Source organism: Falco cherrug, chromosome Z (genome assembly GCF_023634085.1).
Source record: "Falco cherrug isolate bFalChe1 chromosome Z, bFalChe1.pri, whole genome shotgun sequence".
NCBI classification, from domain to species: domain Eukaryota; kingdom Metazoa; phylum Chordata; class Aves; order Falconiformes; family Falconidae; genus Falco; species Falco cherrug.
This window is the reverse complement of record NC_073720.1, coordinates 74,186,917-74,249,346: the sequence shown is the minus strand read 5'-3', so window position 1 is coordinate 74,249,346 and position 62,430 is coordinate 74,186,917. Positions and strand designations below refer to the sequence as shown.

The following is a 62,430-nucleotide window of genomic DNA, read 5'->3' as shown; positions in this document are numbered from 1 at the left end:
ACACAAACAGCAGGATGGTCAGGGAGAAATGGCACAAAATCCACAGCAATACCTCTGGAGCCACTGAGAATGCTGCAACACCAGCAAATTCCTGCCTTGCTACTTTAAAACCACTTCCACTTTCCTCCTGCACCACACTTCTCTTCAGCCTCCAGCACATAAACCCACAACAGAGAAAGCCTAACCAAAGAACCCCACACAAAATCTGCAAAAAATCCACCATGTGAACTTTGTTTTCCCAATATACATTAAAAAACATTTGCCTGGAAAAAAATATAAACAAAACCATGCCGGAGTTCTTGATTGATTTAGGGAGCATTTTTAATTAAGCAGTTTCACTGATATCCCCACACAGGCGTCCAGACTGGGGACTGCCACGTTTTTTGGTAAAAAGTAGCTGCAAGCCACATGCTCAGGATGATGTGCTCATGCAAGTGAGAGGTTTCTGTCCTGGCACTGGCACTGAGGCTGCAGCTCATGGTTTGCCTGAGGCATGGAGCCTGCACAGTGAGCAGACCTGAAGCGAATGGGTGAGTGATGCTCCCGGGAGATTCAGAGCCAAAGGACAGGCACCGAGGCACCACATTGTCACAGGGAGAGTTGCTCTTGTTACTGCATCTCAAATGGTTGGTGTATTAGTAAAGATCAGAAAGGATGTGTGGGAAAGAATGCATTGGTGTTGTCCCCAGCAGCAGCCATGCTGGAGCACAGGTCAGGCACACAGTGGCTTCAGACCCTGCTGCAGAGGGACTGCAGGGGTGGGCACAGGAGGCTGCTGAGAGCCAGCTTGCACCTGCCTCTGCCACAGCCAGCTGCACCCCTGCAAACAGCCAACACCACCCTTGTACCCTGTACAAAACATACATCCTGCTTCTCTGCCTCCACATCACCACAGCGACATGAGCTTGCCATGTGTGGAAAGGTCAGTTGGTCAAACCTGTTCATGCACAGGACTGAAAACCCACACATGGTGAATATGGTGCTGATGTCTGGTGTCAGGGAGGCCAAGTGTGGCATGGATGCTTTCTGCTGCTGTTCAATAACCAAAGGAAAACATCTGAGCACTAGTGATCTTCTACAGGATTTGAAATGAACGCAGCCTGGGACCTCAGCATTACTGTTGGCTGTTGCAGATTGGTGATGCTGTATGAACTGTGCTACCAGTAACAGTCCTGATTTGCTGGTGCTAAAACAGACTGCTGACCTCCAGTCTCCTCCCTCCATGCAATACACCAGAGCGCACCTGAAAATTGTGACTATCTCAGGAGATCTCAAAAAATCAGTTTTTGCTACTGCTCCCAGATAGACCTTCAAGCTGTCAGCCCTTCTTTGGTAGCCCAGCGCTTGGAGCAAAACAGAGTATTTCTTGGGCTGCGGATACATCAAGGACTGAAAACGGGTGGCAATACCTTTCTTGCTTCTGTCAAGGCTGCATCATCCCGCCCCTGTGTTACTGAGTCATGGCATTGAGCCATGCTGGGGAGGTGTTAAGCCAGAGCAGAGGTTGTGCCATCGATAATCTGTTCTTGTGAAAGAAGTGTCCAGAGGCACAAGCAAAATCCTGATGCTGAAAAAGAATTAAGTGAGGAGGAAGGGATTTGTCAAAGTGCAGCAACTCCCATTTCCATGAAGTCAATTAGCCTGAGTCAGGTAAGCCCTTTTTCCAGGTGGGACTTCCCTGCAGTGTGCCAAGAAGTAATTGCACATCTGCTGGGTTGCATCAGATCAAGCAATGGGGACACGGGTGTCCACAAAGCAGCAGCAAAGAAAGTATCGTCAGCAGGAATTGTAGGCAAACTCATTATCCATGGTGGGAAGTCAAGCGATGTTGTCTGGAGAGAAGACGTAAGATTTTGTATGTCTTTTCAGACTGCTTTAAAATGGAGGAGCAGGTGGTCAGACTGCCAGCTCAGGTATTGCCTCCTGTGCCAGTGAGTGCCAAGGTGCCAGGTGGGTTTGTGAGTCTCCTCCAGTACCGCATCAGAGCCCTGCTGTGCCAGGCACCACAGGGGTGGAACCAGCCCACATCCCTCCCCAGAAAAGCAGGGAACAGGGAAGTTTATTCCACATGTCATCCTTTCCAGGTTTCTGTAGTATTTATTTTACACAGGGCTCTGTAAAATCTCCCAGCTGGCAGATTTGGTCTTCTGCAGCAGCCTGCCCATGGGAGGCCGAAGTCTTGGTACCATGTTCTCCTATACTGCTCTCACATCCTTTCCCCTCCCTGCCCTGCTCTCCATGGATAACCCCAAGGGCTGGGGTAGAGGGGGTTCTGACCAGGGTTGAAGGGGTGCATACTGCCCTTCCTGGCTTTTTGGTGCACTTGACCTTTCAGATGCACACTTGGTGTCAGACTTTTCACTGTGACCTCAGATGTGGGTCAACAAGGTTCAGACAAGTAGTGGAAAGAGGAGCAGATGCTCATGCAAGTGTAACTGCAGCACTAGGATCCCACAGCACCCCCTCAAAGCAAATCCACACGAGATACAGAGTCCTTATTCATCTCACTGTGGCACATTTTGCTTACTATTTTTATTTTTACTGTCTATTTCCACTGCCTTACCATTTAGAAAAAAAGGTTTTGGTTAATTCAAGAGAAAAGGAAAAGAAAAGTCTGCACTATAGAAGTCCTTAGATTGCTTCTGTAGGCTGGAAAAAAAAAAAAAAACCAACAAAAAAAACCAACCAACCAAAAAACAAACAGTGGGAAAAGCTCATATTTATTTACTCAGTGGTCTCTTTTCTTCAGTTCCAAGGAGCATCTTGTGTACTAAGTATGCAATGTGAGAAAGGTGAGAACTGATAAGCTTCTGAATTGCTGAGATTTATCATCATTGCTGCTGACAAGTATCATGAGCTGTCAATAACTCCTGGATGCTGGAAGCCTAATTCCCATTTGTATTAAGGATATTTGTATCTATTTTGTTGGCACATACATTTTTTTGTGCATATTCATCACATACATGCCCAGTTTGCCATCTTCTTATGCTGTCAAAGTGGTGGAAATAGGCAGATAAATTAGACTTACAGGCTTCAATATTAATTTACAGCTTTCACTGTGTCAGAAGCAATATGGAGTGACAAATTCAGTAAGTCCTTAATTAAAAAAAAAAAAACAAAACAAAAACTATCTTGTCTTAACTCATCTCTGGAGTTTTCTCAGAGAGGAAAGAAAAAAGTCAGATTGCTCCAAGGATTAAATAAATAACCCACACTTTACTTCCCTGAGCAAGTACATGTGTTATACCAGTGGGTATAAGCTTCTCACCCTAAACACAGTGACCCTGTTTCCTTGATCATGAGCTCAGAGATGGTTTGGCGTGAGTGGTCTTCCTCCATTCATGGAGATCTCTGACTGTGCAAGAGGGCTGACTTGGAAACAAAAATGAAAGACATCTTTCTCCAGATTTCTGCATGCTGAGATCTTCTCCCTGACCCTCAGGCACCCTGGCATGGTGAGAGGTCAGGCCTGTAAAGCAAATTTAAGAAATCAAAAGGCAGAGAATTAATGCTGTAAAATACTCTGTTTAGAGGTTCTCCTGCCTGCTAGGCAGAATTAGGCAGAACCTGATCTGAAATAAATTGTAATGTTGTACTATGAATACTCCTAATTTAAAAACCCATTAAACTGCTTGTAAGTAATGCCAGTATTTCCAGGAGAGCACAGTATGTTTGATACATCCTGTTGCAAGTCCAAGTAAAATCAGGTAGACCCTCTGTCCCTAGAGAGCAGTTGTTTAGACTGAAGGCCATATGGGACCGCACAGCAGTGCGGCAGCAGTCTGTAAGCATGCATTTAGCTGATAATCTGTCATTAGCTTGGCCTGTAATAAAAGGAGGTTACACAATGTTACTCTTACTACAGGCAAAGTGTGTTCTCTGAGATTCACAGCAGCTTGGCTTACGCTCAACAATTTCACACAAACGTTGGCAATTAACATCTTTCATTCTTGTGCTCAATCTCATAAACAGCAAGAGGGCTCGATCAACTGTTGATGACCTCTACAGGGTTCAGATTCATGCCATCCAGGTTCCTGGCATGGCTGTTCTTATTACTATTAATTTGATAAGAAAAATACCATTAAATTAAGAACCAAATGCCCTAAAGTGTGCCACCTGTGATACACCCATGAAGTAATAGATGTACCCTGCCTCCAAACTTCATCAGGCTAAAAAGATAGCACAGAAATACAACAGTGGAGGAGATCAGCAGAATAAAAAATGCTTTGATGTGTCAGGAAGTGGGAGAAATAAACCAACAGTCAGCTAGAAAGGCAGAAAAGAAAGGAACTATTCCTTCAGAGTAACACAAGGTTATACCAGCTGCTAATACAGTAAGGTCTATCCAGCTAGAGTTTCTCTGAAGTCCTGGGGCATCCTTGAAAAAATAGGGATTATTGCACAGGGAAGAAGAGTCTCAAACAAAACCCAAAGGTCTGAAAGGTCCAGAGTAGCCTGACAAGACAGTCTCACATCATACACAGCCACTGCAGCAGTCAGTTTCTCTCTCCCTTCTAAGTCTGGTCCATGTGCCCTTGTTCAGAGCTACCACAGCTGCAGACCTGGCTGCATTTTCACATTGGCTCCCATCTAGTATTTGAGATTTTGTAAAAACAGACAGTGGATGGGTCAAGCTCATCTCAGGGACTGCCTCAGGTCAGGTCTGGTTGGAGGTTAAGAAATGAAAGAGTTATCCAAAAATGCTATCTGAGCACATGTGGTTTTGGAGCAAGACTCTTGTTAGCCCAAAAGAGGGGGTAAATTTTCCCAGGTGTGGGAAATGCTTGGAGGGTGGTGTTGGTCTGATATGGCAATAATTTCACTTTGTGCTGGTCACAAGCAAAGTAAAAATCTGCATTATTCAGGCTGATAATGATCTCTTATAATTTCAATCAATAACTCAATCTTGAGAACTTCATAAATATTAGCTATTTTAGTCTTACTTCACCTCAGAAGACATTTCTTCAGCTTTATAGAGTTTCATGACCCTTATTTGCCTCAGATGCACAGGGGTGTTTTTGCTTTGCATTTTGCCCTCAAGTAAAAAGCCCTCCTTCCTGACACCACAAAAGGACATGGGCAAAGAGCAAACATAATCATGCAATATTTATCACACCTGCATTGCTTCTGGCATGCTCTAATAGATTTGCCTGTTATCTGTAACTGGGCACTTCCACCTCCCAGTGTGCAGATGGTAACCCCTGCCTGCTGGCAGAGAGAAACACCCAGAGAAATGCTATGCCACCTAGGCTGCTGGGACCATTTCATTTCCAAGGTCAGCGTTAGGTAAATAATAAATGCAGGTGCCTGTTTCTGCAGGATCCTTTTTGTGGCCATGGAAGCATCTTCATGGAAGCATCACCTTGTTTTTTTCCATGTTCCTGAGAGCCTCTGTGCAGGTGGACAATGGGAGCAACAGAAAGTAGCTGCTGGCAGCTGCAAGGTGTGGGGAGGATAAAGGCTACTCCAGCTCACTGTAAACAAGAGAGAGGAAGTGTAATTGTAGCTAACACTGCCTTGCCCGAAAAAAGGCTGCAGAGCACAGTTGTTAAAGTTCACGCATCAGGCATTGGTCTTTGATCATGACTGGAGGAGCTGCAAGCCCCGAAACACAAGGGTAGGTGCTAAACAGGCTGTTTATAAGGATATGATGGCAGGGTTGGGTAATTGCTTCAGCAATGACAGCAAAGCCCACAGCCATGAGGAAGGATCCTGAAGCATGCACTGACAGCTGCGAGTCCATCACCAGTCCCGGTGCAGGACTATGCTCACTGCTGCTTGTATGTGGGTACCTCTCTGCTGCTGCTCACACCCGTCTCCATGGAGAGGAGGATGTGGTCGGTCCTGTAACATGCAGCAAGATTAGTCTCTTAAAGTTGGCACCATGCCACAGGCAGAAGCTCCTGTAAGAAACAGCGGTGAGGTGAGTTAACTGTTAACTTGCAAAGCCAAAGCCCATGGCTTCATCCCTGGGAATCCTACCTCCTTTGCACATGTTGTTAAAACTGGTAAAGCAGCTCCACTATCAACCTGTTTCTATGGGGGAATGCTCTCCAACTATGGACATACCCCTAAAGCTCACTCTGTGGCTGTCTTGGCTCCTTCTGCTTCTGCCTTGGCACATGCCTGCCTCCTGCCCCTGCCACAATGTGCCGAGGGATCTCCTGCCCAGAAAACCAGGGGCTTAATTTCCCCAGTAAGCCTGGCCAGCACACCCAGATTTCCACTTACTGACAGTAAGTATCAGTCATTGCAGAAAAATCAATGCGGGACTGTGATGAGGGTTCAAAGGTCCATCATTTAAGTGGTGACTCATTAGGGAAAGACCAAGATTACTTGGTGGAAATTAGACCAAAAATTTCCATTGACTGCCAGCTGGAAAAAAACTGTGATTTTCCTCTGAACTGCAGCAATAGCTAATGAGCTGATAAGGCCTAAACCCTGCAACTTCATGTGAACAATATTAACCTTTGCCAACTGTACAGAAAGGTGCTGCACACACAACAGCAATAAGTGACAACACTGTCATCACAGGAAAAAAAAGAACTGACTGACATACTGAAAGTGTCTTGTTAAAATAAAAATGACTTTCAACAGAAGACACAAGATTTCTATCATAATGAGTACAACAAGCAGTTTGAGTCTTAAGGTCACCAAGCCAATGCGTCTCTTACCAGGACCTAGGTCCTCAGAGGAGCAGCAGGCAAACACAAGCACTGGCAGGTAGTATTTTGGAGGGCTTCACAGTGAAACCAGCAGAGAACAAGGGAGCGCAGGAATGCCGGGGAGACCACAGCATGGAGGAGGTGAAAGTCCCTGTCAACACACAAAAGACAATCCTGCAGTGCCACGAGCCTCCACCATGCTGCAAAATGCTCTGCTGACAGTCACTGCCTGGATCATGTCAAAGGTTAGAAAAGGCAGCTCTGGGAACAAAAACTACTTGAGGGCAGCTACTGCCATTGCTCAATCACATCGGGGACATGATCTTAGAGCTGAAGATAAGGTTTAATTAAACCACAAAGTGTGTGAATCCAAGTAGTTGTGCATTCTAGCCATGATAATAAGAAAAGCTGCACCCTGTGCAAACACGATATGACATTGCTATTATTGCTATGAGTAAAACACCCAGTTCGAGTCTTAAGGTCACCAAGCCAATGCATCTAGAGCAAAATTATCTCTAAGGTAAGTTTGTCTTGTACTGAAACACAGCCCTGCCCCCCTCCCCAGATTTTCTGGCTACTCAGCAAGTGAAGTTCAGCTACACTGACCATCACATCACACTTTCTGGTTGCTCCACCTCTACCACTGAACCTTCCATCCCAGTCCATCTATTTCAAAACTTTTTCCTTTTTTCCCCCTTATGTACCAACTTCCCTCCACTTCCCCTTTTTAGGTCCACTTTGCAGCCCCCTTCAGTTTACTCTCCAGTGTTAATTCCTTCTGAGTGGTATCAGACCCAACGATATCACTGGGTCATGTGTGATACCAGCTATCACGTTTCCTTGAAACTACAGGATAAATAATCTTGAAATTGTAACATGCAGATAAAAATAAAGGAGAACAGAACACTACTGAGCCATAAAGTCAACAGCAACATACCACCATCACCCACGATATCAGCGGGATGGATCCTAGCATCATTGGTGTTGTGTACAGCAGGGCTAAACCCAATGCTATGAAAGTGATGGAGAACTGGAGCAAACAAAAGGAAAATTAGATCTCTCTTTAGGCTCTTATGAGCAAGCATTTGTTTTCTCATCCTTTGAGCTACCTCCAACCATGCAAACTGAAGAAAATGTTGAATGCTCTTGCCTTTCTCTGGCCAAGATTCAAGTAAACCCTCAGGATCAACATCTTTTAGCTGAGAGGAGGAATTCAGGGAATTGCTATGCTTGCTGAACAAAAAAATTCATATATGTGGGCATATACATATATATAAGTATGTATGTATGCCTTTCTGTGCTGGTGCAGGTCTAAGACCTGAAGGTTATTTTTCAAGGTGTTTAGTGTTACCCATCAGTGCCAAATGACACTGCTCTAAATCTGAAGTTTGAAACATTTACAATTGATTACGCTGGTGTAAATGGCACTGGGGCATTGTCACTCCAGAACAGACAAGGCAGCCCGTCCGCCTCCAGCGAGTGCATTTAGACAAGCAAAATGCAGTTCAACATGCAGCTCAAGCTGGCATCATTGTCATCCTCTCTGTTTTTTGTGTGCTTGAAAGCTAGTCCAGATCAAGTGTGATGTATTCTACAGGAACATAATGAAGATGTGTACATTCTGCTTAGACAAAACAGTCATTCTTGAATCAGACAAAGGGCAGTCATTTAAACCATTGTTACAGCAGCCTGCAATCACATTCCTAACCTTTTAAAGGCAAAATTCGAGGCACTGAGGGCAAGCACTTTCCTGAAAAGAACCAAATGACATCTGTGGTCACAAAACCAGCAAATTAGCTACCAGCTCGTGAATTTTGTGAGGCACATGTTAGACACTGTGCCCAGTGACAGAACTGCAAATTGAGATGTCAGCTGCAAAAGATAGATTTTCCTGAAGTTTTGGTGTTGGGTTTTTTTTCCCCAAGGAGACTGCACTGTTTACAGCCCTCTGTGTTCCATGTTTCCAGGTATTAGATGTGGCATTTTCAGTTTGCCCTTTGGCTTCTCATTCCAGAGGATTGCAGCTGTTCTTTTATCCCAAGTCACCGCAGATTAAAAATCACGTCATTTAATCAGTGCAAAACTCTCAAAGTGACAATGTGAAACAGACATAAAGCTTCCTGAAACCCACAAAATCAAAATTAGATGACACCTTGGTTTACAATAAATTCAGAGCACTTAGTTTCTTAAGTGTTGTCAAGTACAGTAGAACTAGCTTGAGCTGACTATGTTGAAGCCTGAAAGCGTGAGATTTAGCTTTTGACAGGAAGATATTTAGTGTGCATCTCAGCAAGACAGGTGTGATAGCCAGCCTTGCTGTTCCTGGTAGTCCTCTTCTGGCGGACAGTTGATACTTCAAAGGGTGTAACTGGTTGCAATACAATGAATTGAAACCAATCCCTTTAAGTACAAAATTAGCTACAGCTGTGCAGGTGTGTCCCAACTTAGGCTAGATATGACATCCTTGATAAGTGGCTTATACCGGCAGCCAGGCTGGTAGCTGTGTCAGTGCAGCTGCGTCATCTAATTGTAAAAATAATGTTTGTTTCAGCTGAACATTTTACAGGAACTTTTCAAAAATGAAGGGCTGCACTTGAGCATAAATTACAATGTGCGGATGAAAGAAAACACCTGTGTTTTGCCTCAGACAGCCTCTTGTGCTGGGTTTGCTCCATGCTGAGCACTCAAAAGGCCTGATCTATGAATAGGGCTCCCTACTGCGAGTGAGATAATACAACAAACCATATGTCAAAATACTCCTTTCACGTCATAAGCCATGACTTACTCCAGCCTAAAAAGCTTTTGCATTTCAGAAGTGTTTCATGACATCAGACAACCAAACACACCATGCAATTATATCTCTTCCTCAGTCTTATTCCCACTGCTATGGAAGAAAGACCAAGGCACAGCCCTTGCCCCAGCTGTGGGACACTGTTCGTGCTCCCCACTGTGCCCTCTGCCCAGGACAAAGTTCCTGACACCAGGACTGCCTTGCTAAGCAAAGGTGTTTCCTTGTTCTGCATTTTGATGAGCACCTTCACAAGGAGCACTACTGTTGCCCTCTGAGCACAAGTCTCGAGTGCTGCTCCTTGGATCTGGCAGCATTTAATTGGTTCAGAATTACAGTAGCGACATTAGCAGTTTTCAGTTTGCTTTTAATTTCCAAAGCTTCCAGGTTTTCTGATAGAGGCAAAGACCTATGCCCAGCAAGTAAAAGACTGTAGCAATAGATTTCTTCCACAAGTTTGTTGTCTGTTGGCCTTGAAGGCTGAAAACCATGAGGTCAGTGTAGGCTGGCACAGTAACCACAGCCTGAACCTTAGTGGCAAATGGGACAGTGAAAGTGCACTGAGAATGAAACTCTCCAAACATGCAAGGCTTAACTGAGTTCATCAGAGAGGCAGGTTGAAATGAAACCCAAAAACTCACATAGCTGAAATCCTTTCCCTGGATTGAAAGGAGAAAAGGGCACAGCTGCTGCCTCAGTTGGTTCATGGTTTTGGTAGTTTCCCATGCAGGTTTCTTTACCTTGCCTTTTTGGGTTCCCAGTACAAGAGAGACATGGATGTACTGAAGAGAGTCCACCAAGATGATGAAGGGCCTGGAGCATCTCGTCTATAAGGGATGGCTAAGAAAGATGAGTCTGTTTATCCTGGAGAAGAGCAAGCTCTGGGGGGATCTTGTCAATGTGTACAAATACCTGTATTGTGGTGCAAAAGAGATGGAGCCAGGCTCTTTCCAGCACTGTTCAGTAACAGGACCAGAGGCAATGACCACAGACTGAAACACAGGAGGTTCAACCAGAACATCAGGAAACACCTTTTCACTATGGGAGTGACTAAGCAGTGGTGCAGGTTTCCCAGAGAGGTGGTGGAGTCTCCATCCTTGAAGATATTCAAAAGCCGTCTGGCATGGTCCTTGGCAACTGACTCTAGGTGGTCTTGTTTGGGCAGAAGGGGTTGGACCAGGAGATCCCTTCCAACTTCAACCATTCTGTACAAACACCCATTAAGGAGGAAGATGCTAAATATTGGGTCCTGGGACAGTCACGCAATGTTGTTCAAACACAGCAAACTTCATTGTTGAGAGGATGGGCCACTGGTTTTAGAAAACAAACGTATAAAAGGGATTGATTTTCACCTTTCCAAACTTTCTTACACCTTGAGGAAATGCAGGTATGTGAGTTGCCAGTGCAGAGATGAACCTGAAAGAAGGACTATTGCTGGAGAAGACATGTAACATGCAATGTAGTCATGTTGAGTGATCTCGTGTCCTGGCCACCCTGCTGCCCACCAGGCCAGGGGGGTTAAGCCATACCACAACGGGACTGTGCAAGAATTAACTGGTCCACTAACTCCGTGCCCTGAGAACTGGAATGAGCAGAGCAGGCAAGGGTGCAAGGGTATATCTCAGTGCCTCACTAGACCATAGGGCAGGTGAGATGCTGTGAAGCAAGGCAAAGGGAAATCTTGAGGTGGTGATTAGGATCAATAAACATACATCAAGCAGAATGTGAAGCTGGTATATCAGTGAAGGGAACCTGGGACTACGCCATCCACCACAACCCCCACCTACCTGAACTGGCATGGTGGCATGGCAGGATTTCCATAATTTGAGTAGCCCAAGGGGAAAATAAATGAAGGTTCCACTCTCCTCTGGTGTTGGTCAGTGCTTTACAAGGAATACATCCTCTCTCAACTGCTTGTAGGCCCATGGAAGAGGAAGCACATCTGCAGATCTCAAGGAGAATAGAAAAAGGCAAAGGAAAATTAAGAAGTGGCGATCAGTGCTCAGTGAGCTGTGCGAGCCACTCTAAAGAAATCTGAGTCAGCTTCCAACTTTTATCTTCTCCCCTCTCTCCTGCTGTTCTCTTCAGGCACCATTATAGCCTGAGCTGCAGGAGGACAGGAGATTCTTCTGGGAGCCCCAGTACAAAACTGGAGAGCACTTTTTTTCAATTAGTGGCTTGACACTGTCCTGTACCCTGCCTTTGAGCAGTCTCCCCAGGGTGAGTCACCCACGGGTAAGAGAACAGGGACTGATCTGGCAGGGAGACTGCAAGGCTGCCGATGATGGACCATCATCCCAGCTACCACTGCTCCTCAAATCCCTGCAAGCAAGACAAAAACAAAGGCCCATCAAGACTTTTACCCTTTCATCTGCTGAGACTATGGGAACATCACAGGACAGCAACCTCCTTACTGGTGCTATGCACAGGGACAAAGAACTAAAAAAGATGAGGTCAACAAGGTAACCCCGAGAACACGTGATTCATCATCCTATACCAGATATTTCCCTGCACAATTGTTTGGGCTACTGCCCACACACGCACATTGTTGCGAGCAAATGGACATGTTCACCATGCCTGCTGTGGTAAATACCACACACAGTTACCAAGCCTCCACTTGAACTTGGTGCTAACCTTTTGAAGGGAAAAATCTGAGACAACACGGTAAAAATCTGATTATCCTTTTATATCAGCCAGTAATCACAAGGACTGCTTTGTCAGATAATTTGGAGCAGTAAGAAGAGATGAATCTCTTTTCAGAAACATGTTTTACATGAACAGTGCTTTATTTGTGCTTAAAGTACCCAAAATCAAACACCTAAATGTAAGTATACATATCCATTTGGCTTTACGTAAAGTTAGAAAGTATATTCTCTCCAGAATTTTAAGATAGTCTTAATATTTAGAATGGACATTATAACATGGGAAGAAGGACTAAAAATTAAATTTAAAAGTCAGAGAAAAGTGGTAAACCCAGCACAAGAGTAAGCAGCTCCTGGCAGAAACCAGACTGTATCTCTCAGACTGTCAAGCTGGGGCCAAGCTTTCAATAGCAGATAGCAGCGGTGAGTGGTCTGTTGCATTTCTGAGCACTTCTAGCACCTCTCTACAGAAAAATAAGTAACTCTGAGACCACACTGGACACATGCAAGGACCAAGGTCTGAAGATCAGGCCAGGGGACAGCCAGCTCATGATGTTTGTAATTGCTAAACACCACATGATTCATAATTCACCCAAACTCTAGTATCTTCACTCAACTGAAACCATGAAACCACAACATAAGCTACCAGTAGATCCAAAATATGAAGAAACAGTTCAGGGAGACAACTGTACATGTCCTAGTTACACTCCTCTAGCACATGCCACCTCCATGTGACAATGTGTGACAACATACAGTGTCACACACTCTGGACCTCTGTATGAGATGGGTGATGAGCCAAGGCTGACAAAGCTGGCAGCCCTTCCTCCCTCTCTGGCAGGAGACTCAGTACCTGCTGCTGAGCATGGTGCCCCCGGTCCCCTGGGGCAGAGCCAGGACCCTGGCCCCCGCTGAGCAGAGTCACTTCGAGCCATCCTGGCCACCCATCCCCATGGCACAGAGGCCTCTGAGCATGCTTAGAAAGCATCATCCGGAAAAAAAAAAAAAAAAGAAAAATAAAGTTTTTCCTCAGCATTTACCAGAAAGCATGATGATACCAAGGCAGAAGGTCTGAAAGTTGGTAGTAAAAGGACCCAAAAGTCTTTGCATCCTGGATTTGAGTGATGCAGCATGCTTCTCCCTCCTCCTTGGGGAAGCACGGTGCAGGGCTGTGCTGTGGAAAGTCCTTCCCATGCTGGTGCTCCCTTCCGTCACCTTTGCCCACCCTTCTGCACAGCACTCCCACCATTCTCATTGGTCATCCTCATCTGCTGGCCAGCAATTTACGTTGTGTTTCTGCAGCTGCAGTTTTTTCCATTTTATTAAGTTCAAATTCTGGCTATATCTAACTAGATCTTTCCAGCTACACTTTTTTTTTAGCTCCTCAGTGCCAGAAAGTTATCTTAAGTGCTTTGCCTTTACTTGGACCTTTGGAGGGAGGTGAGGGAAATAGGGAATTTCAAGACTTCTGGAAAATAGCAACTTTACCAACTCCTCTCTGAAATAAGCATGCTTCTGTTTCTCTTTTTAAGCAAAGCCATTTGTTAAATCACTCACTGCAGTGAATTTTAGGTGTGCTCAATACTTCACAGGAAGAAATCCTGGGTAGAAAAAACACAAGGAGGCTAACGTATTTCCCCTCTTACAAACCAGAAAAACCCCAAGTGTGCTTCGACACACAGATAAAAATACTAATGGTCCAATTCTGTACTCAGCCATCCATCGTAAGGCATGAATGTTACAATGGTTGCACCACTAGAAAATTGCACCCACTGCAAATTTTTCCATAGCCATCGCACACAAGCAAACTGTAATGCATAGAAGGAATATTATCTGAGTAGTTTGCAAAGATGCGCAGGTGCAGTCAAGGGCAGGCTGCCTGCCTGTCCCCAGAGAGCCCACTTGGTGTGGCAGAGGCTTTCCTGCAAACCAAAACTAAGCTCCCTAATGCAGCCTGGCTTCTGCCTGCCTGAAGGGAACTTGTCTGCATGGGGTGTTGACAGAAAATTACCCTCCATCACCATTTGCAGTACAAAATACAGTGCCAGTTCCCACACAGAGATACAGCAGCTAAAACTGTCCCCAGTGTGACAGTCCAGGAGAGACAAGACCAAGAAGTCCCAAGATCTGCCTGCAATGTGCCAGATTTTCCTGATAGTAAATGCTGAACAAAATCAACAACGCAACAACAGCCAGAGATATTTTGGGTTGACTCATGGCTTTTCTCACAAAGATTTTATGAAAAAAAAACCTACATGGAATTGTTAAGCATTGTTCCATAGGCTTGTCCCAGGTCAAGCCATGCTTTGGTATGCAAGAGTTTCCTTTTGGGCTGCAATCCAAAGGTTTTTGACAGATCTGATTTCACACAGATGTTCCAGGATTTTGCAGCTTTTTGTGGGGAGTTTTTCTGTGCATTAATAGAAATGCTTTTTTGAAACAAATTCCTTGTAAGATTATCTCAGCTTGAGGAATCATGCTGCAGGTAGCATCCATGCCTATATATCCCACATACTTCCTACTTTCATCCCTTGCACAAAGCTGTCATTTATGCTTTGCCACACTGTACAGCTGCAGTAGGATGAGGCCAAGGAGCTATTCAAGACAAATGGCACTAAAGATACAGGCATGCAGGGTGCTTCCTTTCTCAGGAAGACTATGTTGTTGCCTTTGTCTGTCTTTTTTTTTTTCATTCCTATTCCACTCTGCAAGATGAAAACAATCAGTGCTGCCAGAGAAACAGAAAGCCAGTAGGTAACAGCGATGACCAGCCACAGGCTTGCATCAGTTTACATCAGCCAGGCTCACTCCTTAGAGAACAATTTTACTTTATCCTGGAGCCTCAGATCTGAGCTCCCCCTCCATTCTCAGGCATGTGCAATGGAGGGGGTGTGAGCTTAGCCATTTTGTGTTTCTGTGTGGCTAATGCAGGATTGCTGCTCTGTGACAGTAAAAAGCCTGTAGGAAGACCCAATAATGAGCAGATACTGGCCTGTTTGACCTGGCTGACTGACGTGAGGGTTGGAAAACTTATTACCATGTTCCTAGCCCCCTTTGCTGGTGTTCAGACAATAATGTCCGGGATGGGCCGGCAACCCATTTGCCCACCAACCGGAGGGCTGTGCCACACCATTGCTACCAGGGCAGTACTTGGTCAGCAAGTGCAGCTGGCTGTGGGATGCTGTTCACGTGCCAGTGAGTTTGCTGGGATTTAACTCTCCCCTGTTAAACAGTAAGTTCCTGGGACGTGAGGTGCTGCTCTCCAGGTGCCAGCCAAATAGACATTCTGAGAAAACACACCTGGAAGATGTTTGCTTCACACAGCTATGCTTGACCTAGATGCTATCATGTACATCACGGTCGAACATCAAAGCAGCATGCCTCGAGGAGTGGCTCTTTGTGCCGTGGGCTGCGGAAGCCCTGCGTCCTGCCACCTGGTCAGCAGTGCCCACGTCCCCAGCACTGTGTTGGGCATGGCACCACGTGTGCCACATGCTCCACTCCCCCGGGTTAGCTTTTGCGCACCCAGACTTGGCTTTAGCAAAACTGGAGACCCAGTGATGGGGCTGTGCTCTCAGTGGAACAGGGAAAGGGTTGGTAATGAGAAAAATGATGGCATGCAGTGTTACTAAAGCTGGCTTTCAGAAAAACTTCCCATATTAAACAGCTGTTCAGATGTCAAAAAACAAGGGGGGGAAGAAAAAAAAAAAAAGAAGCAGTAAGGGACCAGTGCTATCTGCAAAGCTCATCAAAGTCCAAAAGCTAAATCAAAATCTTTTAATGAGGATAAATAGTAAACACCCAGAATAAAGATAATACTTGAGATATTTAGATAATACTAGAGACAGCCTAGAAGAAAAACAGCATGGTATGTGGCATTTAAAGTGCTCAGTTTCAGCCTGCTTCTGCTCAGGTCACAGCTCTGATGTTGTTAGGAGCAAGTTACACCACGTGGGTTGCGATGATGTGCAGTAGAGGCTCTGGGTCTTCATGGCATTTACACATCTATGAAGCCTGAAGGTCCTCAGACTGGTTTCTGCTCTCACACAGTGCAGCCACCTCTGCGGGCACACAGCAAATACCACAGCACAGTTTTCTCACTACCCCTTGTCCCAGGCATGAGTGTAGTGCTGCAGCAGGTGTGCAAACATCTGCCCCATGTGTTTCCAAGGAAAAAAAAAAAATGTTCAGCTTCCCCTGTGCAGTGTCCAGGGGCTTTGTCCAATGTCATCAACATACAGCACTTTCTGTGTATTGTTTTGGTAGAAGGACAGCCACAAAACTTTGTGCTCCTTCCTGAGTACATGGCCTGAAAGAGCAAGTCCAAGGTACATGCACAATGACTTAAATCTGCAGAAGACATTTGCAGACATGGACACCCAAGAAATGCTAGTCTCAGTGAAGCTATTCATTAGGAAAGAGCAGTTATAGCTAAAAAAGACTAATTCCAAATAACACTGCTGGCAAATCCCATTCAAACAAGACACGGAGGACGTATCCATCGCCTTATGCATCATATTAATGCACCATTGTCAGTCAAACCAGAATGAAGAGGGTGGAAGATACTAGATTTTAAACTGGCAGCCTTTTATATTTTTGCACTGGAACAAATGAAGACAGTGAGGAATCCAGCCCTGTGGCTCCTAGATAAATAATAAAGCTTCTCAGGAATAGGATATGCTACCTTGTAGAAGAAGTCAAAGCTAAGATCTTGATTTTGCTTGTATTTCTGTAACATCTGGTACCTTGCTGAAAGCTTACTGTGTTTTAACAAAAGGTCTTTTTAGAAAGTAGGAATGCAAACACCTCCAGACAGCAGTCAGGCAAGCATGCAAATCAAAAACTTTTTTCATTTACTAAAATAAAGTGTTATATATTCAATAGAAAATAAAGAGGAGGAGGTTTATTAACAGTACATTTTCTAGTTTTTTCCTATTTACATGCATGCACAAACAGGCATGCCTTATATTTATTTAAAATAACATAAAATGCATCATCCTAAAGAAAATAAAATAGGAGTTAATATGCAAGTCAATATATTTAGTTTGAAAGTGAATAAATTGCATATAAATACGATATGCACATGGTTAATGTTGCTTAGCTAGCTTAAAACCAAACCTAATGCAACATGCAACTCAAATTCCCACAGCTTAATATATGTTATGACTGAGCTGCATGCTTTAATGCCCATTCATAAAACCTAAATCACTTAGCCCAACATCCAAAAACCAGCATGTGCACTGAAACCTGGGCTAAGCCACTAAAAGCAACACTGTCTGAGGGTGTGAGTGCACTGCAGCTTGTACTGCTGGTGGTGCCGGCTGCTGTGGTTCTGTTCCTCCCGCCAGCCACCAGACGCTTCACTGACCTCTTCCACATAAAACAACAAACAAACAAACAAAACCTCCCCCAAAAAATCCCTCCAAGTCCAACCCTGAATACTTTTCCTGCTTTGCAGCTGGATTTAGTTTGCTGAAACAGCTTTGCAAAGAGTTTAGCAATCACTGCAGCCAGAGCCAAGGAGGGGCATTCAGAAGCTGTCTTGACTTCCATGGCCTCTACCCAGCTGCACCCATGCCTTGAAGCTGTCAGGTGCTCTAATTTCTGCTGCTAAGGGTCTCTTTCAAGGCATGCCTACAACTTGCACGGTCTTGTCAAGCTCAGGGAGCCCACGCCCCATGCCTCAGCCCGCTGGAGGACCAGCAAACACATTTGTCTAAACCAAGACAGTTGCACTTCTCAGGGACTCATGATAGGTGCCAATCTTTGCACCAGCTTTCTGAATACCAGGACACTCAGACAGCAGCTTTACCCAGCCTGCCTTCCTCAGTGCCCTAAAGCATCTCCAGAGCATCCCCATTCCAACACCCCGTGGCTCCGCTTTCCAAGTTAGAGACAGTGGGCTCTGACAGAGAGCCTGTGCATACCCTGAACTCAGCAGAAAGCCATGCTACACCCACCACATGTGCTGCCTGTTCCCACATCTCACCACCCCACCAGGCATGGCATGAGCAGGACCAGCTGGTGGTCAGCGTGGTGGTGGCCATTAAGCCACCACAGCTGCCTCTGTGTTTGTGCTCCAGCAAGCAGCAGGCTTTTCCCACATGCAAGTCCTTCAGGAAGGTGCACACCAGCAGGACATGCATGGATGGCTTCTGTGTGAACTGGTACCACCTGGAAATGGAGAAGAAGAGCAAACATGGAAAGAGCAATGTTGGTCCTTGCCTGCACCAAGCATACAGAAGAGGACGCACCTTGTTCCCATAGATGTGCTGTTGGGCAGGGAGAAGCTGCCTGTGTCTGCACTTGGCTGGGAGAGGAGAAATGGGAGGCAAGAGAGGAAAGAGTAAATCTAGAGGTAAGATGAAGACACTAGGAAGATCAGACAGGAGAAGAGGGAAGCCTGGCAGAAAGACAGGAGGCACAGGGGCAAAGAGGAATGCTTGATGTGAAGGATGGTTTGTAGATTCCCTCACCCAGAAAAGATCACTGTCATCCAAAAATGCAATGAATGCACTCAGAATCTGTGCCCAGATACACACATCAGGGATATACAAAACTGTCCTGGTTTCAGCTGGGATGGAGTTAATTCTGCTCTTAGTAGCTGGTGCAGTGCTTGTTGGTTTTGGTGTGGCAAAAATACTGTTAACACACTGAAGTTTTTGGTTGTTGCTGGATGATATTTATGCCAAGTCAAGGACTTTTCAGTTCCTTGGGCCCTGCCAGCAAGAGGGCTGGAGGGGCACGGGAAACTGGGAGGGGACACAGACAGGGCAGGGGTGCCCCAAACTGGCCACAGGAATATTCCATACCATGTGATTGATGTCATGCTGAGTATGTAAGTGGGGGGGAGGTTGGGGGGGGGTGGAGCAGGAAGGGGGCCACACTCAGTGTTAGGCATTTGTCTTCCCAAGTAACTGTTACACATGACGGAGCCCTGCTTCCCTGGGGATAGCCAAACACCTGCCTGCCCATGGGGAGTAGCAAAAGAAAATGTTTTTCTTTGCTTGCATGCACAGCTTTTGCTTTACTTATTAAATTGTTCTTATCTCAACCCTTGACTTTTGTATTCCTTTCCGAACCTCCCCATCCCTCTGGGTGAGAGGGGAGTGAGCGAGCAGCTGGGGTCAAACTGTGACAAAACCCCATTTATTTTCTATTTTCAACCAGTTATTTCAGGAATGACTGATGGAGCCACCAGTCACAGTCAATGATTATAATCAGCAATCCATTTGTATTGTTTCCCTTTCAGGCTTAGAAGGACATAATTGGCTTTTGGTTCAGAGTAATAGAATGCTTTTTCCCCTATTTATACTGAAGTAAAATAATTTCAGATTCACAAACCGAATGCTTGCACAAAGGCTTGAATGCTGCTTCCTGGCTGAATGCATCTATTTGTTCATTAACCCATAATACAGACAAGAAATTCTGGCAGGCCTGACCAGCTGTGTTACACTCCTGAACCAAACATACTCTTTGAAGTCTGGGTGTAGGCAGGAGAGCCTTACTAGTGCAGCCTAGTGATGCCTACAGCACTTTCAGTTCCATCTGTCATCAACAGAAGTTCAAAGTCTTCAAAAGCCCAAGTCCAGTTAGACCCTCAACAGTACACAGTAGCCAGAAACTAAGTAAGTGAAAACCAGACTTGGTATTCTGGGTTTGGGGGGTTTGTTGGTGGTTTTCGGTTTGGTTTTTGTTTGTTTGGTTGGTTGGTTGGTTGTTGTTGGTTGTTGTTTTTTGTTTTTTTTTTTAATCTGGCACAAAAATGAGAGGTTGCATAGTTATTGATTCCTGCTGGTAGGAAGTATCAGAAAACACTCAGCTTCTCCTGCAACAAATTTTACCTACAGTTAACGAATTAACATGGCAAAAGCCCAAATATTCAGGTGCTTTACATAGCTGCTTGTAATAGCTTGCCAGTTAGGCAGACACACAGCACAAAGGTTAAAGAAACATAACTGAGAGACTAGATATGCACCTAGTCTGTACAAAGGAAAATTGCAAGGACTTAGAAGGAGCCAGTAAAATAACTTGATTTATATGATTAAGACTTGCCATCAGGAGGACTCAAATACACTTGCTACAAAGGGCTTTTATCAGAGATCGGAAATATATTAGGGTATGCATTGCTCTGGCATACACGCTCCCTTTTTACAGAATGTTGATGCACATATGACAGAGAGGCGGTCGTGCTGTCATTCAGAAGAACCTGGTATGGCTGGAGAAATGGGCCGACTGGAACTTCCTGAAGTCCAGCAAGGAGAAGTTCAAAGTCCTGCACCTGGGAAGGAACAACAGCAGGCACCAATATATGCTGGTGGCCAACTGGCTGGAAAGCAGCTTGCCACAAAAGGATCTGGAGGTGCTGGTGTTCACCAAGTTGAACATGAGCCAGCAGTATGCCCTTGCTGCAATGAAGACTAGTGGTGCCCTAGGCTACATAAGGAGAAGCGTTGCCAGCAGGTCAAGGGAGGTGATCCTTCCCCGCTACTCAACACTGGTGAAGCCACCCCTCCAACAAGTTCATGAAAATGCCACAAAGGTGATTAAGAAACTGGAGAATCTGACATATGAGAAGCTGAGAGAGACGGGATTGCTCAACCTGGAAAAGAAAAAAGCTCAAGGGGATCTTATCCATGTGTATAAATACCTGATGGAGTAAAAGAGGTGGAGCCAGGCTTTTCTTAGTGGTGCCCAGTGAAGGACCAGAGGGAACAGGCCCAAGCTGAAACACAGGAAGCTGCCCCTGAACATCAGGACACACTTTTGCTATGAGGGTGGCTGAATAGGTTGCCTACTGAGTTTGTAGAGCCTCCATCCTTGGAGATGCTCAAAAGCCACTGGATGCAGTCCTGAGCAACCTGCTATAGCTGACCCTGCTTTCAGCAGTGGGGCTGGACTAGGTCTCCAAAGGTCCCTTCCCACCACAGCTACTCTATGGGTCCAAGATTCATGTCTAATTCTTTGGGGGGGGAACGGCACTACAGCTCCCCGACAGCAGCACATGCATCTGCTTTTGGATGGACAAGGGAGTAAGAAGGTCCTGTGCTACAAGGATGCTCATGGTGGGCTATTTGGTGCTGCTTGCAGCAGCAGTGATTATTTATCTTCCACCGAAGAATCAAATTCTCCATTTTACCAAAAGCAGCATGGACCCTCTCTGGTAGGGAGTAGAAATTCTTTTGTCACACAAAGTTTTCTTAGTCTGGCGTCTTCTGATTCATTGCCTACGGACTTGTGGATATCTGTAGAGTACTTCTAAAGGACACACAGAAATTAACTCAGCAAAGTAAGCCTGTGATAAAAAGTCTTCAACAGACCATCCAGGAAAAAGTTTAAGGATCTATGAACTGGGCGAACAGAGGATAAAGGCTGCCTTTGAGTTAGTCAATCTGATCAAACTCAAGTGGGTGGTGATGCACTTTTCTCCCCTCAATATAGGCTTCAGCTAGGTGTGGAGAAAAGTCTAGGAACCTGAAACATTGCTAAAGAGATGGGTAGCAAGGACGTGTCTTTTACAGGAATACTGCAGTGAGACTCTGCAAACAACCTACTTATCTTTGAATAAATGCTAAGTGAAGACTTCCCTTTTTTTAATTTTTTTTTTTTTTTTCTTCTATTGCCACCATGGTAGGAAACAGTCCCTAGCAAGGGACTGCTGAGCATCAGCTGTGTCAGACTTACACTGTCTCCATGCTGTGGTACATAGAATCACATTCACCAACCAGCACTCGAGTGTGTCCTTCAGTGCCCTCTCGTTTTCATCCATTGCTAACAATATGGAGGAGGTGGTCATTTCCCTTTGCTTAGGTGAAACACATCAAGCCACTGATGTCAGCGTTGCGATGGGAGCAAATGGCTGTCACAGATGCAGCAGACATCAGAAGTGGCTGCAGTGCAAACCAGGTGAAGGCACACAGCAGGGAAGTTCTGGTGCATAGCAATGAAATGGAAGAGCTTCAGTCTCTTCAGACACTTAACCATCTCTGGCAGCCCCCAAAAAAGGAGGAAAAATGGCCTATTTAGGATAACAACAACAACAACTTCCTGGGGAGTGAGAAGCTCAAAACAGTTCACAGCCAGAAGAGGCAAAAAAACAGCAATGTGGTACTGAGAGTAATAAATGGACCAATTCCACAGTATATTTTTAGAGAGGAAAGCTGCTGGGTTTTGGAGGTGGCAGAAAGGGGTTAGTAAAAAGGGCCTCCTTTATTCTTTAAGATACTTTCCTTTAGGATCTGGTCTGAGTTTAGACTTAAAGCAACAGCAGTGAATGCTACTCATGCAGTGTAAAACGTCGTAACTGTGTGGCCAGCAAATTGTCCTCTGTGGTCCTGCCACCTATCGCCATCTGTGCCAGCCATTTGAAGGGCAATTTCCCCTGGGATACCTGGTAGCACTTTTATTTTGAGCAGCTCTTTGGGTACATGGCCGCTGGGCATAACTGCTGCCGAGCTTAGGCCACTTCACCAAGACTCTATGAAAACCAGCCTCAAGGCAGACCCTATGCACAGGTACAGTCCTTCTTGCTTTGTGGACTTGGTTTTATTACTTTGTATGTCAATAGAGAATAGGTTCACTGCTCAAAAGCAACAGACTGCCTAAGGCAGAAAAGCACCAGCTTCTCTGTTAATCATGGAACAGAGCACTGGAAATGCCAAATTTCACTTCCGGTGCTCATTTCAGCTACAGCTTTAAGCCAAATGAAATAATCTCTTTAGCCATCACCTGCTGCATACAAAAGCGATCTGCTTGACAGGCAAAGCACAAAAAGGTTATGCAGTTGTATTCTGGCTGCACAAAGACTGTGTTTATGGAAGTACCACTGAATGTCAAATAGGACTGTTCACTCCTAGCAGAGTTAGCATACTGCTGACACATGACGAGATCATTGTTGGTGTCAGTCTGCATACAGACAAGATACACTTTATGTTCACATGCAGTCAACCTTGACCACATGCTACATAGGTCTGCTTAACTGTCATCATAATTGCAGGAGGATGCCTGAAACCCACCAACGTTTTAAGTCTGTGCTGTTCTAGTATCTGGAAGTAAGGCTGTTCCTAGTCCAAACCACCAGGATTAGACAGGTTGTACTTACAGGACAACGCTCCTTCTAACATCTGCCAGCTCGCTTCTCCCTCCCCAATATGCTGCCTGCTTTAGACAAATGGACTCCCCAGGTCCCACAGCATCAGCAGAGAACCTGCATGGTAGGGAAAACCACCATACCAGCAGCAATGTCAAGATTAAACGCCATCTCAAAGCTGCAGACACTCCTAGACTTGGGGAACGTCCAGATCTGTCTGCTCCAGCTGCAGCTCCCTCCCCATTCAGCCAAGGTGCCAACAGTGACACACCATCCTTATCCTACAAGTCATCTGCTGGAGTCTGCATGCCAGTGAACACTCCCAAGACATGGGGAACCAAAATGAAAAGGTCTCCAACTGGTCTGTAACCAGGAGACAACAGCTGCAAGTTCTCACATCTTGCTACTCAACTGCAGGGTGGGCAGCAAGCCCTGCTGTCTTGCTTCCCTCCTTTGCTAGCCACCCTACATAACCCTAGAGCAGATCCTGCTGAAAGCCCCATGTCATTCACAGGAAACAGGCTTATTCTAGAGAGCTAGCTTTGAGAAACATCTTGGAGGTGTCCGCCTCTAGGCAAGAACCCTTAAAAACCTTTCTAAGGTTTCACCTCTGTGTTATTCTTTGTTATTACCCAACATACTGCGGAAGTACCCCGACATACCCATATTCCTTCACTCTGGAGCACTAGTGACAGACAAATTTAACCTGCATTCACTACAGTTCGCTCCCTGTTTCTGCTCCCCCTCCTGCACGTTTCTGTCCTAGGGGGAAAAACTCCTGTTACAAAGACCTTCAGGGCAAAACAGTTGTCCCAAGAGGGAAGCGCAGAAGCCAGTGAAACTGAATAGAAAGGAGTCAAGGTGACAAAAGTCTATGCCTTGTCTTGCTTAGCTTTTGGGGGGCTGCCAGCTAAGGAAGCACCCCTCCGTAGAGAGTTATTGAGATGACCCAAAAGGCTAAATAAGTAAAACATTGTTCAAGTTTATTAGTAAAGGAGTCCAGGGGGAAGAAGAAAAAAAAAAAAAAAAGCGCCACCCTGGTATTTTTCTGAGCTTTCCTCTGTCTGCTGAGAGATGAAACGAAACTCAATACCAGTCCCAGTGGCTCATGATTTATTTAACTTTGAGCTGCTGGCTTTTTATATTAGAAAAACATTATTTTACCTGTCTGGTGCACCTACAGGAAAGAACAGGCTTGTCAAAAAAGTCAAGGCTTCTTGAAGATTTTATTTTGGTAATAGTACATATATTTTTTATATAAAAGTTCATATATAAAAATGTATGCACATATAAATTTGTATCTATAATTGTATGTATGTGCAAGTAGAAAAATAAGCTTAATTATACATACTGACAGAATCCCCCAACGGCTTCAATAGTTTCTCCGTATTTTCTCGTTTCCACAAGGTCAGGGAGTCTTTTGAATGTGTTACTGCATTTGACATGCATACCATACAAATCTTCCCTTGTCTCTGCACCTCCCCCCAATATTTTGGTATCAGAGAAAAGGAAGGAGCCACTGCCACCAAAGATAAGTTACTGTGGAATATATATATATATATATATATAAAATACTCCTTCAGGCAACAGGCAAGCCTCAAAGGAGGAAAAGCTACTCATCATACAGGAAGGGCAAGGGGGAAGCCTAGCAGAGCTTTAGATTCGAGCTCACCAAAACCCTGTGAGCTGACCGAAGTTTAACACAGGCGCAGAGGATGCAAAGCCCAAGTCAAGAACAGTAACTCCCTTCATTTCAAAGCCCAGTGAAGAAATTTTTGACAGCTCCTGTTTCATGCTCCCAGTGACCTTACTGGCTTCCTGCACAGGCACACGACCCTGACCTCTCCTATCCACCCACAAGCTGGCCACATAATAAAATGGCCATCAGTTCCAGTTGGCATATGGGTTTGGCTAAGGCACCTCCTGCCAGCAACAGGGAAAGAGCGCTGGGGGGACATGTGGAGGGACGGGACTGAAACAAGCAGCAAGCTGCAAGCTTCCATTGCGAGCTGCCTGGTTTGCACCTCTTGATCAATCATTTAGGCAAAAATACTTGGAGCCAAGTAAGATCAAGCAGAGGATGCATATTCTCCCCAGAAGCAGGAACCACACATAAGTAGCATCCCACTCTTTATCTGATGGGCATTTAAAAAAATAAAGCATTCCAAAAGCTGTCTTGGAGAGTATTAGAGACACTACTTTTCTTTTTTTAATTTACAGGAATAAGCTGGTAAACTTTTAACCTGGGCTAAGTGTTGAGACAAGCATCAGAAGCATCCTTCCACTGAAAAGCCTACTGATGCACTTCTTTCCATATACAGCCTGCAGGGCTTCAGCACAGTTAGTAAATGTTTACAAGACACTAAAACTGCTTTTGAAAAGGAAACACACTGGACATAACCTTGCAAGGTTATAGCTGAACAGTGACAAAGCCTTAGGATCCACAAGACCTGCTGGTTTACCTGTAGCTGAACAAGACAATTTGAAGGGAGAACTGGACACTGATCTGCACATAGGACTTAACTGAAAACAGAGCCAGCTTTCAGTAGAAACTGCTACAAAAAAAACATTTTCAGCAAAGATTTGCAATAGTCAACTGCAACTTTCTATGTGAAAGAGGTAATCAGTCTTCTAAACACAAACACGGCAGTGTCTAAACCGGCCCAAAGTGCTTCATTAAACCTTGCTTCCTTACTGAAAGGTTCAAACTCTTAAGGATCAGACAAGCGGTGAAAGCAGAACTTGGGGCATCTAACCATAACAATTATCACTTATTCAATCGTCTAATAGCTGGCAATGGAAAATTGTTTGTGCAGTGCAGAAGAGGTAACCTTTAGAGCAGTCTGACTTCAAACGCTCAGAATCTACAGGATACACAAAGCCAGTGGGGCTCGGTTCTGCGGGGTTGTCTTAAAGCACATCCCAAATCACCGATGTGAGATACAGTGCGGTTCTACAACACTAAGGAATCATACAGGCCTTCTTCACAGTCAACATGAAGGTGGAGATGACTTTCCTAGGGGAAGTTCTTATCTGCCCAGACATGAGCACTGTTACGGGGTAGCTGTGTCATGAAATTGAGTTTGTTTGAAGAGCTAAGAAAACACCTTTATATTTAAACTTGTGCATTCTCTCTGCATATCCAAGTAGTAGACCAATGCAGTATAATCTGAAAATTAGTTAGAAACTTTACTTCATGCATTTTCAGACCCAGAACTGGATTAAGCTTGAAATTATTGCCATTCTATACACTGCCATCCTCTCTTCCATGTTATTATTTAGACAAACCTGAAGAGTATTTAAACTTTTTACAGTTCTGCAGAGTGACTTATCTATTACCATACAAAACTTCAGGGTTTGTCTAACTTGTCCTCAACAGCTAGAATTAGTCACAGCTGTTGGGGGATCAGTTCAACCCAAGAATGGCTGGAGCTCAAACCCACCTTAAAATTAGACGATCAGCAATTCAGTGTGAGGATTAGAGGAATCCTTTAAGATAAATGAAACAGCTTTCAGAAGTGATACATGAAAGCAGGTGGTAATTAGGAGACAAACTTTTCCAGCTGAAAAAAAGAGCCTGAGGGGAAATACAGGTAGTCAGCAGTCAGTTATCAGGAGACAGAGGGCAATGAACAGAATTCAGGTGGGACAGACTTCATTTGAAAGCACAGAAAAAGATCAAAACATTGTTTAATAGTAGGCAGGAAAATAATGAAAGGACTCAGGAAAGGGAAATTTAGGTATTGTGCTGTGTGGCTGCAAATATACTGAGCACACCACACTCTCAGGAATATTTCTGTAACAGTTTAAGGTAATTCCAGTGGTGTTTGTTTCAGCTAAGCCTCCTAGATTCCACAACTCTATCATGCACACAGTCTCTTATTAAGTTTCACAAGAAAATCTTAATAAGCATTAGGGAAGAGATAAGAAAAAGCCAAGTCAGATGACAGAGCAAGCACAGTGCTTTTCTGGTAGAGTGCCTCAAAGCGAAGTACAAACACTGCTCCTCAATCCCAGCATGTCTTGTGGCAAAGAAACCCATCACCAAATGTGAATCTAGGCTCACTAGTTACAACAGATAGGGAACTATCTGTTCAGCTGTGGGGGTTTTGAAGTTATTCTAAAAAATTAAGGATCACTCAAAATAAAATTTAGGCACATAGGAGTTAATTTCAGCAAAATATAAAATCCAAAACAGGCAGTCTAGGTGTGAAAAACCTCAAAAGAAAGGAACATCCATTTACTGCTGCAAAGATTAATTAGAAGCCAAATCTATCAAAATTGCCATTCTTAAAGCAGCATCACTGAACAAAGGGCAAACCCCCCTATATTCCAAACAGACTGTATTCAAAATTTATTTATAAATAAAGGAAAAAACAAGACAATGATTTTAAATAAACATGGTATATTCTACACATCTGTAGAGCAACATAACTTTACATTAGCCATTTTTAACTTCTAAAAGTTCTGTTGCAGCATCTTCTACAATATTTGACAGTGTTGGTTTCCATTTTATAATCAACCAAATACCCAAATGAAATTTGCTTAAGTGAAGCTTTATTTTTCATGACCAAAGATGGCTCTACTAATACAAAAGCACCTGTTAAAACAATTATCCCCACCTAATTTTTTATTTTTTACAATGAAGTCTGTTTAGCCTTTTTTTGGTTCTGTTCTGTTGCCTGCACAGAAATCAGCATAAAGCTAAGTTGCAGGCTAAGCTTCACTTTAGCAGTGCAATGAATGGCATCAAACTTCATGAAATAAATGAAGATACAACCATTGTCAGCAAAATTCAACTATGTAAAAAACAGTATTAAAATGAGAATGTTTTTGTGGGTCACAACTAGACAAGCTTTCCGTGCGCAACTTTCCTCAGGAAGAGTGCTTCTTCCTGATTCATATGAAGAGAATGAAGCATGCATCATAAAGCCTTTGTTGTACAGAAATGCCCATTGAAAGAGTTCCATGGTATCATAAGGCAAACAGATACTAGGGTGGATGAAGCATTTTGGCCCAGAGTATGTTTTACAACACATACATACACATTACACTTGTGTAGCATATGACAGGTATGGGATTGGCTCAGATAGGTAAAAATGTCCATTTTTACAAATACATGTCATTATTGCTAATATGCTACACTTTATCATCCAACTTTTAAAGCTGCTTTGTTGGCATTAGCCTTGTAATTAGCAGCTCACATTCATGGTGACAATATGCTATTCCATATGAAAAAAAAAAGTAAAGCAGCATAAATGAAATTATGAAAACAGAAGGCTTATGCAACATCCCTGTCCAGCTTTGTGTTTTTTTAATTAAAAAGTGTTCAATGAAAACAAGTCCAGTTCACCACAAATTAGGTCTCACAATGAGGTTGGAAACCAAGCTGCAGGGACCAGAGAGGGGAAAAAACACAGCATGCATTATAATCTATTCCTTGTAGTCATATCACTGGAATACAAAAGTCCAATTTAAAGGCTAGGCTAACAGTAGAAGGCAAAAAGCCAAGAGCAGACTTAGTTTGATATTTAAATTAAGATTACAGTTTTAATCAGTAACAGCAAACTCACCCATCCCTTTAATATATTCACAATATCTACTGCATTGAATACTTAATTATGACTAGTGTAAGTATGTGTGTTCACTTTAAAAAGATATTAAATACCTGCATCATGAAATTACATTCTTAGGACATTGTGTAAGAAAATAGCTCATGTGTGAAATGTTTATGAAATGTATTTCTGCTCCCTTCTATCCCCCACTATGTCCCATCCACACCGTGCCCCCCACCCCCAAGCATTCAATCATAGGGGAAAACAAACACCCCTTAAAAAAGTATGGTAATATTGAAGGGGACCAGTTTGGCTAGTTACAGCACAGTGCTTCACAAGGTTCAAGACAGAACCAGATCAAAGTTGGCCAAAAGATGCCCCCACAATACATGCCTGACCAGTAATTCTTTCCAACTCATTCTTTCCAATTTGTTCTATCAAACTCAGTCCACTTTTGGTTCATTGCGATAACTAAAGTATTTCATATATACATATAAACACAAGACTCCAGCTTTACTTTAGTTTGTTTTTGCAAAGCATTTTTACCTTCCCACTCATTGTGTTCTGCAGCAACTACAAGAGGTAGGCATAAAGCATTTAAGAGCTTCTTTCCAAAGGTCCTGTTACTAGCTCAACTTACCGGGATAAACCAGAAATCAGCTGTTTTCTGTGATTTTGTCACATACAGTTTTACACAACCCAGGTGGAAAATAGCTACATGAACCCTGGATTTGCTAGGCTTGCACACCACGGAGTAAGAAGCTGTTCATATCCAGGAGGATATTTTTTCCCAGAGTTTACTGCAGAGCATTCCCACAGAAAGTAGGTATCAGGACCAATTCTCTCCATTTCTATTTGTACATAGGAGCAAGGTACCATTTGGCCAAGACTACAGATGTATTTTCACAGATGCAAGTGCCATGCAAAAATAAATTAAAGAATAGATACCAAAACATACAAGTAATAAAACTACTGAAGGTAGATTTTCTTCAAAGTATTTATATAAACATTTATAATACTTTTCTCCTCCCCCCCTTCTCTTTTTGACATTCACAGTTACAAAGCTGTGGCTATACATCAAGAATTTCTTCTGCAGTGCCTCCACAACGTAGTCTGTAGCGTCCTGTCCTCCAGCTAATAGTGGGGTCCCACAAAGCAGATAGGAAAATATAAATTGTCATGGATTCTCTGATGAACCAAGCTACTGCATAATCAAGTTTTGAAAAACACAGAGCACCACCCTAGGAAATGAAAAACAATATTTAAACATACTGATTATTCAGAAGGGATTTTGAAGTCATTTAAAGCATTTGTGTTACAGATAAATCTATTCTAAAGCATATTATACAGATTTACATATCAATAGCTTATTTTTTTAGAAGAACATTTTCTGGAGCTTGGCAGAACGAACCAGAAGTTTGAAAAGAGACCTGTACATAGAACAAAAGGCAAAGAAAAGTGTGACAATTTCACTTTCTTCTTTTTGAAGCTTTGTAAAATTGTGTTCATGCAGACACTGGGTTTTTGCCACAGACTCCAGAAGAACAGCATCTAGGCAGAACACTCCTGCATTCCCAGAGGAGTGAAATTCAAATAAATAAAACTTTGGTCTATTGCATAGGAAAAGTGGGACTAAGAAGAAAGCTTATGGCCTCTATATATTTTCTGCTCCCTTGAGAATTTCCAGCTACATGCAGAGCTGGAAACTGAAGAGGCTTCAGTAGAAGAAAAGTAGGCACAAAGCTCTTCTACATGCTGCACAGGGTGAGAAGAGTAATCAGAAAGGTAACAAACTAACCTTCTGGAGTACTACAGAATCAGTACAAGGGCTAACTTTTTTTTTTGTTATTTCCAGTATGTGTTAAGACTACCACACAAATAGTTTTTCAGTATGATGAGAAATATTTGATAAGGTTGAATACACAATTATGGATCTTATTTAGATTGATTATGGTCACACCAGAAAGTAGTCTGAATAGTTTCTACAGCAACAGAATAACAAATGTTTTCTGATTTTTTGACATCTTCCTATATTAAAAAATCTGAGGCATCACTTTGATGGGAAGATTTTGCTTTTAGAGGCAGGCTATAGCTGTCCCCCACGTCCATTACTCGCAAGAGTACATATACACCTCAATAAATACACGAATATGAAGCTAAGAAAAATCCCACAAAGCTGCTGTTCTTGTACTTTTTTTAAAAAGTTCAAAATTTCTGGATATGCCTAGGTAGTACAGCCTGGAGATGTGGAAAATGAACGAACAGATATGCAAAACTTCAGAGCCTAAGCAAAGGCAGATGCATACAGACCACCACCAAGCACATTCACTCCTTTTCATGCTTCTATAACTGAAGCTGGAACATTCAGAACTAACAGGATTTGACCTATTATTTCCTCAATGTCAAGATAATTATTTTGTTGTTATTATTTATGTAATATAATGGTCTTAGCTTTTTGCTGAAGCAGATGGCACTAGTAATTAAATAACCTCCAAAGAAAATGAAGCTACGTACCTGAACACCTTTTAGTTGAATGTAGTCAAATATAAACCATGCCAAGCAGTGACACATGAAAAATACCATTATATCCCACCTAAACACATGATGAGCTGCCCATCCAATAACTAGACTGGCAACAAAGCACTCCGAGATTGGCTCACAAATTATTGTGGCAGGCAACATATTAATTCGCAGTTTGGCCCACCTAGAAAAGACAAACAAATCAGTTCTGACTATGTAGTATTCTTAATGTCCTCCTCCCCACCTCAAAATGATGGTGGACCCATCATGGTCCTTTCTGACAGCATTAATCTCATTTAATTTACACCTCCAAATAAAATATTGCAATAATTCCCCCTTTCAAAGATACTGCGCATAGCATTTGAAAGGTACCAAGGGGAGGTTTTGCAGAGGTTTTTTAATACTTTGATCAGTCATACTTCTGTAGAAAGTCAGTGCTTCTCTCCAAAACACTAATGAGAAGCCTGCATCAAGCTGTTCATTGGAACTTCAGCATTCTGGAAATTAGATCAAATTAGCTTGGAAAATATATTCCCTCATTATCAGGTCATCCACATCAGAAGCAGGTGATGGGGTAAGTGGGAGACAAAGTGAAGATTAAAATTTTACCTGATCATTCTGGACTGAAACTGAGAAATAGAATATGAACCAGAGTTTTGCATTGCAACTTGTGTGGCCATTGCAAATTTCCAGCCCCTGAAAAAAGAATTTATTATTATAAAAAACATGCAAGTAAGAGATGCAAGAAACAATCAGAGAACACACCCCCAAGAATTTTATTAAGCTTGAAAAGTTTGTGCCATATCATTAGAATGGGTGTTATCAAGTCTCTTCATCAGAAGAGTACGAACACCATTTGAGTAATACTTAAATCATGTTCTCAGAAACCTTCTTCTAAAGGAATTGACAATGATATGGCTTAATTCTTTCTAAAAGACTACACTGATAAGACAAAGCACGTGTCAGAAGTGTATTTGCTGTATACATGTGAAGCTGACCTGAACACCTCTACTTAAGAGTATATACTATGTGTTTTAAAACAAAGTTTTAAACTTTGTTTTAACTGCACTTAAAGCAATAAGCTTAATTCATTGTCATCTTACCGGTCAGCTATAGCTTTGGCCATAAAGTAATCCTCAGCAATATATTGTGCAAAAGCTATCAGTCCTCCAGCTTGGTCCAAGACATCCTTCCTCATCAAGCATGACATTCCTGTTACACACTTAAAGCCAGTTAAGTTGGCTGAAATATATGACCTTGGATGTGAAGTTCCAAAATAGACCTGCCAAAACAAGATAGGGTTTAAAACTCTGCATGTATTTACACAGGTACTACTCACTGACAACTTTTCCTCCAGAAATGTCTGGAGGGGAAAGCAGTGCTAGACATGGCCAGTTATGGTGGTGAAGATCTTTCCAAATACACAGCCAATCTAAGAAATCTAGCCTACCACCAAATCCAAGATATCTAGGAGTGATATTGGCTGTGTTTTTACAAATCTGTAAGTGGGTTTAAAACCCACATATTAAACCAGCGTATTTCATTTGGTATATAATTTCTTGTTGAAGTTGTTCTCAGGGAATACATTTAAAAAATCCATTAAGTAACTGACTAATCCCTAGGAGTAATATATTATTGGGTGATAGCTGACAGACATGCTGTCTCCTTCCTCTTGTAAAGATTAACTGCATTACTGCATACACGTTCTTAAAACTACTCTATGGTTGTACAGAAGCATGAGTATTTTGTTTACTTAATGCACCTGCAAACAGAAAAAGCAAAGAAAAAATTCAGATTGTGAGCAAGTCTTCTTACAAGGTTCAGTAACCAGGACTGTCCTATAAGGAGACAGTGGGAATGAGTGCTAGCATGTCTCACTACTATTCTTCCTATAGATGGCCTCCACACTGTCTTACATTCAAGAAAAGGCATGCTCATTTTGCAGTATACTGGATCTGGAGTTAAAAAGCTCTTCCAGTAATATAGTATCAGGAGTTGTAATTCTTGCTACTTCAGCAGCTAGCAGTACTAAGAGCTTTGTGGTATAGCTCCGGGCCCTTGGGAAAAGAATTGAGACTTTGTCACCAAAAAAAAGAATAATAACATGAGCTGCCCTCTCTCCATACAATGAAGAAATACTGAATTTCACTGCACTTTCATCTCGCATTTCTGCCTTTGGCACACGTTAGTTAGCTTTGGTGTCAAAATGCCTTACACATGCCAGCTTAGAATAAAAGATAGTTGATTAAATTACATGCTTTGAGACACAAAGAACAAACAAGAAAACGGGGGAGGGGTCTTGCTTGGTAGGTAGATAGGTGGGGGCCAGTGTGTGTGTGTGGGGGGAGGGGTCTTGCTTGGTAGGTCAACTTCTTGATTCTACATAAAAGAACTTATTGAAAAAGAAGAGGGGAAAATAGCATAGAATGAGTGATATGAAGATAGGAATCAGCTGTTCACTTTCTCTTCCTAAAGAAGTATTAAGAGACATGAAATAGCACTGTAGAAGAACAAGGCTCAGAATGAACAAGGTGGTGGTTCCTATAACAGATAGCAGATCTACGGAACTTCCTGGTAAAGACAGTTCAGATGTTCAAAATCTTTAAGGACTCAAGAGAAAGAATGGAAGTCTTCATGCAAAATCTGTTCTTACTAAAATACTAATATATTGAAGGTTAGTAAATATACAAGTCTACTTCCTGCTCAGGAAGTTTCTCAGCTGTATTACAGGAAAACAGGATATAAACCTTGCTTGTGTTCTACTCTCCTTGAAGACTCTGCTTTAACCCCTGCTGGAAATAACATACTGGGTGAGCTGGATTTTTCTCTGACTGACTCGTCATGGCCATTTGTGGTTTTTTTCAGACATCAAAATAGAAATAATGGCCCTTTCTGACAAAGCACTAGAAAGAGTTCTTCAGTTTTAAGAAATTTTTTAATTTCATCCTGTAATCGGTTTGTAATGTAAACTTAAATTCTGAACTAACATTCAGAGCACTACAGTAGAATTGTTGAGCATTTAGAAGTTATCATAGATAGTGTGACTGCAGCTGAAAATAAACGTTTTCACTCGAAAGGTGCAAGAGGCACTACACAATTTTAGTCAGCAAAATCCTGCAGGCAAAAAACCCCAAACAACAAAAAACCAAAACATATAATTGCACTCACCTGTTCAAGGGTAGCAGCAAATCCCTGTCTGTCTGCAACATAGGGAAGCCCATGGACCAAGCCTACTTTTTCAGTCATTTGATTAGCCATATCTGTCAGCGTGTCTGGTGTTACTGAGTGACAAATCAAAAAAAAGACAGTTCATCAAATAATTCTGTCATTAGCAGACTACTGTACAGGGACAGGAATTCTCATTCTACTACCACTATCAAGAGGACATACTTTGATGCAGACTATCTGTGTTTCACAAAGTTTCAAAAAAATTATCATCACTATTAACACCATTATGATGAACAGCAAACAACGGAAACAGTTGAACAAACCAGAGCGTCACCTTCAGTTAGAGGTGACACTTACACCACGAAAATACTTTTCTAGGTTTTTATTTCTACTTGTATTCTCAGTCAAAGTAATCTCCAGCAACAGCTTGCCTTCAGGGAACAAGAGCAATGTAACAGTCAGCACACTGCAACACACACCTACCTCTGATTCCACTATCACAAATCCATATGAGATCATATTTGGCAACTTCATAGCCAGGCATTAAGTTGTTAATCTTGGGATTGATGCCAACCTTTTTGCCACCTAAAAAATACAAACATCATACACAAATATATTATGTGAGTTTTTTAGAATTCAGATCCAATACCTGAAATACTTCAATATACCAACTGAAAAACAGTAGAATTTTACCGTCAATTCTTGAAGTCTACTTCTATGAAAAGGACTTTAAATTTAATTACTCCTTCATGTTCTATTTTAGATCTTACTACAACTGTGCAATGGATTAAAAAGGGAAAAAATATTCAAGTGCTTCCTCAAAATGGCAGTGTAACAAGGTTAATGTAATTAAAAGGGCAGCAGACCTACACATTTTATTACTATATTCCATAAGATAAATATTCTTTTTTTCTTAAGACTACTCGTTATGACCATTACACTCTACACAAAATGCAGCTGCATAGAGTAAGACACTTTTGCTTCCAACTAGCAGCCATGATGCAGTTTGTTTCACATCAAGAGAAAAAAAAATGACATTCTAATACCTAGCTTAATACCCATTCCCTCCTCTAATTCAAATGTAAAGTGAATAAAGAGCCCTAGATCTTAAATTGATGAAAAAGGATTGTCGCAGGACCTCAAGCTCAAGTACAGCCACACCACCAAGTCAGTCTCTCCACATTTAGTTCAGTGCAGAGACAGGACTTGAACTGCTGTTTCAGATTTAGAAGGAAAAAGTTGCAGCAGTTGCATAAATTATTCTCCCTAGAGTTTTTTCTGGACTGATGTCACAGATTGTCATTACAAACTCATTTCCTTACTCCAAACTGATGATTGAGCTACAGAACCAACATGGGCTGAACAAGACAACTGTTTATTTTAGAATACTGTCTATGGAGTTGAAGACCTAAAAGCATTTTACAAGTAAGAGTCCCACCTTCAAGTTGCACTGCTTACCTATGAACAGTCTAGCATCAACATTCGGGTATTTGCCAAGGAGCTTTTTGCACACATCAATAGCTGGATCATCATGATCTTGTACACAGAGTAGTACTTCATACTGGTAAAAACAAAAGTGTATATACACGTGTATATGTTTACACATACATACAATATCAATATGGTCTAGTGAATAAAGCTTAATAGTGTACCAAACTGAAAATTAAAACATTGTTATAGAATTAAAATTAAAACCAAAAGAATTGTTTTACAGCTAAATAAGACTATTTTTGGATGTACAACCAACTACTTATGAAAAAAGAATGAAGCCCGTGTCCCAGTAAACTCTTCTACTGAGAAACATTAGTTTTCCTGTTATCAGAAGGGTTTGTATTAGGCATGAAGCAAGAGAACCTGGTATACAACATAGAATTTTTATTTCCACTTCCATTTTGGTTCACATATGCATCTTAAATCCAATCTTATATTCAATGAATTTACAGAACACAAAATATTAATGGAATGCTGCTATGATACACTTGACTGCATAACTCTGAATGACACCTTCCTTTCCTTAACTTTGTAGATGCATAGGCAGAACAGAATTGGAAGACAACCCAGAGACCAGTGTAAGTACTCTTAATTGTATAATAAAGCTAAGCTCAGGAATATATCTCTCTCTCTCTCTCTCTGTATGTCTGTTTTTGTCATTAATAGAATAATGGTTAAAAAAATCAACAGGAGGTAAAGAAAAACTGTAGCTGTTTCAGCAATCATACTACATGCTTGTTACACATAAGCTACAGGCGGTGGGTGAGGAAATAGCGTTTTAAGAATCAGTCAACATTTTGAGACAGCTTCGTAAGCTTTGATGAAGGTATCTCTGTTCTGCATTAACAGCAATTTCCTTAAATACTCATTTTGGTAAAACCTTCCTCTCTTCCCCTTATTAAAACTATTAAAAGTTATTAGACCTCAAATCCAAGGAGTATAACCCAGAAAATGCAGATTTCTTAGGCTAGAAGCCAATTTTATAGTCCAAGATTTAAAAATTCAGTCTCAATAAAAACAATTTTCTTGGACCTCATTTGATATACCGATTGTAAATAAGTCTCAACTAGTGATCAAAACAGTTCTTGTTCTCCCTTACGCTATTCTATCACCTCACTAAACTATTTTCAGTAAGTTACTTAAGCAAAAAGTAATCTGAAATTTGGAAACTGCCTGTCGGCTCAATGATGACAACCTCTGATGTTCTTGTCCATTAAGTAGTATTTCAAACAACAGAAGACATTGGTAAATACATATATTATGTCACAAAAATGTTATTGTTAAATACAAAAAACTCCTACAACTGAACTGCATTCAGAATATTGTAGAAACTGGAAGCCATTAACCACTAAATGGGAGTTGCTAAGACTTGGTCTTAGCACTATAAACCATAAAACAAACACAATCACACCTCTCTACCTCTTAGAACACAAATCCAAAGCCAGTTTGCCTGAGAAGCAAGCAGTATTTGATTCCTATCGTTTTTACCAGCATGGAAAACAGAATTAAGGGAAAGAGACCTGTCTCATTAAGCAGACAGGTCCTTCCACCACAACATAACAATCCTGACAGTATGAACACCATAGAAGTTACTAACTGAAGGAATTGGTTCATTTTTGGTCATCCAATTAAACATGTAAAACCAACTATTTTTGCTAGTAATTAAATAACTAATCTTCAATCCAGTTACAACGCTTCCATATCCATGTTCTCTTAAGAAATTCAACCAGAAATAATAAACTTTAACATTCTAATATTTGAAAACAGAAAAATTCACAGTAAATGGCCTTTGTATGCAGTAACAAAGAACTACAAAATGTATGGCTAAAGCATATTAACTATAAAGATGCCTATCTACTTAAACAGTACAATGAGGTTCATATGGACATAGCATGAATAGAGAGATTTCTTCAAAAATTATGATATGCACAGTAGGTAAGAACTGTTCAATGATAAAAACATTAAGTGAAAGTCCTGAGTTTAGAAGCTGCATAACTGGCTTCAATGCAAGACAAGATTATTTCACACACAGGGTATCACAGATAGGAATCAGTATCCCTGCAGATAGGAATCTAGTATCACTGGCTTGACTGGAACAAGTTTAATATTACTCTTTCCTAACATTTTTTGTTCCTGGACAGCTGAACTTTGAACACCAGGCAATATTGTTGTTCTAATTTGTGGTGTAGTATCAATCTCTTAAATGAAGTTATTTATGTAGTTATCATACAGAAGTGTTTTCAAACAGTTTGGGAAGATCTTGCTTGTACTGCGTAATCTGTGTTGCAGTAAACTGAAGTGTTCATAACTCCATTTTCACCCTCCTTGGGAAAAATGTGATTGTCACTATTGCTATTTGAAATTCAGATTTGGGTGGAGTAGCAACACATTAAGATTGCCACATGTGTATGTTATCAGAAGGGTCAAGACCACCTCTCAAAAAGCAAGATCCAGCGTAACTGCTTTTCTGAATTCTCAAATACAATCTGTTTGTAGTCCAATGTTTCAGTTGCATAATGTTTTGATGCTCATTATAGTCATAAAATAGTTTAATATATCAATGCAGCGTCCTTGCAGTTCGCAATACTGGCATACACAGCATGCTTCAAGTATGCTTTAAACCTGTCTTGGCCACACTTACATCTTCATTGCACTTTTGTTGAGTTAAAAGGATTCAAGTGTTCATGTCTAGAGCTTTTCAAGAGGCCCCAAGCTTCACTATGGTACTATCCAACTTCTAACAAGTTCCAAAGGGTGGAGTTTTTTTTGTTTGTTTTACCCTGCCTACTTAGGAGTAACTTTAAAACTCTTGGTGAGAATACTCAAACTCACTGTACAGCTTACACATATCTTGGACCTTCTACAACTGAAGCAGCAGTGCCAGAAGTAATTTCAAGAAGAACTGAGAAAATTATTTTTATTAAAAATAAATTACAAGTTTTAGAGTTCAGGAAGCTTGCAGTAGAAAAATGTAGTGTTTTTTCCATCCACAGGAGCATACACCAAGTAGTGAACAATGCAACAGGCATTTGCAGATTTCTCCTTTTTTTTCTTAGAGCAAGGACAACATCTGACACACTCGTGACTTACATTACTTCCCACTTACATTACAAACAGCATTCAACAGATGGAAGCTTTTTATTACCTATTTATCTCCTAACACTGGTAAGTGGCTTGGAGAATATCCTGCCTACCAACAACTGGTGAGGCACACCACCTCATCATGGAGCAATTCTTTGTTAGATGAGCCATCAGTAAGAACCACCAGAAAGATTCAGGCTATTAGCCAACTTTCATTTTTAAAGGATCTGTTACAGAGAATTCATTAGTTGGGAAGTGTGTCTGGCCTCTCAAGTGATCCTTTATAGACTGAAGTGTTTTATACTGCTATAAACACCACAATATGGGAATAATGATTCAACACATCTTAGTGAAATATGTATGTTTTGTCCCTAAGCCTTGGTCAGATTCCTTTATAGACAGCTTATAGACAGGAGTTAAGTTTTGTTTGCAACATATAAAATATGTAATCGTGGATTTGCTGTGGAAAGAAAAACAACCTAAGTCATAACCAAGTTGCATAGTTTTAGCCCAAGCTCCTAGTAAGACTTTTGGAGGCATGGGAGGAAAAAAGACACTAAGTAGCATACATACTTTTGGATAATCCAGTTCAAAGAAGGTTTCTAAGTTGTTGATCAGGTTAGGATCCACACCTTTTAATGGCTTTAGAAGTGAAACACCCGGCAGCTTGCTATATGGCTGTTTGTCTGTGGCTTTCTTATTGAGGTGGAGGCGTCTGTAAGGAGAAGTAACATACACCACCACATAAAGAAAATATGCTAGAGAATTCAATTCAAAATACAGTCAGAACTAAGAAAGCTAGGGAGTTAAAACTGCTGCAAAAAAAAATTAGTTTTGGTTGTAGAACAGCTATTTTTGTATCAGACGATGTGTCAGAGAATACCTAAAAACACTTAATCATTGTAGGTAGGTTAAGTTCAACCTTTCTAATTTCTCAAATACTGCATTTTGTACTATGCATTTTGAATAGTAAGAGTATCACTTTTTCCAAACTGTACAGGAGACAAGATTTTTTACCTTCCTCCACAGCATTAAAAGATATAGTATTATAACAGGATAATCAGAAAAACAAATTTACTGTAAACAAGGCAAAAAACCAAAAGGAGAAGATGCTTTTTCCTCCATTATGTTATGCAAAAATTAGAGCAAGTTGAAAGCACATGGGAAACAGTTGATCCTACCAATTAATTGTTAACAAAACATTTCCAGGAAAAGGATAAAAGATCAATCAGCTGTAGTATAGAAATCCTAGAAACTGGACATCAGCCTGGGTCAAAAACACAGATAAACTCCGAACATAATTCCAAACAATCACTAGTATTTCAGCAATGTATATACAGAAGTAAATTGACGATTATGTCACAACTCACTAACATGAATGTTTAATCCTACACCCTTGTGTGAATTAATGCAAAATTAAGTTCTGAAAGCTTGATGGGCCAGTATACAAACAAATTTGCATCATATATATCTATAAAATGTAACTGGACTTTGCAAATTAGCATATATCTGTATACTGTAGTTTTCTAATATGCATAGCATCAGTCAAACTGAAAGTATATTTTATTGCAGCATGTACCTAATGGTATCAATTTTTAAAAAGTTTCACACTTAAAAATATACAAGATGCTGCCTCAAAAAAACAAAAATGGGAATAGGATTGCTTCATGGAGTGCTTCATCCTGGTTAAACAGTAAAAGAAGTAGTCATGTTCAAGGAAGCACACTCCTGAAGGACATGCCTGACCAATTAAAATACTGAACTGCCAAGGAGCTTCACTAAGAGATTCCAGTAGTTCTCTACAAGTGTTTTTTTCCTGAAATGGAACAGTGACATCATATTTGTTACCTCATCAGCCCCCCCGCCATGCTCCTTTCAGGCAGGTTTGCAGCTGGACACCAGGGGCATAATACCATTACAGAGAATAAACAATGGCCTCACTAAAGACAGGAGGACAAACCAGATTATGTCCTTGTATACTGTTAACCAGTCCAAGCCTGGGTACCACAAAGGTCAACTGAAAGTCTTGCCAAGTGACAGTCAGACCAAAATAAGCAAAGCAATAGTTCAGACAGCTACCCCAGACAGAGAAAGACTTCACCGATTTTTATAAACACAACAGCAAACAAGGGCTTTAGTACCAGTAAGAAGGGAGAGTCTCAAGAATGCAACTTTGACCAGGAGGCACAAAAGGCAGGTAATGTGGGGGAAGACGTGGCAGGGTAGTATGTAAAACTGACTGTAGTAAAGCACATAGCTTTGTACAGGGGCAAAAGCCTTGACAAACAGGAGATAAAAGGAGAAAGCGGCAGAGTAAATGGAAAAGGTAAGGAGGAAAGGATCAATACAGACTTGAAGCAGGACTGTGATAATGAATAAATACCAAGTGACAAAACTGCAGAATTTTGCAAGGCATCATATCACAAACCATGCTGACACATGGGATTATGCTGGTGATTAAATGACGTAATGAAATGCCTACACATGGTTAAGAGACAGAAACCTTGCAAAGTATGCAAATCAGGCAGACAGAATTACCACAATCTACTCAGCTATGAAACAGCATACACTGAGACTTTTGACAGAGTATGGCTCAGTATGGTAAAACTCTCTTAAAATGCCATCTTAAAAATAAGACTCCAGTTTCTGTTCTATTCATAACACTGCACAAAAGTGGCAGCCTGCCATCCTGAAAGCACTGTGGTATCGTGACACTAGGGTAAAGCAATTTCCACACCAGTAATTACAATGCTCTGTTAAGACTCTGTGGAGCAAGAGGCAAATTAACAGTCAGCCAGACCATTTTACACTGAGAAGGACTATTTTTGAAGTGGCATGTTCTGAAGAGATTAAAATTGAAAACCTACTATCACCAGAAACACAAACCAACCGTTACAAAAACCCAAGTTTCAATAATCAAAGTAAGACTAACATTTAACATGAAACTCAAAATAATAGACTAAATTTAAACAATATTAACATTGTTGATGCAGGTACCTTCTAGATGAAGTTGTGTGTTACAGAACATGCAAAGTCTCCAAAGTAGAAGTAAGACAAAGCAGTAAATTAGTATTTTTGAGCACTACCTTGTTTGTATAGTGGTTCAGTTCTCTCAAGACAGGTCTTTATTACCACACAGCATGTATGACAGTTCAAAGTGATAAAGGAACATCATCCTATCATAAAGTTTGTATCACATGTAGAATATATTATTTTGCAGTGGAATTAGCTCAAAGCAGTCAAAACCACTAACTATACAGATGTAGTTTGTTAATGCCCAATGCAATAAGCTGCACAAAAAACACTACACCAAGGAATGCATAAGAACTGTGATCTCAGAAACAGATCTGGCAGAACACTATTTAAAGGCACTTTCAGATCCCCTCTATGAAAGATCAGTAGCCTGATTATCTTTAAGCATTTTTGCACCTACATATATTAAATGAATCAGCCTGCAATCCCTAGGCAGTGAAGCTGTGAAATTCCTTTTTAAGCAGTCTGGTGCTGGGGTAAATAGGTGATGAAAGAAAAAAAAAAAGGCAGCAGGATGCATAATGGTATCAGGAGCTATAGTTCAACTACCCTATATCATGTAAGAGGCATCTGCAAAATTTTCTCAAGCTTAGTTCCCTAACACAATAATAATTAACCCACAGAAGCAATAGATTTCTTCTCTCAGTAGAGGAAAAAGGGTATTTAGAAACACAAAATCCAGGCTACTGAGTTATCACTGGCCTGCATACTACAGGATGAATCCTTGCTAATCACCATCAAACAAGGCCCGACCTCATTAAAGGCAGGACAGTACCCTAGCAAAACCAAAAAGCTTTGCTACAGTAGGCAGACTGCTGTGTCTCTCAGCTGAGGCATTGTTACTTACTCCTCTTTAAAGCAGCTGGACAAAAAACAAACACCCTTTATTCACTCATTTCAACCTCCTCTCAGCAACTACTTCACTTAAAGAACTGGCCTAATTAGGGGTCAGTAAGTAATCCTTGGTCAGAAACTTGGAACAGATACTTAAATAAGAGAGCACTAACAAGATGCAGGAAGCACTGAAGACCTCCTTTGAAGGCTATGGTTCCATAGGCCATCAAGATAAGCTAGCAGATCATTACTTCTGAAAGGGGCTGTTTTCTCCCTTCTACTTATGAATTCAAACACTTCCCCCCCCCCTTCCCAGTTGGTTTTCATGTTAGTGAGCTGAACCATCTCACACAGGTGTTTGTGGACGGTTTGTCTGCTATGGAGTAACATAGATCTCTGCTCGAGCAGGAGAAATAATACAAGGTTATCCTGCTTCTTTTGGCAACAAACATAAGGATGAGGTCCCCATATCTTCCTTATTTTTATATGTATCTTGTTGTAAAACATTTCCAGAAGTAGGTAACTTTACCCACAGAGGAAAAAGTTACATTTGCTATGGGTCCACCACACTGGTCAGTGCACTGAATAGAACTGAAAAGAAGATTGGAAGAACGCAAACATTAGACAAGCCCCGAATTCATGAAAGTGTTAACGTGCAGCACCCTTGCTTCATCAAGACTAGTAGTAGCCCACTTAAAATCCTGCCACATTAATGTAACTGTATAAAGACAATTCCACGTAAGGCATAGGTAACTACTAAGTAAGTTTCAGTATCTCACAGCAGTAACTTCTTATACAGTCATATACATATACACAATTAAGTAACGACAAACACTTTATAGAGAGAGATTTCACTTTTTATACATGAAAATAATATATGTATAGTAATGGCATTGGGACAACTGGTTAAGGGATCAGGAGCACAAGTAGTGTTTGCCTCTATCCTTCTAGCTGCGGGGAATGAGGAGGGGAAAAAACAAGAAGAGCCAGCAGACCAACACCTGGCTCCAAGCCTGCTGTCACCAGCACAGTTTTGGGTTTTTTGATCATGGGTTAGCCTACATGACAACAGGCCTGCTGGCAGTAGATGGGGTACACCTGTCTCAAAGGGGAAACAGATCTTTGCACAGGAGTTAGGCTCATTGAAAGAGCTTTAAACTAGACTTGAAGGGACAAAACCAGGCTCACCAGAGATAACCCTAGAGGCAGCATGCCAATGTTTGAGGGACAGTGTGCTAGCAAGGTCCTTCCGTCTGCCATTCTCAGTAGAGGCAGGGGATGGAAATCCACACAGCAGCAAAGACACAAGGGTTACTGACGTATTAAAGCTACAGAAGCACCTGAGAACAGTCACATAGGAGTTAGGTCTTGTCCGCAAAAAAGGTGGTGGGATCAATAGCCTAACTGAAGTGCATCTGCAGCAACACATATAGCGTGAGCAACAAACATGAGGACTTGGAAGCCACTGTGCAGCTAGAAAACTATGATATACTTGCCATCATGGAAACATTGTGGGCTGACTTGCACAACTGCAGAGCTGCAATGGATGGCTATAAACTCCTCAGAAGGGAGAGGTGAGGAAGGGGAGGTGGTGGGATAGCTCTGAATGGTAGGGAGTGTCTTGACTATCTAGAGCTTACCCATAAACATGTGACCCTTTTGTCACCATTATCAAGAATTGGGGGGGGAAGCCAACAGGGCAGATATCATAGTGGGAGTCTGTTACAGACCACCAGACCAGGATGAAGAGAGAGATGAAACTGCCTATAAGCAGCTGGGGGAAGTCTCATGATCACTAGTCCTTGCGCTCGTGCTGGACCAACTTACCAGATGTCTGCTGGAAATACAATACAGAAGAGAAGAAAGTCTAAGAGGTACCTGGAGTGTGTGGAAGGTAACTTCCTGACATAGCTGGTGAATCAGCTAACTAGGGAAGGTGCCACACTGGACCGCTTGTTTGCAAACAGAGAAGGACATGTGGGTGATATGACCATTGGAGGCCATATTGGGCATAGCAGTCACAAAATTACAGTGTTCGATTCTCAGAGAAGTAAGGAGGGGTCAGCATATCAGCCACCTTGGACTTCTGGAGGGCAGGCTTTGGCCTGGTTATCAGAGTCCCTTGGGAGGCAGCCCTGGAGGACAAAGGAGTCCAGAAGGGCTGGACATTCTTCAAGAAGAAAGTGGTGGAAGGCACAGAGGCAGGCCAGCCCCATGCGCTGAAAGACAAGCTGGCAGCGGAGATGACCAACCTGGCTGAACAGAGAGCTCTGGCTGGAACTCAGAGGGGGGGGCAGGGCAGGGGGTAAAGAGCATTTATGACCTTTGGCAGAAGGGACAGGCAACTCTGGAGGACAAGGGTGTCATGGGGTTATGCAGGGAGAAAATTAGAGGGGTCAAAGCCCAGCCAGAACTTAACCTGGCTGCTGCTGTAAAAGACAATTAAAAAAAAGTTTCTATAAATACATTAGCATCAAAAGGAGGGCTGAGAATAATTTACTGGATGCAGGCAGAAACACAATGACAAAGGATGAGGAAAAGGCTGAGGTAATTAACGCCACTGCTGCCTCAGTCTTTAATAGTACAGGTCAGTTGTTCTCCAGGTGCCAGCCCCCTGAGCTGGAAGACAGCGACACGGAGCAGAATGAAGCCCCCATAATCCAAAGGGAAATGACAGGCGACCTGCTACACCATTTGGACACACGTAAGTGTATGGGGCTGGGTGGAATCTACTCGAGGGTACTGAGGGAGCTGGTGGAACTGCTCACCAAACCACTTTCCATCATTTATCAACAGTCCCGTCTAACTGAGGAGGTTAGCCAGTGTGGTGCCCATCTACAAGAAGGGCAGGAAGGAGGATCCAGGGAACCGCAGCCCTGCCAGCCTGGCCTCGCTGCTGGGGAAGGTTATGGAGCAGATCATCCTGAGTGCCATCACACAACACATGCAGGACAACTGGGGGATCAGGCCATGGGGTTATGAAAGGCAAGTGCTGCCTGACAAACCTGATCTCCTTCTATGACAAGGCGACCCAGCTAGTGGATGAGGGAAAGGCTGTGGATGGTGTCTACCTAGAGTTTAGTCAAGCCTTTGACACAGTCACCCACAGCATTCTCCTGGAGACACTGGCTGCTCAGGGCTGGGATGGGTGTGCTTTATGCTGGATTAGAAGCTGGCTAGGTGGCTGAACCCACAGGGTGGTGGTGAACAGAGTTACATCATGCTGCTATCTGGTCACAGGTGGTGTTCCCCAGGGCTCGGTAATGGGGCCAGTGCTGTTTAATATCTTTATCGATGATCTGGATGAGGGGATCGAGTGCACCCTCAGTCAGTTTGCAGATGACACCAAGCTGGGGGGAGTGCTGACCTGCCTGAGGGCAGGAGGCTCTGCAGAGGGACCTGGGCAGGCTGGAGCGATGGGCCCGGGCCAGTCGTGTGAGGTTCAGCAGGGCTCAGTGCCGGGTCCTGCCCTTGGGTCACACCAGCCCCACGCAGCGCTACAGGCTGGGGCAGAGCGGCTGGAAAGGGCCTGGTGGGAAAGGGCCTGGGGGTGCTGGGTGACGGCCGGCTGGGCAGGAGCCAGCAGTGTGCCCAGGGGGCCCAGGCGGCCAGCAGCACCCTGGCTGGTGTCCCCAGCAGTGTGGCCAGCAGGACCAGGGCAGTGACCGTCCCCCTGCACTGGGCACTGGTGAGGCTGCCTCTCGAATCCTGTGTTCAACACAGATGTTGAGGTGCTGGAGCATGTCCAGAGAAGGGCGACGGAGCTGGTGAAGACTCTGGAGCACAAGTCTTAGAAGAGAACTGGAATTGTTTAGTCTGGAGAAGAAAAGGCTCAATGGGGGCCTTACTGCTTCCTACAATTACCTGAAAGGGGATCGTAGGCAGGTGGGTGTTGGTCTCTTCTCCCAGGTAAGAACAGATAGGATTGAGAGGAAGTGGCCTCAAGTTGTGCCAGTGGAAGCTGAGATTGGATATTAGGAAAAAATTCTTCACAGAAAGGGTGGTCAACTCACCATACCTGGAGGTAAGACACGTAGATGCAGTGCTTAGGAAAATGCTTTAGTGCTGGATTTGGCCCGTGCTATGTTAACAGTTGGACTTTATCTTAGAGGAATGATTCTATGATTATTTATTGATAGATGGACTAAGATTTTTTTTTATGTATTTGTCATGAATTCAAGACGGCATTTGACTTGGGAGCTACAGTGCAAGTTTTTGCCTGTCTGTAAAGGTGGGAGGGAAGGGGCCTGCACAAGCAGCTTTTTGTCATAGCTCTGGTCCACCCCACCAGGAAGCAGAACAACACACTTGGGCATGGAAGCAGACAGAACCACAAAAGTACTCTCAGCAATGACACAACTAAGCCTAAGTAACACTGTATTATTAATTACTTCTCACACTGCTCTACCCAGATTTAAGCACACAGTGATACTACTGCACATTAAGAGGCCTATTACACTATCACTCCTTTTTAGGTACCTCCTAGACTTCAGGTAGATTTGAAAACTGCAAAACAGATCAAACAAGATCCAGCACCTGTAGCCACAGGCCTCCTAGCAAATGGACAGAATTATTGCTCAAGCAAGAGCTAAGTACCTTGGTCTTGTTGTCAACTTTTCCCTCCCTAGAGTAGTTTTATAACATAGCTGAACTAGTTTTAACTACAGACTACTGCTCAGAGGCACTCCCTTTCTGCCCTTCCCCTCTTTCTGGGATGTGCTGCGCTTCTCTGTGGTGCTGACATTTGTCTGATCCCACAGTGACCTAGCTGAGATACTTAAACCACCACATAACACGCGTAATATCAGAATTTTATCAGTTTAACTTAGCAAGTATATAGTTTGAAAAGATGCAGCAGACAATTATGCAGCTTCACTAGCAGCAAAGATTCCCTCCATGTTCCTTCTCTTCTGTGCTGCCATCACCACCACCCAAACAAGACACAGTGCCAGCATCTGTGCTCATACAATCCTGCTTCAACCTACTCAACAGAAAGTTAAATCTGGCTTTTTCCTCCTACTTCAGGTTGTCTTCTGCCAAATTAAGAGTTACAACACCTTAGGGAAGGCTGCACGAAGCTCTAGAGCATGTTCAAGAAGGTGGCTGCGAATATGCTGCCAAGATCACCAGAGAAGAGAAAAATAGGGTCTCCTTACTCCTCAGGCTTCAGTGGGCTTTCAGAAGAGCTGAGTGGCCCACAGACAAGCAGCATAAGTGTACTCATCAGGGAGTCAGAGGAGGACCAGTGTCAGCACAAAGGAAGCATCAGGGCCATAAGACTCTAGAAATGTACATGAGTATTAGGGTCAGGCCCCTGAAAACTCTTCCCCAACCAACTTTTCATCAGTTTTTCTTCACAGCATTATGTCCTTTATATCTTGCTCGCTGCCATTATTTGCCTGCTAGAAACAGCTAACTAGAAGTAATTACTAGTGAAGACTGGCAGTGTTTTCTACAAGTGACTCAAAGTAATACCTAAGGCATGCCACTCTTCTACCTCTCTTGGCTCAAAGGAAGAGATCACCCTGCAGAAACGTGTTGGTACCATTTCAGGACACTTTTGCTTGGCTGATGGCCCAGGTCAGTGCATCCCACCAAACAACCAGCGTTCTCAGGTAGGCAGTCTTCCCCATCCTCCACTCTTGCCACTTGCTTACATCTCATGCAACAGCCATATGGACACACAGCACATCAATCCACCCACCTGCCAACCTAACAGTTACACAAGTGTCAGATCCAACAACAAGGAGGAGCAGAAACACAACTGGGGACAATTGGAAAGGGCTTAGCAATTGTAATTGAAAAACAATTAACATGTCACTTGGCCTTGACAAAATGCTCAGAGACAGAGGGAAGTAGACAAATCTGAAAGAAGAAAATGCTGGGTAAGATTCAAGTGCCCACTTTGTAGTACAGACTTCTGTGACTGTCTGCCAGCAGAGAAACAGTCATAGGTTTGTGCATGCCTGCAAAAAAAATGAAACAACTGTAATCCTACTGTTTGCATACTAGACTTTTATGTTGAAAAGCATGCTGCAATCCGTTAATGTTTCATCACATGCCTGCTGAGAGCAGAAGGCAGACCAAACATTTCATTCACTTTCAACACATTTTCTCCTGTACTACACTCAACCTACAGACAAAAAGGACCTCAGAATGTAATGCACTGAAGTCACAATAGGTAGTGGAGATGAAGGGGAATGATTTAAAAAAAAAAATTAGAACGAGCTTCCAAATAGCAAGAGTCAACACTTTTTCACCACAAGTCAAACCAAAGGTTCCAAGATGGAACTGAGTGAGAAAGAACCTAGATTGTGATCATTATTATTTTTCGGAAGGTGAATGTTCTCAAAAATCAAACATCAATTTGCTATTCCAGTTTTGGGAAGTAGTTCAATCAGTGGCTACGAATAAAGACAAATATACAATGCAGAACAGTAGAAATCTTATCTAGTGGTATTTGACATTCTGAATTTAAAATCTTCATACACCATGGAAATTCTTTAAGAAGTATCTTCCAAGTGTTATCATAAAAGTCATGTTCAACCCAGCCTTTTTATAAGGGAGAGCAGTGTGTGGGGAGTTTAAACTTCTTTCAAATATGGTTTGGGGTTTTAAGTAGAAAAGAATTATCTTTCAGGAAGAAGAAAAAGTAAACACTGCAGACCTCAACTTAAAACCAGCAAACATTCCTTTCTTTTAAATCTAGGAATTCCTCTCCTGCTCCCCTCTCTGCCCCCACACCTGCACAATGAAAAAGAAACAAACAGGCTCCCATAAAATAGATAGTAGTTAAACCTGAAGTAATGGGAACTCTTTTACTGTCCAAATGCTAGACAGTTTACAATTCAGCAAGCTGAAATGAAGTATGCTTAAAAACACAGCAAGCTGCCTACAACACAGCCATTACTGCATCATGTTAAGCATTTAAATGAACACACAGTTCTTCCTTGTAGTCTATCTGCAAGCTGCCATCAAAATAGCAATTCATTCCCTCTTTCTGCTTTCCCTCAGCCTACCGGCAGCTATAAAGCAGTCAGCACCACAAGATAAATTGGATCAGTCTGCTGATCAGAGAGCTATCCCACAGAAAAAAATAGCTTGCTGATCTGAGTCACCATGTAGCCACATGCTCACTGAAGGCAGACTAGAATGGCAGAAATGCTTAGAAAGGTGTAAGGGTAGGAGGGGATTTGGATTATCCCTTTGAGCATCAAATCAAGAGCCACCAAGGCTTAGAAATAGAAGTGCTTTTTGATACAGACTCCTTGCAACAAGTGTTATGCAACTTCAGAGAACTGCATCCAGCATGATTTGTATTGAATTTCTGAAAGTATCTCCAGTGGATGGCAGTACCCCTGGGCCAGATAAACCAACCATGTCAGACAGCTTTTAGTACAGGATCAACCCCTCAGTGTTAAGTATGGGATCTTTTAAAACTCAGAGCTTCAGAACATTTGCACTGTGAGACTGTTCAGTTTATTTATGACTTATTTTGCAAGTCTACAGGATAGCTCAGCCCTATTCATTTCATAAGGCACAAGTGTAAATTAAATAATTTGCTAAACACTAGGTAATGTACTTCCTACAGACCCCAGGTTGCTCCTCACTGCTCCCTTTGTGCCAAAGATGCCACCCATCAACACTGTCCAATTTCTTCTCCCTAAAAGCTTCCAATCCAATTAACAGCCAGTAACAGAATTATGTTAGTGACTAAACAGGAACTACATTAATAAATCATAAAGCAGATACTATGCCAATATTTTTCCCTATTTTTCAGTGGATGACAGGCCATTTTTTATTTAATTAACTGAGCTGCAATGTTTCCAGAGTACAAAAGAGCATACCACTGAAGAAGAAACCTTACTTAAACACCAATTCACACAGATTTGAACACAGTCCCAGGCCCTATTAATCCCAGTTGGGGTAATACAAAAAAAAAAAAAAGATGTAAACCTTGTCTGGACTACACTGTTGTCAGTAATATAGTGTCACTGCCCTCATGCTGCAAATGCCTTGAAAAGCTTGAACAAGCCTCCTACAAGGAGCATCAGAAACTGAAGAACGCAATTATTAACATTTTCTTTCGAACATTTGTAAGTAATACTTCTATACTCAACACCATATTTGAAGGGCTCTTTTTTTTTTAATGTTTCCAACAGATACAAATCAGAAAAACTTGGTAAATTTCACCTGTCTTCTCCCTCTAACAAAAAAACCCCCAAACCTAAACGACCAAAAAACCAAAGCCACACAACACTTTGGTTCACAGACCCTCAAAAACATCATTTTCTTCCCTTACCACTACACAACCTACATAAAACAATCTGCTCAGAAATGCTGTTATGAAACATAAGTATCATCTCTCAAAAATGCTTAAAAGGGAGACGCATCTCAATTTTGAAACATCTCAGTAGTATTCTAAAAGGTTCACAGGTATGACCGTTAACAACGGTATTTCAACCACCCACTGTACCACCTTATACTGCACAGTCAGTATGGCAGGCAGGGAAAAAGCAGTAAAAAAACCCCAGACTCCTGCAGCCTGAAAATCATGTCTACCCCCCCTCTCTCCATCACCCATCACAGGGATCTGTAAGGATGAAGGCCAGTAGATTTTCTCACTTTCCAGTTGCTACTCCTATTACTAACATTCAACAGTTCAAAATTACGTTCTCATGATGAGAAGAGTCTCAGTTTTCTACCTCTTTTTAACCCAGAATCTTAATTTAAGAAGGCTTGCAAGAAAAATGCATGTTGATTTCAGCTAAAAAAGTGTTTCAGTAGAAAGTGCTTAGGATATCTCAATTACAGCTCATTACGTTGTCAGAAATCCAATTTTTAGCAGCTTGATTATTCTATGTCTAATAAGGTATATATATAAGTAAAGAAATATGTTTCTGCTTCATTATGAAGTGTAGCTCACTACCCATTATCAAAGTAGCAGTCGCCTGGAAAGTCATTACTATGCAGGCATATTGAACCAAGATCTGAAGACAAACACTAAATAAAAACAGGACACTTGCAACCAATGTAAACAAGGGTGAACATTCATTTTTGATTCCTCTACACGGACTGTACTGTTGATAAAGCAGAGATGAACCCTACCAACGGTGGGGAAAAAAAAACAACCCCCAAACAGTCCTTGGTTTACAGAGAGGTGTTTCTGAAGAGGGGGCAACAATGATTTAAGTGGACTAAAACAAACGAACTGCCAGCAAAAGCTACATTATTAGTTGTCCCACTGGTTTAATGAAAAAAAGATTGATCCACTAAAACACCAATTAAGTGTTCAAAAATTCCTTTAATACAAAAATTCCACAGCAAAAAAGTTACAAAGCACTACCAAGACAGTACTAATGTTACATTTACTATAATGTTTCACTTTGGCCTTCTAGCTTTGTCTACACTTGTAAACATGTTTTTACCTTACTTGTCCAGAGGACAGCATTAAGACTTCATGCATGCTACAACTTCAATAATTTGACTCAAGGTATGAATTCACCCAGGCCAACTATGAGAAGGTATCGTCTAGCCTACATCCTCATCCAGCTATCAATAGAAGAAACGCATTTAAGAAAATGCAAAACTATTCACTTTGCAATTAGCAAAAAGAAAAACTTTTTTGATCTATAGCAAAATGTTTCTCACAAAATAATCATTTATTTTTAACCACAGTGTTCAGTACAATGTAAACCAAATATTGCGTCAAAACCACAGAACATCATTTCAATTAAAATATAAAAATCCCAGTGTACTCTGACACCACTTTTTGGCATTATACAAGTCCCAGGGAGTGATGGACGCAAATACTGAAGGGTACTCTAGTAAACCAATAAAACTAGTTACATACTTAACATGCCACAGAGCAGTTCTGACAGAAATTACACAAATTAAGTCACTTATCTACCCCCCCACTTGCCCACTTTAATAAAAAGTTATGCCTTTATGGAAACACGGCTCATGTAAAGCCTTGGCTTCTTTAAAACCTTTATATCCTGACGAAGACTAGATTCTATGTCATCTTACAGTTCAGCTTCTTCTACTCCAGCTGACTTACAAGGCTGGATACTTTTTTGCCCTCCAAGAGCATCACATACTCACCTAACCCAATTAATTTCATTTCCATGATCTTAACTTCCCCTTCCATGCAAACCACTCAGACATTGTTTTTAAAGCCTACCTGTCACATCTACTTCAGCATCTTCTCTACTCTCAACAGGAGTGTATCATCCAGTCTACTACAATCTCTCTCCTTTAAATTTACACCAGAGAGTCTTTAATCTAGGTTTTGGTTCCTTGCATTCTGTTAAATCATTCATGTCCAGAGCTCCTGCTACCATACTGTCACCCCAAAGTTTATAGTCCAGGCCTTATCCTTCTGGCTCACACTATTAAAAAAATTGGCCTTTCCTCACTGCCTCCAATATTATGGGGTTTCTCCCACGTTTTCTGGTTCTGCACTGTTTTGCTTCCCCTAATTATATATCTCTTAATACAAAAACTCAATTCAACCACAATCTTAGTATAAACCACTCAAAAATTAACTCTGGCTTTCTCCTGATCTCTCTTCCCCTAAGGATTACCTAAATTTAAGTCTTGTGACTAAACAGCATCAGGTACATTTCAACTTGTTTAAAACAAGCAACATACACAATTTATATCTTCCACATAACCTCCTCCTCAGTCTATCATTCTGTAATAGTCCAGACAGGAGCCTGGGTGTCATCTTTTAGGGAAAAAAAAAAAATAATCACAAAACAAAGGTTGGAAGGCACCTCTGGAGACCAGCTACTCCAGCCCTCTGGCTCAAGGTAGGGTTAACTAGAGGAGGTTTCTCAGGAGCATCCAGTCAGCCTTTCCTGTCTCCAAGGCTGGATCCTCCACAACCTCTGGAAAGCCTGTTCCAGTGTTGCACCATGAAAGTCTTCTTTTGTTTAAAATTAGTCTTTCATTTTAACTTGTGCTTGCTTTCTCTCATCTTGCCACTGGGCACCACTGGCAAGAGTCTTGCTCAGTTATCCTCATGCTCCACCACCATCCCAAAAGGGTATTTACACACATTGATTGGATCCCCCTGAGCCTTCTCCAGGCTGAATAGTCCCAGCTCTCAGCCCCTTCTTGTATGCCAAATGTTGCAGTCCCGTTATCACCTCTGTAGCCCTAAGCCTGACTGGCTCCAGTATATCTATGTGTATCATACTGGGGAGCCCAAACTGCGCACTGCCCTCCAGACACAGCATTACTGGTGCCGTGTAGAGGTGAATGATCACTTCTCTCAACCTGCCAGTAACACAGCACAGGATACTGTTGGCTTTCTTTGCCACAACAGGCACACTGCTGTTCATAGTCAAACTGGCATCCACCAGCACTCACAGGTCCTTCCTCTGCCAAGCTGCTTTCTAGCCAGCCTGACCCCAGCCTGTGCTGACGCATGGAGTTACTCCTGCAAGGTGCAGGACTTGGCATTTTCCTTGGCTGAGTTTCATGAGGTTCCTGTCAGACCACTTCTCCAGCTTGTCTGGGACCCTCTGAGTGGCAGCACACCCACCTGCTGTATCAGCCATACATCCCAGTTCTGTAATGTCAAACTTGCTGGTATGTCCCATTAACCAGCTCATTAATGAAGATGTCAAACACTACTGGCACCAGCACTGACGCTGCCTATTGTTCTGTGCATGTCAAACTTAGCATTGCTTCAGTGGTTTTCACTTTCTATCACAAGCTAAATTACCCCATCTATGCACCGAAATTTGGTCCAACTTTAAGCAGGAGTTGGAACTTAACATTGAACAGATATTTCCTGCCTGAAGCATTTCTATTTCCTTCACAGTGTTGAAAAGCTGACTCTCACCTCTGCCTCTAGGTTATTAATCTCAGTCACTTGTGTGTTCCCATACCCTGTCATTTCCCTGTGTGCCTCCCCAGTAACTGTACTTGACCTCATATCTTTGCATTGCTATCCTTCAGATTTGCCTCTGCTACAATGCTGTCATCCACTTGCTCAGTATAAGCAATCCATCAAGTTCTAAGGATTTAACACTCAACAGCAAGTATCTTAAGGTTTCTGCATAGTGTCTGTCCTCAGTGCACAATTGTTGGGGGAAGGGTTACTGAGAGGAACAGCAGGAAGATGAAAAAGTTACCGAAGATCAAACAGAAGCCTCACATAACTTCCCAGCTTTTCATGCTTCTCTAGTGTCCCAGTTTGTGGTCAAACATCCAAGTCCTTTTTCACTTGCTTCTAACCCTCTAAGAATTTCCACCAAAAAAGATTACTAACACAGATCATAGGCTTGCTCCATTCGCTGTTACACATATACAAGGTCACAGCCAACAATCTATCGTTAAATTTACCAACATTTTACATCAAGCTTGTCATCAATTACATAAACTGAAAAAAATATTTACCCTAAGGTAGACAATCTGCATGGAAAATTTAAGCATATGTGGTTCAAGTTCAATTAAGATTCAACTAAGGAAGGAAGGAAGACAAACCCAAGAACATACGTGGCATTCTGCATGTAGCTAGACTTCTTCCAGCCACATCCTAGAGAAGCCCCAGTACAATCACACTTCACAGTTTTCTGTTTATCAAGAAAAGATAAGAGTACCTCTTATCTCAGAAAGAAGTATTTGCATTATCTCCAAAGTCTATCAAAATGTTAGTTCACTTATGCTTGGTAACTATACTAGATTCTATAGATCTATACTAGATCCCATCCTGGCTCCTATCCGTGACAAGACTGCCTCTGAAGCACTTCCACAAACCAAAGAAAATGCAACCATTGATGGCAAAGTGAGTAACTACTGCTGCTTTTAACAGCTACTTTAGCCAATCTATTGCCAGATGCTTACACTGTAAAATACAAGACAGCCCAAAGGAAAAAAGACAGCCCTACCAACAAGCACAAAGGTCAAAAGGAGATGACAGAAGACAAGCAGAGGGGTCAGAGAACAGAGAAAGGCAAGCCTGGACACAAATCATGGGCTGAGCAACAAGGGAAGGACAGAAACACGGGGTGAAAAGACAATCGAATAGGGCCAAGAGAAATCGAATTGTTATTAAGAACGAAAGGTCACAATTACTATACAGTAACAGACTATCAACCAAAAGATCAAAATGACTTCACATAAAAAAACCCAGGTCAAACATTGGCTATGTGGGTCTTTTTGTTTAGGTTTGGAAGCCATGTTTAGAAAGCTCTTCAACATTGCAGAAGTACTTCAGGAAACTTGAGTTTTAAACATCTGTGCAAACAATTTCCTCCTTGTGTGTATATGCATTACACTAAGGCTATTAATTACTTTTAGTTACATTCAGGTGTTTTATTACATATATGTTGCAGAAGGTCTTGGGTTTCACCGAGCAGACAAAGCACAATGGGCTCAGTTATATCCATGCCACATGAATGCAGAATTCATTATTTCTTCATTTACTACCATAGCTTACAGACTATTTTTAAAAGCTAAACCCAGCAATATGTTTATCAATTAAATGACATGCACTGCCCTTCCCACTTACACCTGGGAACCAAGACAACAAACCACCTCAGTATCAACTGTTGGTGCCCTGAAGTGATTTATATTGAGTGCTATAATTAGAATTGCTACTGACAACTGTTACGAGAGCAATGGAGAGACAAAACCAGAACACACAGCTCCATGAGTTCGGTTTTGTGGACCAGGCAAACAAAACAGCAAGATACAAACATTTTCTGGGAACTCTGTCGCAGAGGCAGCATTGAGTGCCAATCACCGAAGACTGAAGTTGACTTCCTTAAAAGCCATTCCTCAGCCCCAGAATAACTTTACAATACACATCTCTACTTAAGTGTTCAAGTTGAAATAACAACAAGCAGTGAGAGAATTATTCAGAGAGAAAATATAATACCTTTCATTCATTTCTAGACTCACAGTAGAGAAAGTGAGATCAGATTGATCATGCTTAAAGGCATTTTCTAGGTTCTGCAGGCTTCACTTGCCAGCTTTGTTTCCGAAGGAGGCATACCACATTCAGTAAGCTCCTGTCAGCATTAAACTAGAATCATTTATTATGAAATACAGTTAAAACAGCAAATCAGCTGCTACATATCTTGATAGCCAGTGATGCACAATTGCAAGATGCATTAAGAATGCCATAAACCCCAATAAAACAGCTTTAGTTTTGTTTTGGTTGCTTTTTGGGGAGTTGGTTGGGTTTTTTAACCTTCCCCCCGATTTCAGAAGACTTCTGTTCCATTCTTAGTATGTCCTTAGAATGAAAGTCAGTAAGAACCATTAAATAGACTTTAGCACATTTAATAGACTGCTAAAATATAAAAATTTACTCCTCAACTTCCAGAACAACACTTCAACCAATGCTATAAATCTTTTTTCCTTATTAGCACATCATACACATGGTCTTCCATTTCAGATTAGGTTTAGTTCTGAAAGTTCATTTTAGTTGCCCAAACAACTACACTACCTGAGATAGTTTCAGTCAGTATACCAGATAATCTTCAAGACTGAACTCTTCCTACTGGATCAGTTGATGGATCAACTCCAGCTGAATAGCCTATATGCATGCAAGGAAGGGTCTTAGTCAAGGTCCCAAGTTGGGTATAAACTTGCTGGTAACTCAGACATGTCCAATATCACAGCCTTACTATGCAGAGTAATATATGCAAACTGCATTTTAATTACTAGCTATAAAAACCTGCTATTTGGTCCATGTTTATTGCACTTGCTTCACTGACTCAGTACTAAGGAAGGAGCACCAAACCAAGACCCATTTCATAATCACATACATTAGACAATTTATGAAGATCAGCCTTTTCACTTAACAGTGCAACTATCTGCATTTTATTGCTTCAGCCCACCTGTCTGTTTTAAAGGAATATGAAATCAACACACCCTACTATACTTATTTATAAATCAAGACCATCCAAAGTGGGGAAGGGCAGTACAGGAAAGAGGTGGCAAGAACCAGACTTTACAAATGCAGTATGGTAGAACAGACATCCTTCCTCAAGTGAAGCCTTGTACAGTACCTCAGGTATCCAAAACCTACATCTTTTAAAGCAACTACAGCACAAACCAACACAGCTGAAATGCTGTCATGACCTTAACAGCTGACAGCACTTCAAGACAAAAACACTTACTTTCTTTAATAATCCCATTTATCTACTTAATTCAGACATGTTATAAGCATTTTGCTAAACCAAGCATCTAAAATACCGATGGGGAACCACAGAGGCATGTCTGCCTAGGCCACAACAGCTTTGCTGACATGTTTCAACATTGTCTTAGCACTTCAGCGCCACAGATCAAACCCTTGCAACTCAACAGTTGACCCAGCGCTGACCAAGGACAAACAGCCCCTACCCCAGTGACTGTTAAAAAATGTTGAACCAATACTGTCCATAAAGAGAAAACAGGAAGACTAATTAGTTTTGTCATTCTTTACCTTCTTTACTTCCTGTAGCAGGTACAGTGTAAGCAGTTTTCAGTGTATGACAAGCACACATAATACATCCTCCCACTGATATCCATTAAAAGGAGAGTCCATCTGTAAGCGAGGATCCCTTCATGCCTCAGTGGTCTAGGAAAGGATGCAGCGTGCTATGTCTGCTGGCCCAGACAAAGCAGTCTCTGTGAGATGGGGGGAACTTGTAACAGTGTCCAGCCACCAGAGTTTTCAGGCCACAGCATTAAAAATCACCATCTGTCTGGAGTCCCTTCTTGGCAAAGGCACTCCAGCAGTCAAAGCAAATACAGTTAATTATCCCCTTCTACTAATTCCCTTCACAGTGGTATCTCACTTGCAGGACTGGGCCATTCCTACAGACACCATTCCACCAGACAGCCCCACAGCCCTCCTCCTTGACACTGGGCAGCACTTACAACTGGCATAGGCTCCAAAGTCACCAGAGCAGCACTTTCTCCAGCCATTAGCTATATCCCACCAGCTCCAGTTCCCAGCACCACCACAGCCACTGTAAGCACATCTCCCTGGGACTGCTGCTGTAAGTATCCAGCATTTCTTTAATTTCACTACAAACCAAGGGCAGCTGTGTGGTCACACTATGCGGAGCAGCAGTCCTATTCCCACAGATCTGCCAAATCACTGTAATTGGGGCAGCTCCTCTACAACAGCCTGCCAACCCAACATAGCTTGCAATTTGGTCACTTCAGTGCTACCAGCTGCTCATCTCTGACCAAGACCCTCCTTTTCACAAAGAGCACTAAATACCCCTGTCTCTGGACCTGCTGAGACAGTAGCTCAAGCGCTCTACTGGAAACACTTTTCTCCAGAAATCTTAGAGGCTGGGACATGATCACCACAATTCTTACCCATCCCCTTCACAGCTGGCAAGGTTTTCCACCTGTTACCACATTTGTTTGCATTAACTCTCCATGCACAGTATGTACACTTGTTAACACAGATTCCAATAACAAAAAAACACAACTCCTTCCAAGTTTCACACCACTGCAAATACTCCAGCCCTGGGCTACACCAGGTCCAGCTGCTGCCTGCCTTCCCCACCAATTACTGTCACAGGCAAAACAGTCAACTGAGGAAATTCTACTTAAATTATTGCTAATTAAAAGGCTACTGATTACCAAATTGGGTATTGAGAAAAAAAACAACCAACCAAACTTTCAGAGTTTTGTCCTCCTCCCCCAAGTGGGAGGTCTTAAGTCTTCAGAAACCTTTCCTCCCCACCTTTCTATCTGAACTGTGCATGTTTCCACTGCTCCTTACACTCAGTTCCTCCCAAGCCCTTCAGTGAGGTGACGCAGGAGGTGAGGTTCAGCGTGTAATGATTCTTCTGCCACACCTTACTTCTTACTCATTTTCCTCCACTGCTGGCTGCTGCTTAACTGTTACTCTGCTCTAGCAGGTGTACCTGCTCTGAAGTGATTAACCTGCAGGTTGCAATCCCTTCGGCTGAGTCTCTGCCCCAGTATAGCTCTCCCATGGGCTGCAGTCTCTTCAGGGGTGGGTCACCCACAGGCGGCAGTCCCTCAGGGCATCTCCAATCCAGCACAGGTTGCCCACAGGTCACAGTTCCTTCAGGGGTATGTGTACTTGCTCTAGCTTGGCTTACCTGCAGCCCAGAGTCCACTCAGGAGCGTCCCTGCTCCAGTGTACAGCCTCCACAGGAGGCAGTCCCTTTAAGGGTGTAGCTCTTACGGCAAGGGATTGGTTGACAATATGTCCCCTTCTATTCTCTCCTCTCACATCTAAGTGTGCCTCATCCTTCTTCCTCCTGTTTATTCCCTCACAAGTCTTTCCCCCAGCTCCATTTATGTCTCCTGCCCCTCACAGCTGCCACCCTTAAAGCTTTATGAGCAGCAGCACCACATACACACACCTGCTAAACCGAGGTTTTAGCATGCAATGGGCTGTTTTCATCAGCTTCGAAGCTGTTCAGAATCAGCTGTGCCCACAGTAGTCCACGGTCTCTTCCCCCACCAGGCACCCTTGCAGCTCCCTAGGAGTGAAATCCTGCCATTTGTGCCCAAGACAACACATACAGCTAGTTTTCAAGACAGAAGATAATTATAAGTAGTAAATAAAAGATCTAGACCAAACCAGAGTACAGAAAAATGGTTAGAGCTTGTAAGTGAATTCACATTTAAAAAAAAACCCAAAAGAACAAGGCAACTATGACCAAGGGCAGCAGTAGCAAATCTCTTATCCACCAATTCAAGAGGCTTTGCCTTCAGCAAGGGCTGGGATTTATCACAGATACCTATCACATGCATGTGGAACAGCAAGAAAGGGGAACAGATAAGCACAAGCACAGCAAACAAATTCAGGTATTTTCTAATCCCTGCAGTGATGCAACAGGGGCCTTTTATTTAAGGGAGTAAACACACAGTCCTCTACGAAAGAGAGATGTATTCTTCATCCTTTCCCCCACATAACCACAGTCAATTCCTCTGCCAAGCTCAAGCAGGGATCAGCTTTTTTTCCCTCAGCCACCAAAACGCAAACATCCCTCAAACTCTTCAAGCATTTTTCTTCAGAGTTATCCAAGAAGGTTCTGGACACACACTATACACTTCTTTTTGCCGGTGCTACCACTACTTCTCAATAAAAACTGTACTTATAGCTAAAATTCTGCCAGGCCGGCACCGGGTACCGCACTACCCGGGCGGCGGTGCCGCTCGCTCGCTGCACGGCTAGCACGCACATCCCGTCCCCGCCGGCGCCAGAGCCCCGCTTCACCGGCGCCCCGGCGGGCACCGCGCCCCGCGCAGCGCTGCCGCAGCCGTCACGGCGCAGGCACCCGCGCCCAGGGGGCACCTCCGCGCCCACGGCGGCCGCGCCGAGCCCACCCGCGGGCGGGCGCCCCCCGCACGCCGGCCCAGGTGCGCCCCGCCGGGCCCCGCCAGCGGGAGGGCGGCGGGCGGCGCCCCGTGCCCGGCATCCGGGGAACCGGGCGGCGGGGCAGGCCGTGCGCTGGCGGGGGACGAGGCCCGCTGCGCCGCTCCTCAGCGGCCGGGCCGCCCTCGGCGCAACGGCGGGGGGCGAAGCGGAGGGGGGCGAGGAAACAACGCCGGCGCCATCCCCGCCCTCGCCGCGGCCCGCGCTTACGTGTAGATGATGGACATGAAGTGCATGAGCCAGAGCACGACGAAGAGGACGAGCCCGAAGATGGCGAGTCCCTCCAGGGCCAGGGCCAGCACCGCCATCCCTGGGGCGCGGCGGCCCGAGCAGGAACCGCCGGCGGCGCGGGAGCGGGGCGCGGGAAGGCGGCTGGGCGGGCGGGCGGCCTGCCTGCCTGCGTGCGGGACGACGGCTGCCGCGGACGGGCTCGCCAGGTGCCTCCCGATGCTGCTGCTGCTGCCGCTCCCCCGGCCCGGCGCCCTCCGCGCCGCCGGCCACTCGCGCACTGGCGAGCCTGGGGCCCGGCCCGGCCCGCCCCGCCGCTCCGTCAGGCGCAGGCACCGCCCGCCCTGCGCGCCGGCTGACACCGGGGAGGCGGGGCGGGCGGTCACGCGGCTGGCGGCGGCGGGGCGGGCGGCTCGGTCCGTTACGGCGGCGCCGCCGCCCGGCACGCAGGGCGGGGCCTGGTCCGGCGTTTGCTCCGCCGCCGGCTGCGTGACCTTTCGAAGCGCTCCTGCCCCGCCAGGGCCTTGTCGCCGCCGCTGGGGAGGCCGCAGCCCTTTATCCGCAGAAGGCGGGCGGGGGGCGGGCGGTTGTGGCCGAGCTGATACAGCACAGATGAGCTGATCGGGCTGTGCAGCCTTTATTATATTTTATTTATTGTTCTTGAATCAGAACGTATTCTCGGTGACCTTGAGTGCTGCAGGCTAGGATTGCCGTTTCCAGCTCCGGTGCGCACCTGGAGGCCCCTGCTAGTGCCGGTACCCCCCCCCCCCCTCCCCGAGCCGACGGGCTCCCCCGGCGGACGCGGTGCTGCCGGCGGCCCTGCGCGGTGGTGGAGCAGCTGGTGGCTACCAGCCTGGGCTAGCTGGGGACCAGGGAATGAAGGAGGCTGTTGCTCGTTACTAATCGGCTAAGCCATCTCTAGTCTTGCCTGCATTTCGTTACAGTATTTATAGCAATTCC

General features: G+C 43.0%; 1 protein-coding gene and 1 long non-coding RNA gene across 2 annotated transcripts; both read right to left on the bottom strand.

The window, feature by feature from the left end:
- Positions 1 to 2,090: 2,090 nt before the first annotated feature.
- On the bottom strand, positions 2,091 to 23,342 carry LOC106631324 (uncharacterized). The gene is made up of 6 exons (XR_008730384.1): positions 23,194 to 23,342; positions 11,241 to 11,403; positions 6,675 to 7,695; positions 5,793 to 5,903; positions 5,363 to 5,474; positions 2,091 to 3,469 (listed from the first exon to the last, which is right to left on the bottom strand). It is a non-coding gene; the product is annotated as an uncharacterized LOC106631324 (long non-coding RNA).
- Positions 23,343 to 27,566: 4,224 nt separating this feature from the next.
- On the bottom strand, positions 27,567 to 61,829 carry UGCG (UDP-glucose ceramide glucosyltransferase). Its single transcript, XM_055699084.1, has 9 exons — positions 61,453 to 61,829; positions 39,570 to 39,711; positions 35,883 to 35,985; positions 34,908 to 35,009; positions 34,425 to 34,537; positions 32,360 to 32,538; positions 31,866 to 31,952; positions 31,251 to 31,440; positions 27,567 to 29,977 (listed from the first exon to the last, which is right to left on the bottom strand). The coding sequence occupies exons 1-9, from the start codon at positions 61,548 to 61,550 to the stop codon at positions 29,807 to 29,809; spliced, it is 1,185 nt and encodes a 394-aa protein (XP_055555059.1). The 5' UTR covers positions 61,551 to 61,829; the 3' UTR covers positions 27,567 to 29,806.
- Positions 61,830 to 62,430: the final 601 nt, after the last annotated feature.

Excerpts from the sequence above, each read along its gene's own strand:
- UGCG (XM_055699084.1), bottom strand. The coding sequence starts at position 61,550 with ATGGCGGTGCTGGCCCTGGCCCTGGAGGGACTCGCCATCTTCGGGCTC. Across the intron at positions 39,712-61,452 it reads TTCATGTCCATCATCTACAC|ACGCCTCCACCTCAATAAGA; the intron begins GTAAGCGCGGGC and ends TTCTCCTTACAG. Across the intron at positions 31,953-32,359 it reads GCCAAAGCTATAGCTGACCG|GGGCTGGAAATTTGCAATGG; the intron begins GTAAGATGACAA and ends TTCTTTTTTCAG.